At 41.6% G+C, this 66,399-nt stretch overlaps 3 protein-coding genes across 4 annotated transcripts; all 3 read left to right on the top strand.

Moving 5' to 3' along the window:
• The first annotated feature begins 5,873 nt into the window (after positions 1–5,873).
• Positions 5,874–22,767, top strand: washc5 (WASH complex subunit 5). Of its 2 annotated transcripts, none has more exons than XM_061718268.1 (29): positions 5,874–5,908; positions 8,054–8,325; positions 8,560–8,705; positions 8,897–8,981; positions 9,188–9,288; positions 9,511–9,703; positions 9,797–9,949; positions 10,102–10,215; positions 10,615–10,786; positions 13,325–13,452; positions 13,726–13,855; positions 14,931–15,043; positions 15,486–15,652; positions 15,754–15,829; positions 15,969–16,079; positions 16,547–16,687; positions 17,136–17,216; positions 17,292–17,393; positions 17,676–17,855; positions 17,998–18,122; positions 18,227–18,389; positions 18,493–18,595; positions 19,222–19,301; positions 19,425–19,528; positions 19,729–19,858; positions 19,964–20,060; positions 21,956–22,109; positions 22,270–22,357; positions 22,585–22,767. In XM_061718268.1, exons 2-29 carry the CDS (start codon positions 8,140–8,142, stop codon positions 22,639–22,641), a joined length of 3,480 nt encoding a protein of 1,159 aa, XP_061574252.1. In that variant the 5' UTR covers positions 5,874–5,908; positions 8,054–8,139; the 3' UTR covers positions 22,642–22,767. The 2 variants fall into 2 exon arrangements, with proteins under 2 accessions (XP_061574252.1, XP_061574251.1); XM_061718267.1 differs by lacking the exon at positions 5,874–5,908 and adding an exon at positions 5,933–6,149.
• A 2,249-nt stretch (positions 22,768–25,016) lies between these two features.
• Positions 25,017–35,489, top strand: nsmce2 (NSE2 (MMS21) homolog, SMC5-SMC6 complex SUMO ligase). The gene is made up of 6 exons (XM_061718266.1): positions 25,017–25,343; positions 32,743–32,855; positions 33,086–33,239; positions 34,263–34,351; positions 34,530–34,636; positions 35,127–35,489. The coding sequence occupies exons 1-6, from the start codon at positions 25,229–25,231 to the stop codon at positions 35,236–35,238; spliced, it is 690 nt and encodes a 229-aa protein (XP_061574250.1). The 5' UTR covers positions 25,017–25,228; the 3' UTR covers positions 35,239–35,489.
• A 2,567-nt stretch (positions 35,490–38,056) lies between these two features.
• Positions 38,057–39,751, top strand: lratd2b (LRAT domain containing 2b). The gene has a single exon (XM_061718264.1). The coding sequence runs from the start codon at positions 38,076–38,078 to the stop codon at positions 38,928–38,930; it is 855 nt and encodes a 284-aa protein (XP_061574248.1). The 5' UTR covers positions 38,057–38,075; the 3' UTR covers positions 38,931–39,751.
• Positions 39,752–66,399: the final 26,648 nt, after the last annotated feature.

Raw genomic sequence — 66,399 nt, 5'->3', positions numbered from 1 at the left:
TAAACTAAATAGTTGAAAGATACCACCAGGTGTTTCTTTTTAGGACCATTTTAGGACCATTTACAGACTTTCATTGCTTATTTCGCAACTTTCTCAAGACGTGTTGCTGCGATCAAATACAAATTATATCGTGAGTGTATGAGACTTACAAGTCCATGCTTTCTGTTTGTGTTCAAATCATACACAGTGTCCCAGTTTGATTAGGTTTGGTTGTTGTGTTTGTTTTATTTTTTTATATATATTTTATTACATATCATGTTCAATACATATGAATCTCAGTATGTTACATCCTCAGAACGAATAGTCAAAAGTGAAAACAACAAAGTCGATCACACAAATGGTATTAAATGACCACGGATATGGAACACAGTGGCCACCTACATCTGCATGAGGCAGAGTGTGGATCCCGTCTTATTACATGAGACAGGCCTGCTGTGAGCAGCTCACTTCAAGGGTCTGAAAGAGATCAATGAGGGAGAATAGCAGTGGGACTAGACTGCAAATTGAACAGCCTGTAATCACCTCTCACAGTTCACAGCAGTGTGAAAGTTCCACCCATGAAAAGCTTTAATCACAAGTCAAGCTGAATAGAGTCGACTAGCTGCTAATAAAGGGCACAGATAGCCTAAAGGGACACATTTGTGCATTTGCACACCCTTGTTGTTGCACACATTCATCCATGTCCTTGCATCACTTCAGCTAAATCACTCTTTGTATTCAAGCACAGTGCGTTTTACTTGTGACTTTATAAATCTCTGTTTTTAAATGAGCCATGCTTACATTGCTATTGCACATTTTTGATTTAGTGACTCTTATCACAAAAACCGAAGAGAAGATGCAGTGATAATTTATCAGCAAGGACGAGTGATACAACTGTCCCCCGTTGCTTGGCTACACAGAGATGAGAGTGACATCGGTCTGTGGCCTCAGTAGCAAAAAACCTGAGGGTCATTTGATCTTTCTTCAGCTAAGGACTTATTTAATATTCAATGGGTATTCGTAATATTAATCTGTAGGTAAATATTGCACAGTTTTAAGAGTATAGTTTGTGCATTACAGATAATTTTGCATTTAGCAGATTTACAACTCTCAGTCAAAGACCAGTTGAGAAACTGGGAGAGAAAAACATCAAAGGCACCATTAGGTTAATAAAGGAGGTGTGCAAGAGGAGACGTCATTAGTGAAAACCTTTTAAGATGCTTTCAGGGAAGCCATATAGCTGACCAGGTTTCTAGTGAGAGTGTGACCTTGGTGTGACGGTAAGCAGGTAATAAATCCAGCGGCCACAGGGACACAGCGTGTAGTTCATGGACAGGGAGGTCAATAAGGAGGCAAGCTTTGAATCTGAATGTGAAGCTGTCTCCTCCAATTTTTGTTTTGTTTTTATGTTTTAAAATGCAATGAAATAATCCTGCTCCATAAACTTGGTGAGACAAGCGCATCATGTTAAACGTAGCTCACCTTGCCATATGTCATACATTTTCTCTTCCATCTTCCTGTCAATCAATACTCTGCCCTGTCCAATAAAGTCATACTGCTAAAGATGGTGTGCAGAAACCACTCCAAATCAGAGAAACCTTTGTACATCAAATTTACAGTGCAATTTAAACGAGTTTTGCCACATGAGACCTGCGTGATAGTGAGACGCAATTTACTTTGGCACACAAAAAATATTACCGGGGAGAAATGTATCGATTAAACGTTCATCTGGGACACATAGGTAAGAGGTCAAACAAACAGCTTACACCATATGACTGTCATTAACCTCCAGCTCATTCTTTTTTTAAAAGAGGTTCCTGCCAGCATGTCAGACGTATTGGCAATAAAACTCCAGTCCAATCACAATCTGAAGGAGATGTGGGAGCTTATGCTTTGTCTTCTCATAATCACCACCAACATCCTGCTATGCAGTTGTGTTAAACACAGTGTGTGCTAGACTAATGTTTTTACATGAAGAGCTTAGTATTACACCACCAAAATAGATTTTTATACATTGAGAAAATGTTTGTGGTGCGCTGTGTTAAAACGTCTACTTCAAAAACCTTTAAGAAAACTGTTGTACAATTAAAGTTAGATATTTGTTTGCCTAAAAGACTGGTCTGTTACTACAATTAACAGCACAACAAAATATATTGTCTTTATTATATGAATGATTTTGTTTTGTTAGGCCTTTCTTTCCAGCTAACTAAATATCAAAAGTTATAACAGCTATCCATTGACTATGCCTGCCATCATACGAAAGACCAGGCCCCTAATTATACCTACATTTTTATTTTCATTATTTGCTTTATATAATTTCACCAGTTGTGGTTAAGAAAAGAATCTCCCACATATACGGTAGATGTCATGAATGTGAAATCTAACTATGGCAACCAAACCAATTTTTGAATCTGGGTCTAAATATGCTAATTTCTGCTGCAAAGTTGCACATTTTTAATGTGGGGGTTTTGGAGATCAACTCACTTACAGGGTTGGCCCCTAGTGGCCAATAAAGGAACTGCAAGTTTTCTGAGTTTCATGATAGATTCCACCTAGATGTCAGAATTTATACTCAAGAGGGTTGGAGACACAGGCGTAAATATCGGCGGTGCAAACTCCAGCACGGCCACCTCAGTGGGGCCCAGATGCCATCAGGGGCCCATGAAGGAAGCGAGGGAAAAAAAAAGTTTTTGTGAATGGAATAGTCCAAGAAGAAGGAGTCCTACCAGGCTATGTTGGCCTGTGGGACTCCTGACGCAGTAGATGGGTACCGGCAGGCCAGGCGAGCCGTGGCTCGGGCGGTCCTGGAGGCAAAAACTCGGGTCTGGGAGGAGTTCGGGGAGGCCATGGAGGAAGACTTTCGGTCGGCCTCGAGGAAATTCTGGCGGACCGTTCGGCGCCTCAGAAGGGGGAAGCAGTACTCTGCCGGCACCGTTTATGGTGTGGGTGGGGAGCTGTTGACCTCGACTGGGGATATCGTTGGACGGTGGAAGGAATACTTCGAGGATCTCCTCAACCTGACTTACATGCCTTCCACTGAGGAAGCAGAGAGTGGGGACTCTCGGGCGTGCTCATCCATCACCCAAGCCGAGGTCACTGAGGTGGTTCGTAAGCTCCTTAGTGGCACCGGGGGTGGATGAGATTCGCCCTGAGTACCTCAAGTCTCTGGATGTCGTAGGGCTGTCTTGGTTGACATGCCTCTGCGACATCGCATGGAGGAAGGGGACAGTACCTCTGGAGTGGCAAACCGGAGTGGTGGTCCCTCTTTTTAAAAAGGGGGACCGGAGGGTGTGCTCCAACTATAGGGGGATCACACTTCTCAGCCTCCCCGGGAAAGTCTACGCCAGGGTACTGGAGAGGAGAATACGGACGATAGCTGAACCTCGGATTCAGGAGGAACAAGGCGGTTTTCATCCCGGTCGTGGAACACTTGACCAGCTCTAAACCCTCCACAGGGTGCTCGAGGGTTCATGGGATTTGCCCAACCAGTCTACATGTGATTTGTGGATCTGGAGAAGGCATTTGACCGTGTCCCTCGTGCCATTCTGTGGGGGGTGCTCAGTGAGTATGGAGTCCAGGGCCCTCTATTAAGGGCTGTCTCTGTATGATCGGAGCAGGAGTTTGGTTCACATTGCCAGCAGTAGATCAGACTTGTTCCCAGTGCATGTTGGACTCCGGCAGGGCTGCCCTTTGTCACCGGTCCTGTTCATAATTTTTATGGACAGGATATCTAGGCGCAGCCAGGGACCGGAGGGGATCCGGTTTGGGAACCACAGGATTTCGTCTCTGCTTTTTGATGACGTTGTCCTGTTGGCTTCATCAGACCGGGACCTTCAGCATGTGCTGGGGCGGTTTGAGGCCGAGTGCGACGCGGCAGGGATGAGAATCAGCACCTCCAAGACCGAGGCCATGGTTCTCCATCGGGAAAGGGTGGCGTGCCTTCTCCGGGTGGGTGGAGAAGTCCTGCCTCAGGTGGAGGAGTTCAAGTATCTCGGGGTTTTGTTCATGAGTGAGGGAATGATGGAGCGGGAGATTGACAGAGGGATCGGTGCAGCGTCCGCAGTAATGCGGTCGATGTACTGGACCGTTGTGGTGAAGAAGGAGCTGAGTCGAAAGGCGAAGCTCTCGATTTACTGGTCAATCTACGCACCTACCCTCACCTATGGTCATGAACTTTGGGTAGTGACCGAAAGGACGAGTTCGCGGATACAAGTGGCAGAGATGAGTTTCCTCCGCAGGGTGTCTGGACGCTCCCTTAGAGATAGGGTGAGGAGTTCGGTCACCCGGGAGGAGCTCGGAGTTGAGCCGCTGCTCCTTCACATTGAGAGGAGTCAGCTGAGGTGGCTTGGGCATCTGTATCAGATCCTCCAGGACGCCTCCCTGAGGAGGTGTTCCAGGCATGTCCCACCGGGAGGAGACCCCGGGGAAGACCCAGGACACGCTGAAGAGACTATGTCTCTCGGCTGGCCTGGGAACGCCTCGGACTCCCCCCGGAAGAGCTGGAAGAAGTGTCTGGGGTGAAGGAAGTCTGGGCATCTCTGCTGAGACTGCTGCCCCCGCGACCCGGGAACGGATAAGCGGTGGACGACGGATGGATGGATGGAATAGTCCAATCACCTTAATAGGCTACCTGTCAGTCATGTTCAGTGCATGATGATGTTATGTGAGTTTTCAGCAAGGAAAAAAAGCAAACGAGAAAATAGATGACAAAAATAGTGTAGCATCATGTTTAGGAAGCCCAAACAAAAAAGCTGAGCACAAAATAGAAAAGAAAAAAAGAGCCAGGGTGCCGTTGAAGCAAAAATGACAAAAATTAGATCTGTTTTTACTGCAACCGAGGAAAAAGCCAGAATGCCGCCGTCAAACTGCATTGACCTGACTGCCGGGGGGCCAGGAGGAGACTTCCCCTGCTCTCCAGGGTGAGTGTGCCCAGTCACAACGTTAGCCTACACGGCCACAATAGCACTTCTCTATAGTGACTCTGCATGTGTGTGTGCATGCGGTGTGCGCTTTTGTTTAGGGCAGGGGTGGGGGCACAAACAAAATATTTGCACCGGGGCCTATCACCATGATGTTACGCCACTGGTTGGAGACATTGTGCTAAAGCAAACAGATTAGATTTCATATCATGAAGTAATGCATCAGAAAAAGGACTGACTCTAGAGGGCAGCTGTGTTTGATGTGACATATGCTTGCATGGCATTGTGTTGTTTATATTCTGTGCTATTGTTTGCTGAAGGATTTGTGAGATTACCCGTATATATATATATATATATATATATATATATATATATATATATATATATATATATATATATATATATATATATATATATATATATATATATATATATCATATCAAGTGGGAATTTTGAAAGGGCCTTCTTGCTGACTGGTGGGGCAAATGAGTTTACATCCTGTTCCTTATGGATTTATGTCCGAGACAGTGGGTTTCTTTTGTCTAACTTCAGTTCGGACGTGATCCCTGCAAGTCTCTGCATCCCTGTGGAGCCAATTGTCTTTCCACACACACAAACCCTCGCTGTGATGGATATCAAAGCCACTGAGACCAGTCACACGGACAAACGGAGTGGATCTCTTTCGCCACCTAGAGTATGATGAATGCACAGCCATTAACCGGGCTGGTTTGCAGAAAAGACACATTTTCAAAGGTCTCTCTTTTTAAACAAACAAAATTCAAACAGCATTTTTTTAGAGTACATTCAAGTCAACCATTAAATGCTAAGCTCTTCTGGGATGTGAAATGAAACATATTCGCTCCTGAAATGCAGTAAATGTCAGTGTGGTATGATTTAATGTGGCTGATTGGGTTCGCCGCCGGCGGGTCGGGTGTGAGAACCGAGCGTACCCAGCGGGAGTCACGTGATCGGTCATGAGGAAGTAAACAGGGAAGAGGAGTTGCAAAGAGGCAAGTTCTTTAATCTGCTGTCTTCACTTTTAAACAGAGAAGAGGGTTCAATTTTCTTAATGCTCACAAGCTATTTATCCATAAATTGTGTATTTGTTTGCACGTGATCACGTGTTGTTTATAGAGTCATCGCTGAAGGAAACCAGTGGGCTAAACGCTAACTTTAGCTCGCAGGAAGACGTAACACGTGATGCTTAAAGTTATTATAACGACGGTTCATTAGTCCTCCCATTTTGACAAGGTGAGAAAAAAAAAAGGAAGATAATTCTTTTCTGCGCTACGAATTATTGACATTATCGCCTTGCGTTGCAATTCTGAAGGAGCTCAGATTGGAGCATATATCCCTTTTTTGTAGTTCATGTTTTTTTTTTTAATTCAAGGTGATTATTAGAAAAGGTTGACATACTTTTTATTTTGAGAATAGTCATTATTTTTCTCATACTGCACATTAACCCAGCGCTCAGTTCCCCTTCAGTTTGAAATGTTGTAGCTACTGTCTCTTTAAGTGGCGTCAACCACAGACATATATACACATAGATACATGTATATATGTTTATGGTCTCAACCATATATATATATATATGTATATATGTGTGTATATATATATATATATATATATATATATATATATATATATATATATATATATATATATACATGTATACATGTATACATGTCTATGGTCTCAACCACCTGAAAGTGCTTCATTTGTAGCATGTTATACTTTTAAGTCTGAATTTCCTAGGTGCTAGTCAGCCCTTTCAAAGCTGAAAGAAATCACAACTCAGAATGACATCAAATGTTCCACGCTGTTTAAACATGAATCTTTGAAACTGTTTTATTTGTTCTGTCTGCTCTGCTGGCAGTTGTAATAATACTAATTTGTGTAAACACATTCAAACAGCATAGCAACGCGTTCACTGATTAAAGCAGCACAAAGGAGTTTTTGTAATGTTTGCTTCAGATCACCCCCTACAGGCATGAAGGATAAGAAGCTTGTACAACACTGTTTTTGATGTCCTCTTTTTCAGTCTCTTGCTCTCTCATTTTCTCCTCTGTCATTACTTTCTTGAGTCTGTCAGTCGTCTCTGCCATTATGTCAACTGTAGTTTTCGGTGTAAAAGGAATTCACCATAAGTTCAGCGGCTTTCTGTTTAAATGCTTATATTGTTATTATTTTTTCAAATCAATAAAATGTAAATAAGGTAAATCACCTTTTTCAGTATATATTTAGGTGTCATTAGTAACAGCCACCTCAAAAACCTTGAGGTAACACAACATTGTCACTTTGTTGTGGGCCACTTAAGTCTGAAACTGTCATTTGGTGAGTGGTTCAGATTTGAAGGATATTGTGACAACACAGATCCAAATTAAAATTATTACCATACTTTTGAGTACTGAAATTATTGTATTTCCCATGTGTATGTATTTGCCGTTGCTCTGCAGTGGGCAGTGATAAGCTGTAACATAGTTTTCAAAAAAGGCCCCTCCTGACTAAGTAGAGGTCGGGTGGCTGACTCCGCCCCCTAAATCTGGCTGCTGTGAACAGGGCTGTAAAGACATGGCCGGAAAGAGATTTCAACATTTGCACTGAATCCCTGCAGTATTTTGACTAAAGCATGTCACACATACAATATTTCAGGAAACTGTCAACTCTTGAAAAAAAATAAAAGCCACAGTAAATATCTCCTATGAACTCTGTGCCTGTTGATGCTTAACCTAAACTATAAAACTAAAGTTCTTTACCAAACCAGTCAACAAGCATCAATCACCTAAATAAGTTGGATGCTGAATTCAAAGAAGCGGAGAAAAACCTGGCAGCTCAGGAATTGTTTTAGGTTTTTTTCTGAGGAAGAGAGTGACTCCTTTTAGTGTTGACTTTTGATTTAGTAAATTTCCAGATCTGTTGAATCTGCTAAAGAGTTAAAAAAAAAGTTATTTATTATACTGAAAGAAAGTCATTATACGGTGTTCCACAGGAGAAGGCCCCGTTGGGTGTCAGAACCAGTATAGAGGGGTGGACGGCTGTCGGCACTGTGAATAATAAAAAAAAAAAAGTATAAATTTAATCCAGTTAACAAGTTTTGTGTTAATTTCAAACATCCTATTTCCTTTCTTTTCTTTCTCTCTCTTTTTCACTTCTAGGAATAGTGGGGGGTGTCATCTACAGAAACGGAATAAAACAACAGTCGTGAGGTTGCTTGTCTCCCCCTCGTTCCCCTCCGGCCACCATGGTGGACTTCCTGGCGGAGAACAACCTGTGTGGCCAGGCCGTCCTCAGGATCGTCTCCAGAGGGAATGCCATCATTGCAGAGCTTCTGCGTCTCTCTGACTTCATCCCTGCAGTTTTTAGGCTCAAGGACAAAAGTGATCAGCAGAAATATGGAGACATCATCTGCGACTTCAGTTACTTCAAGGTATAAATGAAGTAACCCTTGATTAAGCCTCGTAAGGTTGCTTTGAGTCTTCTGTTTCCTTGACAACAGTATTTGGTCTGTTTATGTAGTTGGAAGAATTCTAGTGTTATAATTAGCAATTTTCTTCAAGATAAAAATGTGCAAAGGTTTTGCTTTGTGTAAGACTTGGATTTTCTACTTTTTTGCACATGTCTATTGCCTGATCATTGATTTACTATGTTGGTTCCTGTCTAGGGTGCTGAGTATTATGAGGGGAAGCTGGAGGCTAAACCAGAACTTCAGGATTTGGATGAAGAGTTCAGAGAGAACAACATTGAGATTCTGTCAAGGTTCTATCTGGCATTTGAAAGCGTCCACAAATATATAGTGGATCTTAACAGGTATGACAGGACAGGGTTTCACTTGGTTTAATTTACATAAAGCTGAGTCAGACCTCAGAAATACACCAACGTGTCAAGCTAGATTTATTTACCATAAACATAGTTAAACCCAAGGCAGAATATTTCCATCTATGCTCTCACAAAACAAAGCAAGGATGTAGGTGGTGATATATTATTATGTCTCTTTCCAGATATTTGGACGACCTCTATGAGGGTGTTTATATTCAGCAGACCCTGGAGACTGTCCTTCTAAATGAGGATGGGAAACAACTCTTGGTAAGTAACAGAAATGCAAAGTAGTTTTTATCTAACAGCATTGGGTGCAAGCTGATAGGTTTTAAATATTTGTTTCAGATGAGTTAATACCTGAATTAGACACCTGTGACACCGCAAATAAATGTGTTGCTTGCCTTTGAGTTTAAACTTCACAACTACTATAAGATAGAACATAAAAGCTGATTTGTTGTGTTTTTTCCACCCAGTGTGAGGCTCTCTACCTGTATGGAGTCATGTTGTTGGTTATTGACCAGAAAATCGAAGGAGAGGTCAGAGAGAGGATGCTCGTTTCATATTATAGATACAGGTGAGCATGCGCATGGGCTCCATGTAGAAATGACATTTCATATTCTCAATACTCTCAGGTGACTTGTTAGCGTTGAAGTCATGCACAGCAGAAGTCTCAAAATCATCAGACAAATCCTTAACTAAAGTGTAGTTGGAAACAACAAGCCAATTTGATGTAGCTTTTTTCTCTTAACATTTTTCTTCTGTTGTAATCTTTTGATGTGTTTTTTGGGTTCTTTAGCGCTGCTCGTTCATCAGCTGACTCCAACCTGGATGACATCTGCAAGCTGCTGCGCAGCACCGGCTTCTCCAGCCAGCCTGGAGCTAAACGACCCCCCAACTACCCAGAGAGCTACTTCCAGAGGGTTCCCATCAGTGCCACTTTCATCAGCATGGTCATTGGGAGGCTGCGCTCTGACGACATCTACAACCAAGTAATAAACCCAGTAATTTTTTTTTACAAACCTGTAATTAGTGCAGATTTGATGCTTTGCAGGGCTGACTGTATCTTTCTTCTTGTCATTCAGGTTTCTGCCTATCCTCTGCCTGAGCACCGAAGCACAGCACTGGCTAACCAGGCAGCCATGCTCTACGTGTGCCTCTTCTTCAGCCCCTCCATCCTGCACACCCAACAGGCCAAGATGAGGGAGATAGTAGACAAATACTTCCCTGATAACTGGGTAAAATATTCTCTGATCATGACAAAAGTGTTCATTTTTATGTTTAGGCTGTCCTTCTGCTACATGACATCTAGATTAAAACCATTTTAGGACATGGTGTTTCTCGTCTTATGTATATATTTTAATGGAGTCTTCATGCCATGTGTCTGCAGGTTATCAGCATCTATATGGGGATCACAGTGAACCTGGTAGAGGCCTGGGAGCCATACAAAGCTGCCAAAATCGCTCTGAACTACACACTGGACTCTGCTAACATCAAAGAGCAGGTATTAAAAATGTATTAGCCCCAATGTCACAGCCCTCCAATTCTTCGATTTGCACTCCCTCAGTGTGTTGTTAATGTATGGAAATGTTAATGTATGCAGGGACAAGTGAATAGTCATCAGATTTGACTACACAGAATATAAATTGAAGGCACAAGGGTATTCATCAAAACTGTGACCTCAGATAGACTTTTCTTCCAACTTTTGTTGATAAGTTGATTAAAATATGGCTGAGTGTTCATAAAGTAAGTATGGATCCTGACAAAGATGTAAAGTGCCAAATTCACTTTCAGCTGTCGTCATTGCTTTTCTTCCCGATGGCAACTGCAGGGAATTAACTAACGACTAGTTTGTAGATGAAGATGAATCTTCTGGTGTTTTTATCTTTGTCACTTTTTCTAGGCCACTCGCTACGCTTCTAGTCTGGAGAGCCTGAGGCCTAAGGTGCAGCAGCTGCTCAAAGAGGGTTTCCTCAGGGAGGAGTTCATCCTGGACCACATTCCCAAACTGCTCAACTGTCTGAGGGACTGCAATGTGGCCATTCGCTGGCTGATGCTGCACACGGCAGAGTCGGGTAAGAACACCGAGCAGATAATGTAGTTTGGAGAAGAGGAAGGACCTCCTCGGGATGCTTTCAGTGGACTTCCAAAGAAGTAGTTTTCATATTTTTGGATGCTTACCAGCTTTTAAAGGAGCATGAGGCAGGATTGAGGCAGGATTTATGAAAAAAATTCCTATACGTTTTAAGTTTTCTAGTAATAATGTCAGATGAAGCGTTCCAAACCAAAAATAATGAGCCCTCTAGTGTATCTCTCCTTTGCCTTGAACAGGCTGTGTGCTGCAAAATGCGCTGCAATTCTGGACCCGAGTTCTCCCGTGCCGGCTTCACTGTTGGCTGCAGTACCCCCAACGGCCGTCGTGGCGAAGGGTGGCGCTAATGAGTCTCATTTCTTAAAAGGAGCCTCATGCTCCTTTAAAATTGGGAAAATGGTACTTCAGTTAAAAAAATACATGACATATTTAACTGTCATTATTTATGGAGCAAAACTATAGCCTCTTTTACATTGCTGGATACCTGTGTTTAAACAGGTCAGGTGTCAGGGTGGCCCTGTCAGTAACCCCGTCTCTTAGGGTTAGGGTTAGGCTGCTGTGTTACGCAGTACCACTCAGTAATACCACCTGACTCCTCTTCCCTCCCCAAAGTTTAGCCTCAGGCACCGGGGAGGTCACATCCCCCTTGCTTTTACACGGCCCAGGACAAGTTCTTTGTCCATGTTAAGTAATGGGGTCTAATCTTAAAATGCTTTATGACAAAATTTGGGAACAGCTTTTAAAAAACAAAGTGCACCTTTCCTGCTTCCATAGGAATTATGCAGGTATGCAGCAGCCCGAGGCTGCCAATCAAATACACTTGATTAATTTTCAGCCACACACACAAAAATATATTTTTTTCATAAAATGCCACCGTTGAGCACACCAACAAATCTACAACAGGATAGCTGAGAAATACCCACAAGCCTGAATGAACGGAAACATTTTATAAAGAGCAGAGATACAAAATCTCTCCAGAACAATGAGAGGATCAGCCAGTCAGTCACAATCAGGTATTCAGTATTTATGTAGTTCTTTTCATATAACACAAAGTGCTTGACAGCATTGAAACAAAAGCAAATGAAATAGATTGAAAAGGTTCTGCTTCCACCACTGAACCACATCAAAATTAACACAATGACCCACGTACAGTAGAACTAGAGGAAATGCCATCCTTAGTCCAAGACGAAACATTGGAAGATCGAGAATTAAAACACAAACACACAAGTAAGCTATTAAATACATAGTTATTTTCCATGAAGTAGCTTATCAATCAGTCAATCAATTGAAAAATCATGACAAAATAAAACTATAAAACTTGGTTAGATAATAAACTAAAACCCCCCAAAAAGCTAATTTAAAGGCTCAGTTAAGAAGATGGGTCTTTTTAAAAGCTCCCACACTCTCAGCTGCCCTCAGGTCTTCTGCTTGATCACTCCACTAAAGTGCGCTGTAGCAATATAAAAGGACCTCACCATGTTTTTGCTCTTACTCTGGGGATAATTAAAAATCTGCCACCAGAAGACCTGAGGGTCAGAAGAGGTTCATAAAATTCTTGTAACTCGTATAAAGAGGACAAAGACCATTAAGAGTTTTATAATCTTGTAAAGGGATCTTAATCAATCCTGAAGGGACCGGGTTGCCAGTGCAGATACTTTAAATTTTTAAATCGTTTTAGTCAGCATATGTGCTGGTGAGTTTTGACGCAACTGTAATTGGCAAATAGTTTTCTTAGTGATACCAGAGAAAAGCATTAGAATATTCCAGTCTGCGTGTAATACAAGGATCGATCAGGGTCTCGTTGTTGGCTGGAGAGAGAAACTGTGTTACTTTGGAAATGTTTAAATGTGATAAAGTACATTTTTACGGACAGTTTTTTTTTTTGTACTTAATTTCATGGACTCAACTTACAAATATATTTAGAGTTTTCCCCTCTAATCTTCAAAACCAGTTCTCAAGTTCTCATTTTACCATCTATAGTTTAATACCTAAAATAAGTCTTAAAGGTTTTTGATTGGTCTAATGGAATCAGGAGACACAGACACAGCAATATAAATTTGTGTCATCAGCATAACCATGAAAACTGACATATCTAAAAGGAAGCATGCAAATATTAAAACATGTAAAACAAAAGATTGGACCTAAAACTGAACCCTGAGGTACACCACTTTTAATTTTATGCTTTTAAGATGTACATTGATCCATACTGACAATTGTCAGTAACATGCAATTCAACGCCTTTAAGAACTGTCAGAGACGCCGACTAAGCCCTATTGTCATATACAAAACAATTACTTCAAGTAATGGCTGCTGAAGGTGCTTCTATAAGCTACCACATCATTGTGTCCTTATCTTATCCACATACTGCCTCTTCATGATGGTTTTTCTTTTGTTTTTTTTTGGTTTATTATATAATAACACATTTCTATAGGTTGAGTGTTGCTGTTCATCTGGGCGGTTTCAGACTTATTAAGTACCAAATCATATCTCATATTCACTAAAGCATGTTTTGTCTCATAAGCCTATGACCCAAACAACAAGCGACTGCGTCAGATAAAAGACCAAGTGCTCAACGACTCCAAGTACAACCCCAGGACCATGTTCCAGCTGCTGCTCGACACTGCTCAGTTTGAGTCCACGCTGAAAGAGGTGACAGTTTCCCCTTACACATCTCTAATGACAGGCAGAAGACTTGTAAACAGCTGTCTTCCTAAATGCACGTTTGTGTAAAATGCACCTTTTTAGTGCGAAGAGGAAAGCTTTATTGTTTCCAAAATACGCTATTTTAGATGTCTCCACCACATAGATAACATATGCCAAGCCAGTTTATCAGGAGAGGACACATATTTAATGTATTGATTAAACATCTCCACTGACAAATCCTTCCTCATCAGCTAAGCATCTGTGTTGTCCCTCCTCCAGATGTTCAAACAGATGCTGACAGAGAAGCAGATCAAATGGGAAAGCTACAAGACGGAGGGATCCGAGAGAATGACTGAGCTGGCCGAAGTCTTCTCTGGCGTCAAGCCTCTCACCAGGGTGGAGAAAAATGGTGAGCTACGCTCGTCTCCTGGATAAATCGAAGGGTTACAGATGTAGCAAAGATGTGGTTGTGATTACAGGAGCTTCAGGGATGTGTAGTTAGATACTTAAAATGTAATGAATTATTTCACTGCTGGAACATAAATACTTGACGTTTTTTGAGAGCAGACAGAAAATAAAATGTCTTAAAGGTATTGTGACATCATTTTTAACATGCTTTTAACACTATTAAAAGTCTTGGCCAACATCCCTCAAATGTGTCTAAAAGAGTGACAAGAAAAACTTCACTCTAGTACTCCATTCCTGGCTTTTTATGACGGTGTTATTTTGCGCCGTGAAAAACGCGTCCTTTTCCCCCTTTCCTGTCAATCATTGCGCCACTCCTCCTCCAAACAGCGGCGTCGGAGAGTTAAGCCGGGAGCGACAGGCGAAGCATGCACGGAAAAGCAGCAGGGCGAGCAGTCCACCGCAAACAATCACAAAAATAAAGGCATGCAAGCAGCAGTGTCCCCTTTTCTTAAGTCCAGTCAGTGGCCGCGGGTCTTCTTAGCAGTTTTCCTCCGGTGACGAGAACAAAAGAGGCTCTAAACAGCTCAGTGTTAAGCCTCATTTATGGTTCCGCGTTAAATCGACGCAGAGCCTACGCCGTAGGGTTCAGCGTACGGTGCGCGTCGCCGCGTAACCCTACGCCGTAGGCTCTGCGTCGGTGTAACGCGGAACCATAAATCAGCCTTTACGGTGCGCTGGAGAGGAGAGGAGACAGGGAGCTGGGTGGAGGGGGCGGTGATTTAGCGGCCCTTTACGTAACGATCCGCCACCAAACCACATACGCCGTTTTTGCATAGTTATGCGGAAAATCCCAGAAAGCACACAATACACTGAATGTTAAAAGTTCGTTGTTTTTTGGGTGTAATTGATGTCAAGACACCCAACAAAACACAAAAAATCAAGAAAAATTTGTTTTTCATGTCACAATACCTTTAAAGCTACAAATATAGATGGAAATGGCTGGAATTAAACATGTTTTTTTGTGTTTCTTTTTTTCTTTTTGTTATCTGTGTGCATCTCTGCACACCTCCTTGCAGAGAACCTGCAGGCGTGGTTCAGGGAAATCTCCAAACAGATCGAGTCTTTGAACTATGAAGACTCCACAGCTGCTGGGAGGAAGACTGTTCAGCTGATACAGGCTCTTGTCGAGGTGAGCGGGATAATTATGTTTCACAATGACTGAGATCAGGTGGAGATAATGGTCTTAACGCCCTTTAGGATTACCCAGAGATAGTTTATTAGCATTTGTATTGTGCGGAGATAAGCTCATCTTAGAGCAATACTTCAGTCCGGGAGTGAAAGTCAGTTTAACTGCCTCTATAGTAAAAACACATCCAGAGAAATACATGATTGCAAATTGCGTTACTTACCTGAATTCCACCGCCCTCATTTTCTGCTGGATATTACACAATAATATGTTGTAGAATTAATAATGAAATAAATACATTTTTTTTGCAAAAAGTGCAATATTTATGAAATGTAATCAGTAAATGATACATTAATAAAAAATTACTTGGGTGCAGATATGTGATAACATTCAAGTGCTGTGTGTTTTCTATAGGTGTGTTAAATATTTTCCTCTTGGTCTTCAGGTCCAGGAATTTCACCAGCTGGAGTCGAACCTGCAGGTCTGTCAGTTTTTGGCGGACACCAGAAAGTTCCTGCACCAAATGATCCGCACCATCAACATCAAAGAAGAAGTCCTCATCACCATGCAGATAGTTGGAGACCTGTCCTACGCGTGGCAGATAATTGACAGGTGCTAAGTTGCTGATGAAAATATTTTTTGCAAGATTGGAGCGATGCAGTTCTTTTGACTTTGACTGAAGTAATTTCTTTTGCTTGTGTTTTATTCTGCAGCTTTACATCCATTATGCAAGAGAGCATCAGAGTCAACCCGTCCATGGTCACAAAGCTGAGAGCCACATTTCTGAAGGTGACTTCTAATTGCTTCCAACTCCTTTTCACACATTCAGTCGCTTGATAATTAGATGTATGAATTATTAACATGTAATTTTTCTTTCAGTATGTGGATATTAAAAATGCTTATTTAATGAGTGTGTTTGTTTGAGCAGCTGGCATCTGCTTTGGATCTCCCGTTACTGCGTATCAACCAGGCCAACAGTGCCGACCTGCTGAGTGTGTCACAGTTCTACTCTGGAGAGTTGGTGGCTTATGTCAGAAAGGTACTTCGTAATTAAGTCTTGTTAGCTTCGGGTTGGAAAAAGTTTTTTCACAAAGGACAGATATTTTCTGTGGCTCTCACAGTCGAACGTGCTTATATAACTGTTTCAAATGAGCTCCACATGTTGGAACTTATGTAGGATTCATGCAGCAACAGCTGGAGCAATGATTATTGTTCCTAGAACCATCTGTTTGGCAAATTCACCCATAGAGAAACACTTAATTGTTTAGTCCTCAAAGATGGTTTTACCTTCTGGTGCCATCAGCCACATCCTGTGTTTCTACACGCTAGACATGTTCCTTCCAGCTCTTCTCAAGATTTCTCTTCCAAAGCATCCAAATGCCATCTGTTTTTTTTTTTTTTTTTTTTTCATGATTGATCTGAAGTTTTTCTTTTTACTTCAAAACATACATACATGAACAGTTTTTCTCTCTGTGTGTATTTACCTTTTTTGCTCCTATACTGTAGGTTCTTCAAATTATCCCGGAGAGCATGTTCACGTCTCTGGCCAAAATCATCAAACTTCAGATCCACGACATAATTGAGGTGCCCACACGGCTGGATAAAGACAAGCTGAAGGACTACTCCCAGCTGGGGGCTCGCTATGAGGTAAAACAGCTGCTTGTTGCATGTTTGCAGAATCTCATTTGAAGTGAAGGGAAAAAAAAAAAAAGTAATACGATCTTGTATAAAATGAAGAACGTAGATAAGAGGCCTCATGATGCTGTTTTTTGATGTTGACTCATCTGCTGGATGGGAGTCAGGGGCAATTTCAATGCCACCCGCAGCTTTTGATGTGAAATTCAAATTAGGAAACAGATGGTGCCAGCAGGCTTACTTGAATCGCTCTGATTAGAGTGTGAACCACTTGAGTCATATTTTCATTATGTAAGGCATATTTTGCAATAGCCTGAAATTAGATATGATTATTTTTCTTTAAATATTTTAAACTTGGAAACAAAATAGCATGCTAAATGTAAAATATGATTGTGCATTATTGTAGAATCTTCCTGTGTTAACTCATATTGGATGGATTTCCTCCTTCATGTGACTGCAGGTGGCAAAACTCACCCATGACATCTCCATCTTTACTGAGGGGATCTTGATGATGAAGACTACTCTAGTTGGGATCATTAAGGTAATTGTTATATATTGTAACTGTTAAAAGTGTCGGGTATTATGTTTACCTAACTGAGGTGTTGTGATGTTTTAGGTGGATCCTAAGCAGCTTCTGGAGGATGGCATCAGAAAGGAGTTGGTAAAGAGAGTTGCTTATGCTTTGCACAAAGGCTTAATCTTCAACCCCAAGGCTAAGGTTAGCCACCAATTGCAGCATCTTTTTATTTTTTTACAAGATTACAACTTTTTTGATCTTGATTTCATGTTTATGGAATATTCACTGTGCATACAATTTCAAATCTGATTACAGTTAATAGATAGAACTTGCATCATATTCTTACTGCTACTCTATTTTGCAATAGTGTGATGCTCTGTCAATTTACAATGTGAGAATAAAAAAATAAGAGCCCTGGAAAAAGAAAAAAAAAAAAAAAAAATCTGAAGCTAAACTAAAGCGTATAACGTTTAACTTTCTCAGCCCAGTGAACTGATGCCCAAGTTGAAGGACATGGCAGCCACCATGGACGGTTTCTACAGGTCGTTCGAGTACATCCAGGACTATGTCAGCATTTATGGCCTTAAAATCTGGCAGGAGGAAGTGTCTCGCATCATCAACTACAATGTAGAGCAAGAGTGCAATAGTTTCCTCAGGACAAAGGTCAGGCCTTCATAATTAAAAAGGTTTTTTGGTTTCTGAGATCATCTTTGAAATGTTGCGCTGACTGCAGACTTTCAATAGGATGCGTCCTTTCAGTTCAGCTGTTTGTCACTAATTACAGCTGTTTCTATCTTTTATTCAGATCCAGGACTGGCAGAGTGTTCACCAGTCCACTCACATCCCAATTCCTAAGTTTCCCTCTGTGGATGAGTCTGCCACTTTCATTGGTCGTCTCTGCAGAGAAATCCTAAGAATCACTGATCCAAAGTACGTTGCAAAGTTAAATCACAATGGAAGAGTTACTGAAATCCCACAAACAGATACCAGATCTTGCATTGATCACCAGGCAGATTAACAGATTTTCTCTCCAGGGTAACGTGCTATATTGACCAGATGAACACGTGGTATGACCTGAGGACCCACCAGGAGGTGACCAACAACAGGCTGTTCGCTGAGATCCAGAACACCCTGGGTACGTTTGGTCTTAACGGACTGGACCGGCTGCTCTGCTTCATGATTGTTCGGGAACTTCAGGTAATTACACCAGAGGTTGTAAAGTCATTCCTTAAACCTTTGTTGTGAGCGATTTTACATTGTGTGGTTTCTGGAACATATTTTCCAACCTGTTTGTTATCAGAACTTCCTGACCATGCTCCAGAAGACCATCCTGAAGGACAAAACCTTGATGGAGGTCTTCAAAAATATGTTGGCTACTGTCAACCCAATGCAAGGCATTGTGGGTAAGTATCCACTTATAGCTTATAGTAATCTATACCAGTGGTTCCCAACCTTTTTTCCTTGTTTCCCCCCCTACTTGTGTCTAAGACCAGCCAAGCCCCCTGACCTGTACGTACTAGCACCAAAATAGTCTTTAATTGAAAAAATGAACATTAGTTATGTTTTTTTGATACATTTCTCTTTGGTTTGCTCTGTATACATATGACTTTGGACATAAAAGGACATAAAAATATTTATGAAAAATGTCTCTTTTAATATGAGACCAACATTTTTTAACATTTTTCCTTTAACAACCTGTTGGAGTAGATACAATTTTGAGTAATGATATAATAATAAGGAATGAAATAATTTCCTGTGTTTGTCACCAGTGTCTAAAAAACAAAAAATATTCAAGACATTCATAAATTATTCTTAACAATGTCTTATGAATGACTCATTCTGCAAATAGAATTTTTACAACTGCATAATTTTAAAGCAGACAAAGTTTTGCGCCCCCCCCCAGAGATCTCTGGCGCCCCCCCAGGGGGGGCCCGGACCTCAGGTTGGGAGACACTGCTCTATACCACATCAGTTTTTTTTTTTTTTAACTTTTTTCCCTATTTTTATTGCGTTTTTTTTTTCTCTATAGCCAATGCCAGTAAAGTCTACGCAAATGCTGTGGCCAAGTCCCAGAAGGTGTGGGGTTCATACCTGGAAGCCATCATGAAGGTAGTGGTCCTTGTCCAGAAAATGAGTACCGGTAGTCCCACGTAACCATGTGTCATTGTTAGAAGGTTCCTGTCAGACACATTGTCATTAAAATACAGTTCAAGGCCGTTGTTTTTGTTGTAGGTTGGTCAGATGCAAATTCTCAGACAGCAGATTGCGAACGAGCTAAACTTCTCCTGCAAGTTTGACTCCAAACATCTGGCTGCTGCCCTGGAAAACCTCAACAAGTAAGCCTTTTCCCAATATGAAACAAAATGATCCTGCATCTTGAAAAGAAGCCTGATTTATATTCCAACAAGATATTTGTTTTCTCTCATTAATTTGTAAGTAAGATTCAGTCATCAATATAATATTACCAGTTTATTTGTGTTTATAAATGTTTCCCATTTGTCTTACCCTTAAACGTGCTTTATTATGGCCGTGCCAGGTCTCTGCTGGCAGACATTGAAGCCCACTACCAGGACCCGTCTCTCCCGTACCCTAAAGAGGACAACACACTACTGTACGAGATCACTGCCTACCTGGAGGCTGCTGGTATTCACAACCCGCTCAACAAGGTTTGCAAGTTAGACACGTTGCTTACCGTGTAATGCTTTTACATTGTTCAAATGTCACATTTCACTAGTACTCTAATACTTTCCTTCTGTTTATGCCTTATACAGATCTACATAACTACAAAGCGTCTCCCTTACTTTCCTATCATCAACTTCCTGTTTATCATTGCTCAGCTGCCTAAATTACAGTACACCAGAAACCAAGGTACGGTTGTTTTTTTTCTTTCTTTTTTCATCAACCGGGTTCGTAATATCTCATTAGTTTGAACATCTGCAAGTGTAGTAGGTCAAAAAATGTACCTTTAATTTATTTAACTACTTAATTCATCACACCAGCTGCTCTATCTACGAATGCAGAATTCACTCAATTACCACGCTCTGCTGGACGAGGAGGTGGTACAGGCATTCAAATGTGCAAAAAGTGGAATTTCACATCCATCTGTCCCATTGCTTACTGCTCATCGCTTGAATATCACACAGTAAAGATCTCTAAGCCCTTCACTGCCTACATTCTGGTCATATACCGCCCTCCAGGAGGCAACATAGATGAGTTCATCTCTGAAATGGACAGGATTCTCTCCTCGTGATGGCTCTCCACTAATTGTACTGGACGACATGAACATTCACATTGGCAAAACAAAGGCAAATGATTTCCTGGCCCTCATCCACTCTTTCAATCTTACACTGGTCCAGACTCCTCCAACACACAAAGCTGGTAACACTCTTGACCCGGCGCTGGCAGCTGACGTGTGTGCACACCACTGCACCTCTCAGACCACGTCCTGGTTACAGTTTCCTTCTCCCTTCCTCATGTCACTCACCCAACTCCAAAGATGGTTTCCTATCACAGAAACGTACGATCTCTCAGCCCTACACAGCTGTCTGATGAGGTCTGCTCTACTCTCCCTTATCACTCAGTGCGGAGAAGTGTATCTGTTAATGAGGCTACAGAAACACTCTGCTCCTCGCTCGCCTCCTCTCTGGATAAACGCTGTCCTCTGGTGTCCAAACCAGCTGGACAGAAACCTCCCAGTCCACGGCTCACAGAGGTTCTGGGGGGTCACAGAGGTTCTGGGGGGTCACAGAGCTGGACTTAGGGCAGCAGAGAGAAAGTGGAGCAAAGCCAGAGAGCACACTGACTTGTCTGAGTACTGACAAAAACTTTCATTTTTCACATCCTACTTTTAAGAGCAAGCTAAAGACTCAGCTCTTTAAGAAGCATTTCTGCATTGAGTTAAATTATTTAGTCTCTGCTCATCAGAATGAGTTAAGAGATTTGTACAGCTCTTTGCATGACTCAGCACTGAGAAAGCTGCATGCAATTATGCCAAAATGATGATTATAATGGTGAATTTAAGACCTACTTTTGCTGAATAAAGGAGCGGAGTGGGCTAGTGTTTGGGACTTCAGGCTCCGAAGGTCGTGGGTTCGAACCCTGGCACTGGCGTCACTTTGTGCATCCTTGGGAAAGATGCTTTACTCTCAGCTTTCCTCACTTCACCCAGTATGTATGAATGGTACCTAGCTCTGCTAGGGGAAGTATCCAGCGATAGACTAGCATCCTATCCTGGGGGTGGTTACCACCTGTTCGTTTGCGCTACAGAAACTGGAGATAAACACCTGCTCTATGGACCACAAGGCTGGAAAAGGACAAAGTTTGCTGAATAAAGGGACTGTTGTCTAGAGTCGGAAAGGAACAAAAAAAAAAATATATAAATACATTAAAAAAATCCTCTAGCATGGCAGCGCCTGTGTCCAACTGGACTGACACCAGTCTGACCAGCACTGATCCCGCTTTACCCTCCTATGTATGTGAGTAGTAGTAGTTGGAAGCTCATCCATCCAACCTCTCACGGATATCACACTCTCCATGATGATAGAGGACAAAAAAATTATCAGAACATCTTCCTTATTGTTCTCCTTTTATTTTTTGCCTGTTCTACATCCTTCATTTCTTCTCTTCAATTCATCTGCATTTGATGTTTTTTTTATAATCATTAGCTGGTCTTTGGAAATATCAATGTGCTGCTTCCAGAAATAAACAATTCTCCGTAAATATGCTAAACTTACTAGCTTAAGGATTTACGTGCTTTCTTATAGGAATGACCTGCAAGAAAGCTGCAGACCCGATTGACTGGCCTCCGCTGGTGCTCGGCTTGCTCACCCTGCTCAAGCAGTTCCACTCCAGATATACGCAGCAGTTCTTAGGTCTCATCGGCCAGTTCATCCGCTCTGTCATGGAGCAATGCACAAGGTAACGGAACAAACTACATTTCTTTGGAATAATGTATAAAGTTACACGAGAGCCTGATGAGTTTGTATACATGAGTTTTATGTACTTTCACTTCTTGATTGAACGTATTACTTACAGCCCCATCGAGCCTTTTTTGAGTTTTTATTTGATTCCATTCTAGCCAAAAGATTCCAGACATGCCCTCTGATGTGGTGGGAGCTTTGATGTTTCTTGAAGACTATGTGAAATACACCACACTATCACGCAAGGTAAGACAAAACATTTTGACAAGATGGTAAATGACAACAGCTGAAAATTTCCGCCATGACTTGAAGCTGCATCTTAGTTTTTAGTAATTGTTTTATCATACTATCAAGTCTAAAACCTTCTGGCTCTGAATAATTATGAATTAAACTGTTTTGTGATCTAAAAGAGACACAACTGTACTTTGATGGGATTTTAATGTGTATGTCTTAATTTTTTCTGTATTCTTTAGGTGGTTGAAGCTCACGTGCCCAGTTTCATTTTTGATGAGTTCAGAACAATACTGTGAAGACCTGGATGAAGCAGTACAGCAGAAAGTGGTTTATTTGTTATCCAAAAGCTATCATCCGCTGCAGACATTTGGTCATATTTGTAGTACTGAGGAAATCACAGGTGTTACTGATCACATTAACTAGTGCCACTGGCTTTCAGTCGTCTTAAATTTCATTATTTGTACCTTTGTTTCTCCTGAAGCGCCATCATATGTACTGGACTTGTAATAGTTTCTTTCTTTTTAAATTAAAACAGCATTTTGACTTGTCAACAGGAGAATTAAAGGTTTGTAAATGATGCCTTCATTTCATTTAAAGAAAGGTTAATCCTTCTAAATGTCTTATATGGAAAAGTTGCAATAATAACAATAGCTTGTACATTAACTTGCCTATACATTACATTTGTTTACTAATTTTTTGTGCAATTTTTGTCAATAAATATGATCGTTAATAAAACGATGTTCTGTTTTTCTTCAGTTGATATTTTATCGGAGTGACTATTTGCACCAGGGTACAAACAGCAAACCCCACCAGCTGAGCTATTCACACCCTGTTGACACATGAAAACAGATGCGTTGCCCATGCGCATGTGCACCACTCTAAAATTTGGAACCATGTCAAACAATAGAGCCAGGCAAACGTCTGCGCTCACACTTTTGTATGAACAATTTTTGCTCTTATGTCATTGTAAGATATTTTGAAGAGATTAAATGAAGGTTATCAAAAGTGGTGTGAATACCTGTCAATCACTGTTGACATTTTTTTTCCTAATACATGGGTGCAAATAACATACATTGATATTGGTAGCAGGGTGTAAATAGCCTACGCATCAGTACTTGCACCTGGGTGTAAATAGCCTAAACCAGGGGTGGCCAATCCTGGTCCTCAAGAGCCCCTATCCAGCATGTTTTAGATGTTTCCCTGCTTCAGCACACCGTGATAAAATAAGCTGTTTCAAAAACAGAACTGTCCGGACCTTTATGACAAGCTAATGATGACGAGTAATTAGAATCAGGTGTGAGGAAGCAGGGAAAATTTAAAACATGCTGGCTCTCGAGTTTTACCAAGTGGATTGAAAAAGGCTACTTGTCAGTAAGAAAATACCCTTAAATGACATCAGACTGAAGGTAGGCTTGCAAAAAAAGTAAAGTTTTAATGTGGTTCCAGGCCTGGACAACTTAGGATATAAACAAAAACAAAGCAACTCAAAAACCAGAAATCGTAATTAAGCAGAGGTGTTGGCATCAACCTCTCCCCATGGCAGCCCCCTCCTGTACTGAACCATTTCCCCTTTATATCTGCTCCTGACTCCACCCCTGGCTAAGCCGTCAGCAAATCACAACCTCACTACAATATACACAAGGTGCTCCCCATTAAGCAATCAGAGCTCCTCTCGGGCAATCATGGCCGCTCCCAAATTACTGCATCTGCATGGATAGACACAAGTAGTTAAATTACATGTCACAACAGAATGTGCACCTTCTGTGGGACTGAAATCCAACTCACAATACTTGCTCATGAAAACAATAGAAATTACTCTGACAGAGTCTGCTCTGTCCAGAGGTGTCAAGTAACAAAGTACAAATACTTCGTTACCTTACCTTACCTTAGAAATTTTGGTTATCTATACTTCACTGGAGTAATTCATTTTCAGACGACTTTTTACTTTTACTCCTTACATTTTTACGCAATTATCTGTACTTTTTACTCCTTACATTTTAAAAATAGCCTCGTTACTCTATTTCATTTCGGCCTTTAATAAAAACTATCCAGTTAAATTGCGCCATCCGGATAGAGTGAATTTGGTCGTGGTTGTGGGTCAGATGTTCTTGTCCAGTTTTGTTCTTACATCCGTTGCCCTCAGATTCCTGCAACTAAACTTGGATGTACATTCCAATAAAGGTTAGGATAAATGATAACATGCCTCTGAAGTTTGACTTTTTGCACCATTACAATACTTATAGGCAACTAGTCATCATATCTCCTGCTCTCTGAATCACATGTTAATGCTCAATAGTACACATATATGGTTCTTTAATATATTTGCATTATACTAAGATGCATTCATTTCCAATGGCTTTTGTCTTTAATGACTTTTTTCCCCCTTACATTACTTTTACTTTTATACTTTAAGTAGTTTTGAAACCAGTACTTTTATACTTTTACTTGAGTAAAATCTTGAGTTGATACTTCAACTTCTACAGGAGTATTTTTAAACTCTAGTATCTATACTTCTACCTGAGTAATGAATGTGAATACTTTTGACACCTCTGGCTCTGTCACATCGAGGACCAGGATTGGCCACCTGCCATATGTTTTTACTTTAGAAAGGCTTTTACTGTGAAAACCCGCACCGGAAGCTGGTGTGTATCCGCGAGTTTGAGCGGTTTCCCTGTGTGTGTTTTCCTCTGCCCATTTTCACATCACTGGTATGTTCAAGTTTGCTATATTCTCTTAAAATGGTGTTTTACTAAACGGTTTAAAGACACTTTTTTCGTTAAATGTGGAGGTGGGCAGTCCTGTTGGGGCGGAAGTGGCTGCATTAGCGCCAGGCGAGCTAATATTCCCGGTTACTCTGGTCTTTAGACATCAAAACCCGTCCTGATGTCTCTCAGCGCGGTTAACGGGACCCTGTCGGACCTGAGGTCCTGTCAGGGGGACCTGGGGACCGGCATGGACATCGTGACGGACGTGGCCATAGACCTGGCAGAGACTCAGGGTGAGTGTTTACACACTAGTAGTTTATTCATATGCTGCTTCAGTATCTGTAGATATCAATATATTGAGCAGTTGAAAGCAGTTCAATACCCGGCCCGTGTGCATCATAGATTTAACCTGCTGCAGTGATCAACATACAGGTGAAGGCGAGGCAGGTTTATTTGTACAGCACAATTCAACGCAAGGTAAAAGTGCTTTACATCAACATTAAAAGCGGCAAGACACAATTAAACAGTAAATAACAAATAAAATGATAAGAAAAGAGGTAAAATAATAGAAAGCACAAGTTGTTAAAAAGTAAGAGCAGTAGCCCTTGATGACAAGTTGATGATTATTGATTAGAATCAGGTGTGATGATGCAGGGAAACATCTAAAACAAGCAGGACAGGGAGTCCCGAGGACCAGGGATGAAGACCCCTGATTTACATGTACAATTTAAAGCCACTATATGTAATAGTGCCACTTCGTACCACATGGGGGCATATAGTTCTGCTCTGTTGATTGCAAACGTCATTTACTCTATGCAAACGTCAGTTACGTCGCTGAAAACGTCAGTTACTCTACGCAAACTAGGGCCAGGTATCAATTCAAATGTCAAGAATCAATTATCACCATTTGATCCGATCCGATATTGATGTGGGTTAGCGTTATTAAAAACGTTTTTTGAGCTGTTGCCTGAATTATATGACTGTGAAATAATAATTTCACAATAATTATTGTGAAATAACTAAAAAATAAATAATTCAAATAGGTCTTTCAATATCAACTTAAAGTGCAAAAAATAAGGAAATTGCAACAGCTCATGCAGTAAACAAATCATTTCAGCTTGTCTAATTTATTCTGTCACCAGACACACAACTTGCCATGAAGCATCAGGCATTTTTCAGGTATGTCATGAGAAACCGTGTGTCTGATAACAGAAGAAACCAAACAAGCTATAGTAAATATAGATAATATGAACTTCATTGAACTTATAACGTTTTGAAATTTAAGCTGAAATATCCAAAACACTGAACACTGGTTGTGCACGGTTGGGGGTGTGTATGAGTGTGTCCGTGTCCGTGTGTAACGTGTCTGGCGATTCAATGAGCTGCAAGTTTTGCACACGGTTGACTGGAGATGGAAGGACACACGTGTGGTCTTGCATTTCTCCATGTTTATAAGTACGTCCTGGACTCAAAAGACTAAGATTCCTTGCAAAAAGAGCATGCGCAGGAAACAAATTCATGTTCCGTTTGATCAGGATATCCCATTAGGCTATACATGAGCAAATATTTGGGTTTTAAACGAAAAAGGAGTAACCCAGGGGTCAAATTCGGGTTATTCAAAGGGGTTATTGGTGTTTACATTGCCGTGCAAAACTGGGTTATTGCTAATATTAAGGTTTTTAAAAGGGTTGTTGACTGCATGTAAACGCAGTCACAAAGAGGAAAACTACCTCAAACCTCCCAACACCAAGCTCCCCCACCACCATGGATCCTGATGAAGACAGCGTCACCCTGAATCTGTCCTTGGTCCCCCCTGAGGAATATAATTTATATTCTCCAGAGTCCAATGAAGGGACCTCATCCTCCCCAGCAACAATGCCGGCAGAGTCTGCGGCCTGTCCCACTCAGCCTCCCCCAGCTCCCCCAGGTCAACAAAGGGCTGGAATAGTCAGCCATAAACGGCAGAGGGAGGATCAACAATTTGAGAGAAGTGTGATGTGGATCCTCCCCAAAGAGCCAGACGAGGAGGAGCTGTTTTTGTTGAGCCTGGCACCTCTCCTCCGTAGCCTCACCAGCGAGAGGAGTCTGGTGAAAATTGAACTTCTCCAGAAATTGCACCTGGCTGAGTTTTCCTAGACTTTTTTTTTTTTTTTCAGTATGTTTATGAATACACACACATTCTATTTTGTGTCGTTGGCTTGCTGTGCAGGCGGTGTTTTGGGCCTGCTCTGATTCTCTGTTCCATGTATAATTTTCATTGCCTGAAGTTAAAAAAAAATGTTTGCAAAAAGAAATGCAGTATTTATTTTACCTGATCTTTTTATGTAATGTTTGTTGGTATATATACCCACAGCAGTTTCCCAAGTGCATTAATGTGGTTCTGAAAGGGAAATAACACAAATTACAAATTCCCTCATATGCATATTTAAATGAAGACACCATTAATACAAAGTAACACAATAGGAAATCTCAATTTCTCTATCAAATATAAACTGTGCATGTATGGAGATAGAAAAATATACAAGCAGGGACAAAACAGCTAGGTTTGTGCAACATGATTGGCTGACTGAGGAACTGACTGGCTGCTGTGATAACCAATAGAGAACTGCTAAATATAAATGAAAAATAAGGTTGGCCTTTTTAAGAGATATACTTTTGATATGAAGGAGGATGAGTTTATGCATAAACTGGCTGACAGTCAATTTTCCTTGCATTAATTCAAATACTGTGCAACATCAGGAAAAGCTCTTTAGGAGTAAATGGTTGGCTCTTAAAAGATCCTTTTTTTGGAGCAGCAGAGGAAGAGGGTGTAGGTCAGGTAGGCAGCTCAGGTGAGGATGTTCTGCCAGGGCACTTCACCAGCAGCAGAGAGGAAGTAGGCGGTGAACTTCTCCCGCACAGAAAGGGCATCTCTGGAGGCGTTAGAGCCAACCCTTCTCAGCTCTGGCAGTGCAGGGTTTCCCTCAGCTTCACGTGAGAGGTCAGCCTGTGGTGTGGAGTTCCACCTCTGAAAATTGTGAAGGGCCACGGTGGCCTTCACAATCCTGTCCACGTTGTCTGGCTTCACTCCAATCACCCGACGATAAATCCTCCACTGGGCAGCAAGGATCCCAAAGGCGTTTCTACCACTCTACGGGCTCTGGGGAGGCGGTAGTTAAAAATCCTCTCAGATCTGTAGAGGTTTCTTCCAGGGTGGGGCCGGAGCATTTTCCTCCTTGTAATAAAAGAACGACACAGACCCATTTAGCAAAAATGATACCATTTTGCAAAACTAGACAAATGATCAAAGACAGCTATGTAAAAAAACAACAAAAACTACCAGTCAATTTGAAAGATAAAAAAGGTTAACATAGTGCCACAACAAAATTAAAAAAATAATTTCATTTAAGAAACAATTCTTGTTTTTAGGAGTTGCGTTTAAAATGGTGAAAGCATGTTCTAATTTGAGAATTTCATGTGTGAAATATTTAGATAAACGACTATACATAGCTTTGTCAGTAATTAATGTCCCATTAAAGGCAATTTACTAACTTGAGAGGAAAAGCCTCATCTGCCACAAAAGTGTGAGGCACGGGGCCCAGGTGGTCTGCACCTGGGAGAGGTGCATCCTCTGGAAGATCCAGAGTGCCCTCCCGCAGAGCACGTCCAAAAGAGGATGCGGCAAAGATGCCCCCATCACTGCTGCCACCAAGAGCCCCCACATCCACCACCCTGAAGCGGTAGCGGGCATCCACAAGGGCTAGGAGGACGATGGAGTAGGTGCCCTTATAGTTAAAAAAACTGAGAGCCAGTGTTTGCCGGTGCCTGGATGACAACATGTTCATCCAAGGCTCCCAAGCAGTTGGGGAAGTTCCACCTCTCCCTGAAACCCTGGGCTATTTCCCTCCAATCATCAGCCTTCGGGACAGGAACAAACTCCTCCAGCAGGCTGTCCCAAATCACCTGGCAGACCTCTGGGACGATGCCTGCCACCGTAGAGATCCCATATTTACGTGTCTTGAGTCAATATAAATTATATACACACACACACACACACACTACGGAAGAGTATTAGGGCCAGGCAGGAGAAAAATAATATTTTAGAGGAGGAAGATTTTTTTTTTTCATTGTGCACTTCGAGAAAAAAGTTGAAATGTCGAGATTAATGTTGAAGTACAATTTCGAGAAAAAAGTTGACATGTCGAGAAAAAAGTCAAAATTTCGTGAATAAAGTTGAAATGTTGAGAAAAAAGGCGAAATTTCTACTTTTTTCTCGAAATTGTATTTCAACATTGTGGCAGGGTGGAGGAGCAACAATCACACAGGTGATGGGTCACAGGTGTGTCCCATCAACCTCTCCACCCTGCCTGCCTTGATAAGGCAGGGCTGCACAGCTGCTGGGGGAAGGAGTCTGCTGTGAAGGAGCTGTTGGTGAGACTGAAGCTGGATCTGCTGACCTGTGTGGTGCTTGTGCACGTGTGGCGTGAATAAAAGGGTTCTGCACAAAACTCCGTGTCCTCCTCTATCCTGTCGGTCGGGCCCCGTAGCACTAGCCTTGCTACAAACATTATTCTCGACATTTCGACTTTTTTCTTGAAACTGTATTTCAACATTAATCTTGACATTTCGACTCTTTTCTCGACATTTTGACTTTTTTCTTGAAGTGCACAATAAAAAAAAATCTTCTTCCCCTCTCAAATACTTTTTTCTCCTGCATGGCCCTAATACTCTTCCGTGTCTTGAGTCAATAATTTTATATATATATATATATATATATATATATATATATATATATATATACACATGCATATACCAGTATACCGTTCATTTATACAGCCTACTACAGGAGGCTATTTTTTTTAAATTTCAATAGGTGCATAGTAGGCAGAAAACATCGGCTAGACTATGTTGGCATGCACTACACAGCATAAAATATAGTAATTAATCCACACACTTGCAAAAATAAATAGCTTTTTCTTTAGCACCCACCTCAAACAAATGGCCAGGCGTTCAGTTGCAGTGATGAAGCCTGAAGTTGGTTGTGATCCTGCTGAAGCTTGGACCAACTCTCCCCAACAGGCTGTCAAACTGCTCCCTGTTCAGCCTGAAGGACCTGGAAGCTCATCATGGAGCTGGAGCTCCCCAACGAGCCTGTATTCCCCCAAATCCTGTCTTCTCATGAGGATTTCGTGGACCCATCCCCTCCTTGCTGCTGCTGCTCGTCTCCTCCTCCTCCTCAGAAGAAGAACTAAAGCCAGGGCTTTTCTTTGAAGCAGGGACAGATACATTTTTCAAACTGAGCTGTAGGCTACTGTATGTCCAAACGAGTGGGAAAACGGTACCAGACCGGGAAAAACTTTTTTTCGGTCACCAAGCAACTTGCAAAAAATATGCGCGCCCTGCTCTGCGCACACCTCGCGCCTAGTCTGCGCCGATTCTGGACCAGGGATGAAGGGCCCCTGATTTACATGTACAATTTAAAGCCACTATATGTAATAGTGCCACTTCGTACCACATGGGGGCATATAGTTCTGCTCTGTTGATTGCAAATGTCATTTACATCTATGCAAACGTCAGTTACTCTATGCAAACGTCAGTTACTCTATGCAAACGTCAGTTACTCTATGCAAACGTCAGTTACTCTATGCAAACATCAGTTCCATCTATGCAAACGTAATTTACTCTATGCAAACATCAGTTCCATCTATGGAAACGTCAGTTACGTCGCTACAAACGTCAGTTGCTCTATGCAAACGTCAGTTACTCTATGCAAACATCAGTTACTCTATGCAAACGTAATTTACTCTATGCAAACATCAGTTCCATCTATGCAAACGTAATTTACTCTATGCAAACATCAGTTCCATCTATGGAAACGTCAGTTACGTCGCTACAAACGTCAGTTGCTCTATGCAAACGTCAGTTACTCTATGCAAACATCAGTTACTCTATGCAAACGTAATTTACTCTATGCAAACATCAGTTCCATCTATGCAAACGTCAGTTACGTCGCTACAAACGTCAGTTGCTCTATGCCAGGGGTCTCGGATTCCAGTCCTCGAGGGCCGCATTCCTGCATGTTTCAGATGTTTCCCTGCTTCAGCACACCGTGATAAAAGGAGCTGTGACACCAACAGAGCTGTCCAGACCATGATGACAAGCTGGTGACAACCATTAATTTGAATCAGGTGTGTTGATGCAGGGAGACATAAACATGCAGGATTGCGGCCCTCGAGGACTGGAGTCCGGGACCCCTGGTCTATGCAAACGTCAGTTACTCTATGCAAACTAGGGCCAGGTATCAATTCAAATGTCAAGAATCGATTCGATTCCGATTCTTAAGATTCAGAATCGATTATCACCATTCGATTTGATCCGATTAAATCCAATATTGTTGTGCGTTAGTGTTGCCTGAATTATGACTGTAAAATAACTAGTGAAATAATAATTTCACAATAATTATTGTGAAATAACAAAAACATAAATAACTCAAATATACCTTTTCAATATCCATTTAAAGTGCAGAAAAGAAGGAAATTGCAACAGCTCATGCAGAAAACAAATCATTTTAGCTTGTCTAATTTATTCTGTCACCAGACACACAGCTTGCCATGAAGCATCAGGCATTTTTCAGGTATGTCATGAGAAACCGTGTGTACGGAACAGAAGAAACCAAACAAGCTATAGTAAATATAGATAATATGAACTTCATTGAACTAACATTTTGAAATTTAAGCTGAAATATCCAAAACACTGGTTGTGCACGGTTGGGGGTGTGTATGAGTGTGTCTGTGTCTGTGTGTAACGTGTCTGGCGATTCAATGATCTGCAAGTTTTGCACACGGTTGACTGGAGATGGAAGGACACGTGCGAAGAAAGATCATGTACTTTAACAGCGACGTCTGTAGCAGGTGGAATCATAATTTTGTATTACAGTGCGACGCGCTGTCCTCGCGTGGTGCAGGAGCGAGGTCCGTTTCTTAACGCGGCTGGTTGTCTGTGCAAACGGACATTAACGCATATAGGCTCAAACAGACAGTAATTTCCAGCCTTAACAGTCCTGCTCAGCCCGCTGTCTGTACGGAGTAAACTTTGGTTCTGTATTTTCTGCGCTGGTTTCTCAGGCGACCGCTTCCACATGTTTGTTTTGTTCACAAGGGCAGCGGGGGCGGGAGGGGCAGAGAAGCGCGCAGTGTCCCCGGCTTTTAGTGACCCCTCTTTCAGCATTTTCTCCAAAGAAAACTTCATTTAGTTCGGAAGTTTTAAAAACCAGCGCTTTGTTAACGCTACCGCTGCTCTTCGACGCCGTGTTCATTGGTTGATAGTTTCACACCACGCGCATGTGTGAATTACATGACGTGACTACTGGGATTAAAGTTCACCTGGCGAAAATTTAATGATGAAAAATAATCGATCTTTAGACATACGAATCGATTTATTTATTAGGAATTAATATGCGAATCGATTTAGAATCGGAAAATACATTCTTTTTTTCTTTTTTTCAACACAGTCCTAAAATGAACCACTGACAATACTGTGCTGATGAGTGTCGCTGCGCCACATAAACTTTCTTGTAATATGATCGTGCCACTGGCCAAAAAAAGTGTCCCTGCTTTGTAGACAGGGTTCAAAATAGGTGGACTTTATACATAGCAAAGTTTTATAAGCAGAAAACCCCCATATTTTATTCACAGCAACGTATCTATATTTCAGATGAGGAGTTGAAAGCTGGCTTTGCAGAGATGGAGGCTACGATTCTTGAGTGTGCCAAACTGGACAGGGAGATCAGCTACTTTGTGGACACTGTGGAACGAGCCATTCATGAGGTGAATGCTTTGTGGGATGGTCTTTTCATGGCTTTACCTCTGTACTAAATCAATGCAACAAGTCTAGGAGGGGTTAGTTGTACCAAGATGTTATGAAATGTACATCAAGATGGCTGCATCGAAGATATTCTGATTGTTATAGTGTTACTTTTTGTACTTGAGCTACAACCCTGAACATGGACTGTTTTGCAGGTTTAAAGAAGTATCCTAACAAAACTGATTTTCTGCAGCTCCCTGCACAGGAGCCCGAGGCCATGTTCAGCCTTTCTGACAAAGTGAAGGAGAAGTTCTCACGGAGAATTGCTAACCTTTCGGATACGGAGTTGCAAAAGCACCAGAAGGTGGTTGCTTTCAAGGAAAGCATCAACAACATTCTGAAACAAGGTAAAGTTTGTGGTGACACAAAGGAACATGAATAATCCAAATACACGTCTAGACACAGTGCAAATTATTCAGCATGTGTCATAGACTCTGATAGCAGCTGACTGAGAGAGGTCTGGGGCGTGGCCTGTTTTTGAAGATGCCATTTTAATATCTCTATATATTTATTAAGCACCACTATTGCTGTTTTTCTCTGATGGTTAACCAAATGGATTCTGGGTCTGTTTGATCATACTTTCGCTATTTCTCTGTGAGCTCTTCGAGCAAAGTGATTCCTCTTACTCTCCCTCAGTCTGTCCTGACCCCACCCTCACTTCTGGGCTGGGATCAGGATAGCTGCAGTGATCTGGTTGGACTGCTTAGTAGATCTGGTCAGAGTCTAGAGGGCCAATCTGCAGATGCACATCCTGCTTACATGAAGAGAGAGTTATTTTTGGAAAAAAAAAAAAACAGTTGCAGATTTCCTACTATGCCTGTTATTTCCAAACTTGAATTTACTGCTTTGTTAGACATGCAATTGTTAAAAACACCAGATATACAGTCTGAAAACTGTGTATGTTAGTTTGACTCAGTTTTGAACCTTTTGAGAATAAGAAAAAGCACAATATGGGACCTTTATGGATAATTAGCCACATTTTCAACCCAAATATTATATCAATTCTTTGTTGTTTTTAATAGATGTGAAGTATGAAATGATATGTTGTACCTCATGAAGTTACCAGAAACATTTGAGCTCACAGGATTTACAGAGCCAGGACAACTATACTACAGACTGTGGAACTTGTATTGAAAAAGGGAAGAACATTTCATGCATATGTGGGAGTGTTACATTTTGTGGATGGTGACTTATTTTTGTAGAAAACCTAAATTTAACTCCACGTTTCAACATTCTGTTAAAATAATTTTATCCAAGCGCATATTCTTGCCTGCTGGATATTTTTCTGCCATCTTGTCAATGTTCCAGTTCATCATTTGTCACTGTCAATGGACATTTGGAAATAAGCTGGACATGTGCTGTGTTTTCAGCCAACCAACATACGGAGAATATGGAGGAGCTGGATGAGGACATTGCTGTTACACAGAGCAACGTCCTACTCACCTGCCCACTCACACAGGTAGATCAGTCCAGGATGCCCCGGGTCTCTTGCTTGAGTCAACCCTCTTGAATGTTCAATTTCAAAACATTTACATTTTCTAAATGTGTTCCTAATTTTGGACATTGTTTGAGCAGTTCAGTATTGTTTTTGGTCTCATGAGTTTCATTACATGCTTCTCTGTGTGTCTCGATCCAAGGTGGAAATGGTGAATCCAGTAAAGAATAAGAAGTGTAACCACTACTATGATCAAGAAGCCATTCTGGGCCTGATCAGAACAAGAGTCAGCCAGAAGAAGAAGTGTGGGTAAGAAACCGTCCGTCAGTGAACTGTCATGAAATCGGTTCAGATTCTGCAGCTGGAAGCAACTCTGCATGTTGGCATGTGACCAACAGCAGGTTGCTTTAAATGCCTTTATTCATATTCTCTTTAATGTACTGCTTTGACACTGGAGTTAAATTAAATGTAGCACGCCTGAGAGAATAATGACGTAATCCAAATCTGGCTGTCAAACAAACCTTTCTATTGTTCCCTACTGTGGTTAATGTGCTATTATAGCAGCAGTTTACTAGTTTGTAACATGCAACTTTAAAAATACCATCGTAGTTGTATGGAAAGGCACTTAATCAGGAGTGTATATGTTTGTGTTATACTGATTTACAGAGATATTGATTTATACTCATAAGTACAAAATTGATTTGAAAAAGTTTTTTTTTTTCTTTTAAATGAACGTTAATATGCTTTTTTGTGAGTTGATATTCTTTGAAAAAGTGGACTTTCTTTCTCTATCTTCTAGCTGTCCTGTGGTGGGCTGCGGGAACAGAGATGTGAAGCAGTCGGACCTCATCCCCGACCAGATACTGAGAAGACAGATCCAGAGCCAGAAAAGGCAAAATGACAGGACATAGCTACTGTGTTTTAGTCATCATTAATCATATATATGGTGCCTTGGGAATTCCCCTCATACTGAGAGCAGTATATTTTGACCCTATTACATCATTATTATAATAATAATGCTACTAATAATTATAATAGTAATACTATAATGCCACAGTATGCAGGTACCTTTGTGGAAACCTCAGAAATGCATCACCCAGTTCAATCTCTGATTTAAGGTGGTGAGGTGTTTTTATTCTCCCTCCAGTGTTTTCATCTTTTTACTGAATGTAAATAAAATCTTCTGCTGTTTGCATAAACAAATGACCTGCCATTTGGTCTCATTTGAGTGATGCCGTAACTTTGCAGAGCCACAAGAGAGCAGCATTTGCACAGTTGATGTGAAACCAATGAATTCCAGCATTGTAGTGGAAAGCCTCAGCATTGTATTGCATTATTAGAGATGTGAATATCACAACTCATCTGTTGCCTTGTTTAACCTCACTGTCTGCTATGCAGCTGTAGAAACCTTCATTAATTAATACTTGAAGATGGTAAAATGTTTCCATGTAACCCCTCTTTTCAAGTTAATTACTGTAGGGTCATTCTAGTGGCAGGAATAACTTGTGGTGAAACAAAACCTGAAACAGTTACATGAGCGAACTGTACACAGTACTTTAACCTCTCTGGGAATGCTCTTATGTGGTTAAATCTCTCCTTGCCTGTTTGTGCCGCTTGTGAAGGGTCATTGTTCCATAAAGAAACAAACAAAGGCTGTGTTGAGATGAAACTAGGTGCTGCTAATCTTTTAATAACCTTGCATCAGGCATTTTTAAATCTCTAATAATTGCTCTTTCCCTACAATGAGTGTATTACGCAGCAATTGGGAGCATTTTGCCAATGAAAAATTTGACTGAAAACAAATACGCTGGCTAATGGTGAGTCAATAAGGTCCCTGGGCCAATTCATTTTTAAATTACCCCTCTGCAAATCCAGTCGTGGGTCTTGCACAAAATGCAAAGACACAGGCAATTTAGCAGCTCATTACTACAGAAAGGACAAACTCCATCGATGTTGCATTCACCACAATGACGGCAGAGCGTCATAGACATCAAGAATATAATCAAAATATTGAAGGGGCACACAATGCTGAAGAAAAAAAAACAAATTCTGAAAGATGTTTGCTTGTGTTTGATCTGGCATTCACATTCATCTCTTCAAAAGCTCCAAGGTGTAAAGGCTGCCTGAGACGGTGTAAGCCTGGATGGCTGGCTTGTCCAAGGAGGGTTTTACCTTTGGCTGCTTGGAAGTAAACACACTCTCACATCTTGGCTGTGGCAGTGTTTGAGATGGATGGAGTGAGACAAGAACAATGGGGCTCGGATGTGAATAACACTTAAAAACTGTGAACTGATATAAGCGTTGTTTTTCTTTCATTTTATCTTGTGGATAAGTCGGTTTGATACATATATATCAGCCAGTTTCCTTGGGCTGTTTACACATAGTGAAGGAAACTATTTTTTCAGGTTATTGAGATAACCTTCCTTTTTGAATTGAATAAAACAATTCCTTCGCAGCAGATGAATGCAATATATACATATGTAAATAATACACATTTATGAGAGAGATTATGTATTAATAGAGATGTATACTTTATGTTGATTTTAAAAGATGTGTATAGGTGTTATGACAAAATGTTTGCAGATCTGATATTTTCCTTGAAAGAATAATTTTCTTATATTTATTTTTTTTTAAGTTGGCACAATTTTCCGAGGTCTTAACCTATCTGGTTTAAAAAAAGAAAGAAGAGCCGTAGGTCTCCCCAAGTAAAGAGACAGCACTTTATTTTATCAGAGTTTTTCATTGGTGACTTCAAGCACCCAGATAGTTTTTCATAATATGTCCACTTTGAGCAGAGACCTGCAGTTTGAAAACTATACTTTTTCAAAGCAATTAATCAAGTAGGTTCTATTTCATGGATTCACAAAATGATGTTTATTATACTGTACATAATATTACTATAACAGTTCAGATGTGGAATCCACATGCTGTCGTAAGAGGCGGCTGAAGAAAGACGCACACTGTCGCTTTAAATGACAACACCTCCCAGCACTGCCTTGATCTCGGGCGAGTTTCTCTGCAACAAACACCGCCGATCATACAACAGCGCGTCTCTACAGCAGGATAAACCGCGGAGCCTCACAGGAAGGACAGCAGCCTCGTTACTGGAGCCGCAACAAGACACACACACAGAGACAGGAAGCCGCAGCGCAGCCGCTCTGCTGCTGGTGAGTTTACTGCACAATTTCAGAAAAACTAAAGTTATTCTGGAGTACCGGTGAGACTGATCACGTTGTGTCTAGCTGGGTATATGACTGTCAGTGATGATTTGGTGTAAAGAAAATGAAAAGTAAGCAAGTGAGCGCTGTGAGTTGTGTTGAGCGCCTGGTCACACCTGTTGTGAATGTGAAGGCTGATTTATGGTCCCGCGTTACACCGACGCAGACCGTACGCCGTAGGCTACGCCGTAGGGTCTGCGTCGATTTAACGCACAACCATAATTCAGGCTTAAGCCGGCGTCATTAAACTTGCAGGTGTGTGGGTTTTAATTTCCCCCTGAACGCACCGTCTTAAGCTACGACCTTGTTTCTTTCCTGGCAGGTCTGCACACCCAGTTGGAGAACGCGTACCTACAGCTGGACATGGATTATTGGTGCCCTTCTTCGCCGCTTTGGATTTAGTTGAGACGCAGCGCCAAGTGCGCGCCTCCTTCCGCCTCTCTGGGAACAGGTGGATCCTGTTTCTGGGCTGCTTCTTTTATTTATATCATCTTTTCATTTTGAGAAATAAAAATCCTGTCTCCACATTGATGGGGAACCAGGTGGAGAAACTAACGCATCTAAATTACGCAGAGGTGCCCACGTCGGACCCCAACGGGTTCGACCCCGATGGAGGCGACGGGACGCGCATCGGCGTGTCCTACATCTTCTCCAGCAACGACGACGACGACCAGGACGACAACCACAACCTGGACCCCTTCCCGTCCTCGGAGGACAAGCCGGCGACGACGCACGAAGACAATAAGCCGTTCGACCCCCGGGACGAGCTGTCCTGCGCCGTGTTCTACCGGGAGGAGTGCGTGTACGAGCGCGGCTCCGGCTGCGCGGCCGCTCCGGCGGCTCTGTCCGCAGAAACTCTGCTGAACAGGTGCGGCCCGGGGGACCTGCTGGAGTTCGTGGCCGCAGGACAGTACCCGCACTGGGCCGTGTACGTCGGGGACTTCCAGGTGGTGCACCTGCACCGGGGCGAGGTCAAGAACAACTTCGTGACCGACGTGAGTCGGGGCAAGACGGGCCGCGTGGTGAACGCGCTGTACCGGTTCCGCGCGCTGCCGCCGGACGTGGTGGTGCGTAACGCCCTGGATCAGGTGGGCGCGCGGGACAGGGAGCTCTGCTGGAGGAACTCCGAGTGCTTCGCCGCATGGTGCCGCTTCGGCAAGAGGGAGTTCAAAATCGGAGGGGAGATACGGATCGGGAAGCAACCGTACAGGTTGAAACTGATCTTTTCGGAAAAGAAGAGCCACGTCCTGGAGTTTCAGAGCCTGGAGGACGTGATCATGGAGAAGAGGAGGAACGACCAGATCGGGAAAGTTGCCGTGACGCAGGAGCTGGCCAACCATTTGAACTCCACGCACGAAATTAAGGAGGATTTTTTCGTGAATTGATGATGGTGGGGGATTTTCTTGAGGTTGAAGTTCGGGGGGATGTTGGATGGAAACGCACAGTTTTCTGCTCGAAAGGATCCATGCATGTTTAGAAGAGACAGCTGCCACCTCTAATAAGCCAGTTAAGAGCTTTTGTCCCTGAGCATGTGTGGATGTTCCCCTCTGCCAACAAATGTGCATTTTTCACAGGGTGTTTAAAGTTTATCCTTTAAAAAAGGAGAAGAGGGCCTCTGGTATCTGAGGTAACATGTGCTCCATTCTCAAGTGCATTGGCAAAGAACACCGCACGGGTTGAGCCAAAACTTCTGCACACTAATTTGAATTGATGAAACATTTCCCTCCTCTCTTTTATAAGACAAAGACAATTTATGTTTTCAGTCCAGAAAGTGACTTACTGTGGTGATTATGTGTGCATCAGGCCTGCAGCTGCAGTCTAATCATGTAGGGAAGAAGTGGAAATGTTATTGCTTATAATTATTTTTCTAATCCAATGAATCTTTGCACAAGTTGAGAGAAAAAACCTTCCTCGTACTTTTACCCGACAAGACTTCTGAAAGTGCTTTCCCCAGTAAAACTCAGGTGTTGGAGACTATTAGAGAGTGGAAGAGAGACAACCTGTAGCTTTGATTATTGTTGTCTCCGATCTGTTGCTTTATATCCAGTCATCTCACAGCTTTACCTGTGGACTCTGTTCATAGCCATGTCTGTGCACCTTTAATAATTCACCAGTCTCAACCGTTTATATGAAAAGAAGATGTTTGTATGAAGACTTATGGAAATAAATCTATATATTTGAAGAGTAAAGCTCTTTTTTTCAATGAAGGGTTGTGGTTGGCCTTTAAGCCTTTTATGGAAATGTGTTTACAGTGCTACTCAATGATTTCAAGTCGAGAATTTTAGAAAAATAGGAGTGGTGTTTATGTATTCTGAGCAGACACTGCTGCACCCTGAACTCTGCCATTGTTTTCTGCTGCAAAGGCAGTTGGAAAGTCATTTATACCCTGGAGAACTTGCAGCTCTTCATGTTAAACTGGTAAGATTTTTGTAGAGGCACTTGTTGGCTGCCGTGGAATTAACGCCGTCACTTCTGATATGCCTCACGGGCAGCTCCCTTGACATTAGCTTCATTTCCTGTTGTGTCAATCTCTGTTTCAACCACGCTGGCCATTTAGCTTTCTCTTTATTTTCAATACTTCTGCTCACTGAAAAGTTCATCTTGCAGGTTGAGCCACAGGCTATAAGCGTGTTTGAGACTTCCCACTGAATGAGCCGTTCTTAAATATTAACTGTAGCCAGATGACACCGTTTCAGTGTTTATGATGATGGAGGAGCATAATGAAATGATCTGAGTTAATATCACTGGATAATATTGAAATTGTAACAGATCAGACTGCAACACAAAATAAAAGCATATGTTGAGATGGCCCTGATATTTTAAATGTTGCTGTCAAACAATGAATGCTCTTTGCAGTATGCTCGCATACAGGGACTGAAACGGAAATTGAAGTAGGCTTTGAATTTGTTTTTAACTGCTACACATCATATTTCCCTTTCTGCAAGTCATAGGAAACTGATGATCACACGCCTCGCAGTCAGTCAGTAACTTTGGGGGATTTTTTCTGAGCATTTTCCTCAGATGGTACAGTATTTGCATGGAGATAGGGGTATAATCATTTTGTTTCAGGTGAGGTCCCACTGGACCTCGTGCAGCGTTTTCATCTGCACAGATCCCAAGGTCGACACATTAGCATTTCAGCAAACATCTGTGGTCTGCTGCTGTGATGAAATATGACATTGTGTCATGTGTGTTTATGACAATCACTCAAATTTCCCTTTTTTTTGGTTTGTTTGTTATTTTCAGCACACATAAAAAGAGCAGCACTGAGAGAAGCTCTCAATATTAAATCAGCTGCTGGTGGAAGTATGTAATTGTGAATATTAACTCACATTTATCATCATATGCGACGAAGTAGTAGAAATGAATTATACATGCATCATATATAACGTTCAATTAGATTTTCTCTATTGCTTTACTGCTGTCTGTATAAACCTCTGTGAAATCTGGTTCGTAATGAAAAGCGAGAAGTTAAGAGGAATCCATCAGGTCGTCACCTGCATTCAGATACAATTACCGTATGTGCCATTTTCTTGAGCCGTTCGCTGGTAAAACTTTGTTTCTCCTCAAAAGCCTTATTTATGTACTCAGGAATGTTTTTTTCTTCACAAAACATGAACTAAAAATCAACTACGAGTATATACAATTGCATTTACTTATGTGGCACTTAGCATAAAAGTAAAATGGTGTGAAACTGGTCACATGAAAGGTTCCAGTTGCTTTGGCAGTCCTCATGATCAGAGACTTCACAGGAAACCTATAAGCGTACTTCCATAATCATTAAAGCTGTTTCACTTCCACTCTCCTATTGTTAAAAGCCATAACATGTTCATTAACATTATTTCACGTTGAGAGTTGTCTAGAAGAGGTATCATCCCAGCGATCCATAGCGTGTTTTATGTTTATGGATATGCAGAAAAATGTGCATCAATGATCTGCACATAGGTACTTTATGTTTTACTGAATGCATGCAGATATTGTCAACAGGCCACAATGCCTACAGTACCTCACATGTTTAGTTTCAGTTTTCACTACTGAGACACATGCTTAAAAGAAATTGGGGTCACGTAAGCGCCGGCCTAACCAACCAAGGAACAGCAGGAAACTGTTTTACCTTTGATAACATGGATTGAACTTCTTAATTCCTTTGCAGCTGTTTCTCTTTTTTCTTTTCTTTTATCTATTTTTCTTTGACTTCACTTACGGACCAGAGCTGCATTGTTGAGTTTAGAAAATAAAGTACCTGGTTTCGGTTAAAGAAAATGTAATTATTTGCCTTTAAATACCAGCCCGGCCTGTGGTTGAGGGAGTTAATTTGGGTGTTTGTAGTGACTACTGTGGAAAAGTGACTGGTATCACTCCACCCCGACTCCACCCTCTAAAAGTCAGCTGTGAAGACGAGCGTTAAAAAGGAGCTTTTGTGTTGTACCTCTGTTGTGTTTTGACCTAAACGTGTCACAGACATTTCATCAAAACTTCGGGAAGGCGTGAGAGCATTTGAGAAAAAAAAAGGGCAATGATTTGCCACCTTTTAAAAAAGCAATGTAGCCCCTGTCCTTTTAAACCCCCCTCCCAAGAACATTCAGCCTGTGCTGATTGGTTTGGTTTCTAACAATGAGGCATTTCAGACGGGGTCGAGAGCAGCATCTTCTGTGAGAGATAATCACTGTTTAGGTGTAGGCTTTGGGCTTTGTAATTCTGCAGAACCTGCAGACACATCAAATGCTTTTCGATGCGTTTCAATGCTCCATGAAAGATAAGAAAACCCAAAAAGCACATTTCATCCTCTTGTGGGAACACTTAGCCATCCCCAAAAGAACAAAAACTATCCAAAGAAAAGGGCACCAACATATAACCACACTAAGTGACATGGGATGCATTTCAGGACCCCCTTTCTACTGCAATCTCAAAGGTGTGAAACCTAGGAAAGCTTTTTTGTTTGACTTGTTGGCTTATTCATGTCAATCCCCTGGCAAGTGAGTCTGTTATGTTTCTTTTGGAGGGTTGGCTGGAAGCCCACAGCCCTCTGGCTACATAATGGCAGCTGGGGGCAACTCAAACTAAACCTGCCTCTGTTTACAACATGCTGTTATCTGCAATAGTTCTTACATGCAAGAACTGTATGTCTGCACTTTAAAAGAGTGTACTTATGAAGAGATCATATCTGACGAGCCCACAGGAAGTGGGAGGGTATGGCCTCGAGCTACGACATGATAGCTGTCCGTGTGGGACACACTAGAGTGTAAAAAAGGTTATTTTATTTTTTATTTTTTTCTGAAGGATGTCTGATCATTTCAAGTGATGGGCTATATAAGGAATTTTATTTGCTTTCCAGTTTCCAAAGAGGGTTTCTGAACTATGTAGGTTTTTGCCAGCCAAGTCTTTAACAAATAAAGAATTGCACATGCAACCTAGTTTTGTGCCAAGTTTTGATTTGGAGAAATTTTCAATTTTTGTTTTAAACAAATAAGATTGGAAGCTTGAGCTTCTATTCTGTCAACGCAGAACTCATCTATCACGGTAGATTGTTTGGCAGGACATTTCCTCTGCCTCCTCACCTAAAAAACATTAATGTGAGACATTCCAATTTCCTGTAAACAGACAATAGAGGAACTCCAGAGGGTCGTGGGACTCAAGTTAAGCCCACTGCATTCGGTACTAGAGCTGTTTTAATGTTTGGAACATTTTGGTGTAAATACTTAACCCATATTTGCACTCAGTTAATCATTCATGTGAGACTCCTACTGGTTTGGCATGGACTGAACCCTGTTTACTGTTTGTCTCTGACTGGCGCTGTGCTGATTCTTTCATGTGCGGATGCTGGCTGAATGTTGTTGTTTTTTTTAAAATTGCACAATGGCAAAGTCTGGTCCCTCCCAGTTCCACGGAGTTCCAACTGTTGCTCCACTTTTTCAAAGCAAAATTCCCACAGCGGACTTTTACTTTTTTTTTTTTTTTGGACCCTTTTTGCTGCTTCTTTTCAACTGCACAACAATTGAATTAATGTGTGTCCTCGGACAACATGCAGGCACATGCTTCCTATGTGGTTTCCTTCTCTTTCTTGGACAAATGAGGATTCTTAGGGCTGAGCGGTAGACTGTGAAGGAAAAGCTGCTGTTAAAAGCTAGAGTTGGACAACCCGTGATCAGTTCAGAGAAATCATTAGCGTTTAAAGGAAATCACATGGAAACTATACAATGAAGCAAATGAGACCATCCTTAACGATGTGCAGCGATAGCTGTGAGAGACAATGGTAACAATGTCTTTGATTTGATCTGACTAGAGGTAGTAAAGCGCAAATTCCTGGACAAAAGTGGCTCCTCAGAGTGGAATCAGGCTCTATTCTAGTTGGAGCTGTCGTGTCCGGTCAGCCGAGGCCGTCTGCGTTACATAAACAGAATGGGACAACAGGAAAGGGCCAGAGGAGATAAAACTGACCCTGTTCTTTAGGAGATGACGGCTGAATAAATGTATAAAAAAGACAAAAAGAAAGATGGATTGAGGGCTTTGAGTCATGAACGGAGAGGAAAAGTTCAGGAACATGGTTACTAAACCGTGTAATTGAAATGAGATGTGACTGAGGACTGTTGCATTTAGACTCTCTGACCAGTGTGTCACTTCAATTGTTTGTGGCAGGTTGATTCAGAAGCAATGAACATTCATCTTATTCTGAGTCATTGCAAGATTTCCTGCCTTGTATCATCAGTGTTACTAACTTGACAACGTGCAACCCCCCCCCACCAAAAAAAAACATAGTCACTGTCCAACAGTTTCAATTTGCCAAGTCAAAGTCAAATTATCATGCATTTGTAGGCATCTTAATATGGTGAATATTACATGCATGGAAAACAATTCTCATCATTTCTCTTTTTTTTCTCTCAAAGACACCTTTTTTTCTGCCTGTTTGAATTCTGGACAGACAACTGATCTTCTGGAGGCTGAAGAGAAGCCTTGTTTAGGTTTTCCTAGCAGTATATTTCAGATAAAATGGAAATAATCTCAAAATATATGAAATCATAATAGTAAAAACCTTTTTTTGATAAAAACATTGTCAAAAAAGCCTCACCTAACTTTGCCTGCTTTGCTTGGCAGCAAGATTCATAAAACTTTTTAAGACTTTTTTTTTTGCTACCATTGGCCAAGTTTAATTTTTCTTAACAAACCTTCCTCCCACATCCCAGAAAATCAAATTAACACGTCGGTATTCTTGCTCTTCTTTAATTTTAATTCCACGTTCTGCTTCTCTGCTTTGCAGCTATAATTGAGCCAGAGCTTCTTCCCATTAAAAAAAAGGAAATGTGTTTTCTCATGAACTTCCCCTTGTACTTTCAACATGTTCTAGTTTAATTTTGAATAGTTTCATCCAAGTAAAGTGGATATTTGTATGTCTGTTTATCTCTGCAGATTGCAGAGTTTCTGATAGTTTTTCAGTAACTCCATGTGAAAAATTGGAAATATGCCCATACAGATTCTGTATTTTTGAGATGTAAGACCGATTTCTCCAGGACCAGTTTAGATTAAGCTGTTCTCATCATTATAATTATTACTACTGCACAGTTTATATTAATCCTATGTGCAGTTGCATTATCAGAATCGCACAAGCAGGTCAGAATTTTTAAGAGAAAAGACACAATTACAAATATCCTAAAATTCATTGGAAATTAATAGAAAAAAAAGAAATACAGAAAAAGTATATAAAAAAAAGAAATATTACAACTTACATTTGGAATGGATTAATAAAGTAAATGATTTTGTTCAAACTGTTTTAAAATGTACCTATGAAGTTTGAGTTGTATTAGATGTTGAAACCTTCCCGTCAAGATTCCTCAGATTCTCCAGATTAATAGTGCATTCTGTTTGTATCCGAGGTCAGAAAATCCGAGTTACTAGTTGGAAGTTTCAACTGAAACACCCTGAAAGTCAAAATTGCAACTCAAATAGTCAGAGAAACGTCACATGGATCAACTTCAGAATGTGAAATGGCCGCTGCTCGCATTAGCTAAGTAAACATTTAACTAATTTTATAGTTAATAACAGCTCTGTCTCTTTTTATTCATGTTAAGTCAGACAGACGTGTAGAACTGTTGCTATGCTGCTTGTATATGCTTTACTCCATGCACAGCATTGAAATTAACTATTATTGCTAACAGTAGCAGTAGCATCAAGGGGTTACATGTTTCCTGTGATTTTTTCGGAAGTGAAGAAAATTGCCGTTCTTCAAGTAACCACTAGTAATTGTCTCAAAAAAAACGTCAATCTCCACTGACTCTAAATGGAAAATGTTAAAATGTCCTACGGCTTAGAAACATGTGTGAACAGCCTGGTTGTGTTTTGGTTCTGCATCGCTTGATTTCACATTGATAACTGAGGAGAGTGTACCCCATGTACCTCATCAATATGTAAAACCACAAATTGTACATAGCTGGGGCGATGTCTTTTGATTAACAGTCTAAGCCTGTGGTGTTCATAGGCTAGCTATCACCTCAGCTACTTAGGACTTCTGAGCTGTGAATGAAGGCCTTATAGATATTCATTTTTAGTTTTAAGATAACATGGTTTATTTGTGCTGTTAACTGCTCTCAGAGACCGGTGCGATCAGTTTTGAGCTAGAAGTTTTCTGGGGCGAGGCTTAGCAAAGCAGCCTGAAGCAATCTTTGCTCCTGGTTAGAATAGAATAGTATAACATATACTTTTATTGTCCCCATAGGGGGGAAAATAAAACAGTGAATAACAATAACAAAAAAATGTTAAAAACAATACATTGTACATACATACATTCACAGCAATAATTTTATAATAGTAATAATATTTAAAAAAATCACCCAAAAAACAATGGAATTTACAATTTACAGAAGTAGTGTGCAGTTTAAATACAATAAAAACATAAGTTTCAAATGTTCTTTTAATATTGCACATATCTACTGTATATTGCACCAATCGTAGTGTCACAGTTGTGTGTACTGTACTGTGCAGCACATTGCAGTGACCTTGTAAGCAGCTCCATCAAACCTTATAGGAGGTATAGTTGAGGAGTTTAACTGATGTAGGCAGGAATGAGTGTCTGTATCTGTTACCATGGCTCCCGGGGACCTCAAATCTCCGACCAGAAGGCAACAGTTGGACCTCAGGGTGCAGGATGTGGGTTGGGTCTGGCACTATTTTCTGTGCCTGTTCAATAACGTACTGTTCATAGACTATCTGGAGAGACAGATCATTTCTGAGCTCCGTAATATCCAAGGCTATCCGTACCAGGCGGGAGATCTGTGACCTCACTTGCACAGTCAAGTTACCATACCAGACTGTGATACCATATCTGACTACACTTTCTTTTTTGGAAAAACCAAATGCTCTTTAATATATTCTTTCCCACTGGGTGAATATCTAGATTGAATGTAAGTGCATCTAAGTAACCAAGAAGAACACTTGAGAGATGAGCCAGATTTCAGAAGATTTAATTAAGCCATTGCATTGAACAGGGTCACAAACATACTGTACATCAGGCGTCTGGATGCAGAATGACAATGAACAAAGGCAAGTACCGGTATAATGATTTTAAGGCATAGATGATGCATCATCCTTATGATTCTGGTAGACAAATCATTGTAACGTCAGAGCTAATCTTTTAGGGGCAAATTATCAGTCTGCACACTATGTTCAGGTCAAGACTAAATTTGCTCCAGACAGCAGTTTTGGTTTAATCCAAGTGGCCAAGGCAAAATTTTCCATCACCCTTTCCAATGCAGCTTGGTAGAAAAGCAGCATGATTGTCTGTTCCACACAGTACACCCACAGTCTGCACAGGAAATACGTTTGCTGCTGGAGTTTAGCAGTGGTTTCCAAAGTGAGCCTTCCAGGTGAGTGTGCTGTATTGCAAACCCAAGATAGGAACAGACCTGTGTGATAGGTGCACTCTATATGACCACAGGCCTCTGGTCACCAACATCCTTTAGGTCGAACTTCTGACAGATGATGCAATTCTTAACCACCAAATAACGTGTGGTTTATTGTTTGGGTAGACTGTTATTTCCCTCTGTGGAATGACATTGTCCGTACAGAACTGAATATAATCCGTAATGGCTTCTGCAGCACTGTCCACATCCATCTCGTGAAATATATACCACTCTGTTGAGAGAAAACATCCTTTCAGAGACTCTCTGCCGTCTTTAGTCCAGACCTTAACAGTCTGTGGTTTACTGCAATTGCGAGCTGTTTTGTAGGTGGGTATGAGGTGAACTGGGTTATGGTCCGGGCTACACAGTGGAGGTTTGGCTCTGCTCGCATTTGCCTTTTCCACATTACCATAGCATTTGTCCAGGATTCTGGACTCCCTGGTTTCACATTTAAAGTACTGATGAAAACCTGGAAGCGACACTTCCAGTTTGCAGTGGTTAAAGTCCCCTAAGATGAAAAATGGGGCCTCTGAGTTGAATAAAAGTTGCTGCCCAACGCCTTCAACTACCTCAGCAGTGCTTGCAGCCTTCCAGCTGGGCGGGACATTCGCTGCGAACAGAATACAATTCCCAAACTTTCTCGGTAAGTACATGGGCCTCAGACTCAAGCAAACCAGTTAAACATCAGTGTTACAAACAGTCTTAGTGTGTCAACTGTCTGCACCAGATATTATTCAAGTAAATACGGATGCCCCCACCTCTGCCTTTTCCCAGCACCTCACTCCTGTGGGTACGAGTACCCCTCCTCTGTGTCTCTTCACTGGGGTCGTTTGATCAGGGACGAGGGCTGTATATCTTCAGGCCGGTTGTGCAGTGCTGTGGCTCCCGTGGAGAGGCAGCAGCGCATCTCTGTACACCAACGCCATGTTGTTTGCTCCTTGTGCTTGGACCTCGTCTGAAAAGTTCAGTGCCAAAAAGCATCAAAAGGGGGAGTTTTTCCAGGGTATTCATTGTGCTATTGACTTGCAGCCAATATCAATAAGTTAGGGACAACTAAAGTAAAATAAAAGATATAGAAAAATTGCAAAAACTGCAATGTAAGACAGGAGCCTGGGTTGCAGATGTGCAGCACCACCGCCACCAAAAAGCCAAAACTGGTTGTGGGCTACCAGCAACTGCTTCTAACTCATCAGCTTCAACTTCTTGCAGCAGCCAGATGCTCAGACCAAGTGAACTTAAAAGTTGATTAACCAGACCAGTAGCCAGTGGGTAGCTAAGAAATTCCCTACTTCTCTGCATGGCCTGATGCATGGTCTGTTTCCTTGGCTGTCTGAGGCTGTCATGTCTCAGGCCCTTCTTACCTGGAGTGGCACGTCAGCTGATTACCTTCTCTCCTGCAAGATTCTCTGTGAGGCAAATCAGAGCTCTGCTCCATAATGTTAACTGTTCACTGGTCTCTGGTTGCTTCCCCTCTTATTTAAAACAGGCAGTTGTTCAACCACTTCTTAAAAAGCCTAACCTGGATCCATCTTCTCCATAATGTTTTCTGGCCATTTCTAAGTTGCCTTTTGTGTCTCTATTTGTAGCTCTCCTTAGAGTATCTAATGATGTCCCAATGGCGTATGACTCCAGTAAATGGCATCATTATTGACAAGCTTAGGGACCAAATCTGTATCTCAGGCAGGGCCCCTGACTGGTTTGCCTTGTACCTCTCCGGCAGAACATTTCCGGTAGCTGTTGGCCCGTTTGACTTGTTGTTCGTCCTCTTATCCAGCGGAGTGCCTCAGGGGTCGGTTTTGGGTCCAATTTGATTTATTGTGTATTTGTTGCCCCTTGGTGAAATTATAAGTCAGCTCCGGGGCATCACTTATCACATGTACGCTGATGACATTCAGCTACAGTATTCTTAACCCTGACAGAATCGATGGTCTAAACGTGCTGGATGATTGTTTGTCAGCTATGAAGGTCTGGCTGTCTGACAATTTATTTCAGTTAAACTAAGGTTCTCATTATGGGCACCGACAGCTGTAATTGTGGTGTGAAGGACTGCATTGGGTCTGTAAGCGTAAATGTGCGTTTCTCCCTGAGAAATCTGGGCAGGGTTTTGAATTTTGACAAACATATTAACTTTTTATCCTGCACTTGTTTTTTCCATCTTAAGAATATTGCCTAACTGAGAACCATTGTGTCGCAGGCCGAGTTAGAATTGATTATACATGCGTTTGTGTCATCTCGGCTTGACTACTGCAACTTCTTATTCTCGTGTCTCAGTAAAGCAGCAATCAACCAGTTGCAGTTGGTGCAGAAAGCTGCTACCAGGCTGCTGACTAAATCAGAGAGGAGTTACCGTATAACTCCCGTCTTGACCTTACTGCACTGGCTTCCGGTTAGTTTTAGGATTAATTTTAAAATCTTGATTTTAACTTTTACAACTCTTCATGGTCAGACACCAGAGTACATATCAGAACTCCTTTGCCCTCATGTCGCAGGTCTCTTAGGTCTGCCAACCAGGGTCTTCTGGTTGTGGTTGGAACCAGGTGTATCACCAGAGGTGACAGAGCCTTCCAGTCCATTGCAACCAGGCTTTGGACTATTCTTCCTCAGGAGACTCAGCAACTGTGGACATATTTAAAAAACATCTTAAATCATACCTGTACAGGCAGGCTTTTACTAAGAGTTTGTAGTGATTTTCTGACTGTTTCCGTCTATAGGTATTGTGTTTGTTTTTGTGCTTTTATGGATTATATTTTCATAGTGTATCTGAAACTTAAAAAGCACCCTTCAGAAAATGTATGAATGGCATCACAACAGGTTCCATGTCTTTCTAAGCAGTCTATAGGTCCAACATTCTGAAATGTTCACTGAGTATGATTGTCCAAGTTTTTCCAACCTTGCAATTGGAAAGTGTACAATCCAAGAATGATGTTTTTTCCAATTTCTAACTTCCAACTTCTGAAAAGCACACCGAAAGCTCTGTGAAACACTGTCTTCTGCAGGGAAGCCACTAGTTTCTCATTAGTACTTTCCACAACCCCTCTTCTATGGTCATCAAGCCTGATATATCTACATCTGCTTTTAAACACAGTTAAACATTATTTATTGTTGAGAAAGGACTTGTTGTCCTCTTAGTGAGACTACTCTCTGTAAAAAAAAACAATTTAATCCTCACTCATTTTCTGTGGGAAATTGCCCCTTAGTCCTTTACCAGACTGGCCCGGGAGCTTGACGGTTCCATGTAGTATAGTCTGTGTAGATGCTGTGATTGCTGATGCTGAATGGAGAAAAAAGGTTATCACATTGTTTGAAAAGGTTATACACCCAGCGACATTTGGCATGCATAGCTGTGCTGTGTGTATATGTATGTGTGTGTATGTAAGCAAACATAACCTTTGATTTATATGCACCATGCATGTACTCTATGTGAACAGTGAATAAACGTATTGATATTTCACTGCTGAAACCCTGCATGTGTGTGTGGACATGTCCTCGCATTCATGTTAAGTCAGTTGAAATGTTATTAAAGAATTGCTCTTTGTTACAGTATTTACACCATGGGACTTGTTTGACATTTTCAGAGTCATATTTTGAAAAAAAAAAAAAAAAACAACCTTGTGACCTCTACTATGAAAGCTGCCCACCAATGGAGAGAGCTGTGATTTCCTGCTCCCCCTCGAGCTGATAAGCATCATCATCCATTGTGGGTGTCTGCTATTAAGGCAGATGTGCTCAGTGGCAACTCGAACAACCAGCTGGCTTAATCAAAGATATGCAAATTTGGAGCCACCGGTGTCAGTGAAAATGTAAGAGCAACGCTATGTGCGTTTACCTACCCGTGAAGTCAGTGCATAAGTGTGTGCGAGCAAACTAGTAGGTGGTGGAGTCAGAGAGGTCCGTCCCTGCAGGCTAGATCTTGGCTGCTAATAATGAGATGCTGTTGGAGCTAATAGACGCAAAGCCAGCTTATACTCACTCAGTTGGCCTACTGATATTTCAGTGTTGACTAGATTGACGAGAACTCTGGGATAAGCCGGTTGCTTTATCATTATTTGAAGATATTGGATTGCACAGTCCAGACAGGCTTTTAGTGGAGCACATTAATGAAAAATTGTTCACTTTGTGGTACAAGCGCCAAATTTGGTACACAAGTGCTTTTGGACCTACTATCTCATAAAAGTACGTTGCCCACTTGAACAAACAAAGTGGCCACCATTTTTCAAGATGGCCGCCATTCGAAGTGGTTTGAAACAGCGTTTGAACTATATTTTGATTGAATAGTCCTATTCTGATGGTTTATACATTGAAATATGTGTTTTTGCACATGAGAAATACAATTCTGCATTTAGAAAATCAAAATTATTGAATATTATGATGATACAATGCGAATTAAATGAAAAAAACACTCACAAAGACATTAGTTTCACTTAAAGCTTTTGGACCTGTAAGCTACTTGTAGGGGAGGCCACGTAGAGGCTGTCTTTGTCTCCCCCATTTTTGATTTTTTTTAATTTTTAGATAACGGTATAAAAACACAGAAAAGGTGTCAAAGCATAGGCTGCATGTTTTACGATCCAGAACTTGAATCAACATAACTTAAAAATTAATAATACAAATATCCAACTCAAACATTCAACTTAAACTTGGTTGTTCTATTTTCTTAGCCCTCACATGCACAGGCACACAACTGTGTGCACTTCAGGCCGAAGCGATAGCATTTGCATCGTCCTTGGCATTCAGTCTTGCAGCCACATTTTGTCAACTGTTCACAAGTCTGAGCAATGGGTGGAAGGGTTGTCCAGAGAACTTGCCAGATCTGACCATCTTTTTGCCAGCCCCAGTTGGCAGGACTTTCAGTTTGCATTTTGCACACTGTTGCTTGGCCCCATATGCAGGCAGCTTGGAAAGCAGACCGTTTCACATGCTGAAAAAGGGATGCGCTTGTTGGTGGAATGGCATCATAAGACCTTTGCTTACGAGCAAACAAGTCCAGTCTTGCCTCATCAACCTTGCATGTAGTACTTTGCTTGTTATACATGGTGATGACAAACTTCTCAAGGATGTTGAGGTCTGCATCTTCTATGATAGGTGGGTATTGGCTGAGCTTTTTGAAGACAGGACTAACTTCAGGGCAAACCTCCCATGCTTGCCATGCACTTTTCTTGCTTTTACCACGGAAAGCTGACATTTCTCTGGGCCAAGATTCACCACCATATCATGAATTGGCAACCACCTAATGGACTGACCCTGGCCAAATTCTATCCAGATCTTTTCCAAGCCTGCATCCTGAAGAGTCGCAAAAACATTGACTGCAACCACAAGAATATCTGTGTCGCATGCCTTAATCAACACAGACTTTATCTGTTGCTTGGCTGCATGAAGAGCATGTGTGAAGATTCTGGAGTCAGCTTCTTCGTGGTTGCAAGGACTTAAACCTTCAAGGCTGATGGGTTTGTTTGAAAGAGCCTGGTCTCCTTTGGTCACAACTACGACATTGTCAGGACACAAGGTCACTATCTTCTCTGCTAGGAACCCAAAGAGTTCAGTCTTGTTTTCATTGTCTCGCAAGAAGCTTTTCCAGTTGGGCGGTAGTTTGGTTTTGTCGGTCACTCTACGTCGACCTCCCTTACCTCTGTTTGACCTTGTTTCAGCCTTCAGGCTTGAAGTCCAGTAGACATAAAAAATTATGTCTGTTCGCTCATACTTTGATGAGTATGCCTGGATCTTTGGAACTACATCTTGGACAGCATATTCCTCAAAGGTCTTTGATGTCTTTGGAGACAATGAATACACAAGAGAGGAACCATCAATGATAATAGCACCACATTCTGGTTGTTTGTCAGGAGGAGAAATGGTAGCTTCCAAAATGTTTGCAAGCTGAGACTTCTGGCCGTAGTAGAGTTTCCCTGTGTCGCTCAGTGCTGCAGGGAAAGACTGATTCTCATGCTTAAAGAACTCAAGCAGGTCACACTCTCGTGATTGGCAGGATATAAAGAGACACCTACACCTAGCCCGATCGTTCATGCCATTAATCCCGTGCGATCTGTACACCATCCAGGTAACTAAAGCCCCGTTACCCTTGGCTCCGCTATCCCGCGCTGGCACATCCTGTCAATTCAGGTGCGGCTATCTAACTACAATGCTACAACTAAACTTCTAGTTGAGTCTATACAGGGGCTTATTAGATAGCATTTGGGACACTAAAGTATACTACAACTACAGTGAGTACACCACTACAACAGTTAGTAAACTACAACTACAGTTAGTACACTACAAGCTGACACTGAACCCCATGCTGAGTCTCACAGCAGTGATGTCACCAGTGTGCCCTGGTTGTGCTTTGACATCACTCTTATAAAAAATTACTAACCAATACATTTTGACCACAGAATTTTAATGAATTATCATTTATATTGCTAAATTAGTACTTTTATTTCAGTAAAGAACGCTTGTGTTGCTGTATGTGTGTGTGTGTGCGTGTGTGTGTGTGTGTGTGGTGAGTGACAGTCAAAGGTTTGGACACATTTTCACAAATGATTCACAAAAAAAAAACATCCCTCAGAATTCTGCAGATTTTCACTTAAGATCATTGCAGAAAACTGAAGAAAAAACGCGAAAACGCTACTTTTTAGTCATTTAATAGCCATTATCTTGAAAATTGGTGGCCATATTGGAATTAAATTGACACCATCGAGTTATTCCAGTCATAATACATTCATTTTTATGCTTGGATCATTAACATTCTTCTCTAACATTCAAGTTCTACCTCGAAAACCTTTTTTTGGCGTTTGACGAGGCGGCCATCTTGAAAACTGGCGGCCCTCTTGGATTTTCAGCTGGGCAACGTACTTTTATTAGAAGGTATGTCCTGGACATCATTTGTACCAAATTTGGTGCTTGTACCATGAAGTGAACGATTCGGCTCAAAAATGGACTTAAGCAGCCCCACTATTTGGAGAAAAAAAATAAAGAGCAAAGAAAATGCAGGATAGCTATAATTTAAAACAGGGCACATGGGGACTGTCACAATGTCCACTTCAACAGCTCAGATAAAGAATAAAAACATCCTATCTTGACATATTTATGCACCTCACACACATTTGTAGACACAAAGCTAAAGAAAGTCAGTGTTCGGTTTTTTATTTTTTAACACTGCAGAGCTGCATAGGAGTTTTGTCAAAGCAAGACGCTTTATTGGGGTAATTGTTCTATCCCAGTGATGGATCAGTCTCCCGTGTGTAATGCAGTTTATTGCCTTATAATTATGAGGCTAATTACAAAGATGTATTACATCCTACCCCCATGTGCACACACACAAATCTTCCACACACACACACACACACACACATCAGTCAGAAATGCTTTAGCCGATGATTAATTTCTAAATATGAAAACGGGAGCCCGTAATGACTACATCACTGCCTTCCCAAGTGTTTGCTCTGAAGGAATGCTAATTCTTCAACTTTAAAGTCTGACTTTGAGATATATTATCAGCGACACTGCTGATTTCGTTCTTTTTCTGTAAAGCATGCTTTATTTACTTTTTTTAATTGCCTATTCCATCAACATTGCAATCACTGAGAACAATTTCATTGGTTTAGCAATGTTTCATTTATGAGAATTTCTGCTTGTAAATGAAATCCTCTTATGTACCTTTCACGACAAAAGCTTGTATGTGCAGCGCAGCTTTGACAAGAGAACAGAGGCATAATAATTGTTACAAGACTCTTCCGTGTACCATCAACCCGAATACAAGAACTATTGTAAATTGGTACAACTTCGCACCGCGTTGCATTCTTTATTTCTCTTGAATATTACAAAAGTTTATGATGCTCTTTCTTCATTCAGAGTCATAAGCAAGAAGGGACACCACACACACACTTAAAGGTGACGCCATGTAGGCACGAGATTTGCATATTTCTTTTTTCCAATTAAATAAACCATGCAGATCCTGTCTTTTCTGTCTTTGTGGAGTTCAAACAATGACATAATTAATTAATGATTCCTTTCAGTATCCGTAAGAAAGACCACTGAAGTGTAACTTTAAAACTAATGTTTACTACACTAAATTTTGATCTTCAAAAAAATGATTTCGACTTGCTTAGGTCACCTTATTGTTTTCCTCAAAACTGTTTGAAGGCTGATTATGTCACTGTGGCGCAGCACAACGTGTCCCATTTCAAAGTCCTTATCCGAATCCAGTGTAGAAATGCGTCACTCTTTTTTCAGGGTCTTTTTTCTCACAACCTAGCATGTCCTATGATTCATTGTGCAGCTGGCAGATAGGAAGCAGGGTAGGAAGATATGGCAGTTGTTTTGCAGTCTTCTCCCAACCTGAGATAAATAAAGGCCAGAATTATTGGTAAAGTAATCATAAAAAAAGTTCTACTAAAAATTTCAGTGAGAATTTTTGTCCCTGTCATCATTGCTAGGTGACAGGACCAGCCTTGGGGACAAAGAAGGAGTTGTCTGAAGGCTAGATGCTCTTATTTCAGCAATGCTTGGATCACTATTTGTGTTGATGAAAGGACATGCCTTTGTGGACTCTGTAGTGAAGGATGCGGTACTGGGGTAGAGCCAGAGAGAGCCGCAACACCAGAGCCGGATTAACGCAAAGGCAAACTAGGCATGTGCCTAGGGCCCGATTGACAGGGGGGGGGCCCAGACAGAAGGACAAAAAAAAACCCCACATATTAATGGTCGATAACATGCCAGTAAAAACCTAAGGCATATATATATGTGCATTATTACTATATTTAGTATACATACATATATATATATATATATATATATATATATATATATATATATATATGCGTATGTATACGCATACATACGCACAGGGCCGCCGCAAGGGATGTGCGAACCGTGCGACTGCACGGGGCCTCGCGCCCCAGGGGGCCTCGCGCCCCAAGGGGCCTGGCGCTATGGGCTTTTTTTTTTTTTCCCCAATTTTTCTTTTTTTTCGTTTTTTTTTTTCTTTTTTCCTTTATAAATATCAACAGTCACGTTCCATTACAGACTTAAATATGTACTAGTCTGTGCATATCAATAAATATATGTGCAATGATGACGCGTGTCTGTTGTTCAATACAACTGATCAGACCAAGCGCAGACACAAGCTGCTCTGATCCAGACGGGGGGAGTTGGAACAAACTGTCACACAATGTCGAGAGAACGAGACAGTTTCAGGAAATTTCCATCAGGGGATGAAAAAAGAAAAAAACGAAAGAAAATGGAAGAGTTTAATGCCTCTCTGAAAGGCACGTTTGATAAATTTGTTACATAAATCACCGATCCGCCCGGGTCTCAAGCAGCCATGGGGCCCCGGGTCGAGGCAAGAGATGATGATGAGGCAGGGGAAGGTATCCAGTATTTTGCTAATTGGAGAGTTAAAATTGCGCATATAGACACCCAATCCGACCCGAAAAACCCAAAAATTTTGCCCCCCCTGGCCATTTCGTACAGGGCCTCGCAAATCTCCCAGACGGCTCTGCAAACGCATACACATACATACATACATACATATACACATACAGACATACATACTACAGCACACTTTGTCTTACTGCAAATTTTATTGGTCTTTGTAGATTTGACTTCTTATTTAACAATTCAATTTAATCAACACATTTAATTAAGATTTTCTGCAAAATGCTCACAATCGATAAGATAAGGATAATTTAATAGCATTTAATAGAGCGTTGTAATAACGTATAAATAATAAAAATCTAAAAACAACACATGACTTATTTTGGAATACAAAGAACCAACTTGACTATGACTATGCTATGTAAAATGTGAATTAAGTTTTATTAGTAACTTTGGTAAGTTTAAGATTTCATAAATAACATCGATGGAGAGGGGCCCAAAAATCACAGTCTGCCTAGTGTAGTCCATGTATTTAATCCGGCTCTGCGCAACACGACCACCCATTCTGTACTCGCCATGGTTTCTCCTTTTTCTTGACACTTCCCATTTCATTTTGAAATATTTTGTGCACTTGTATTCCTTTTACTGCTGCCCGCTTTTATATTTAGTACCGATCTTCCTCCTAATCTCTATGTTGTCCCTGTCTCTTTTTTTCTCTGTCTGCTCTCCATAGACTCACCTCCGTTTTAGCTGCTCTACGCCTGTGCCGTTTGCTATGCCGACCACGTCTGCGTGACCCCTGCGTGGAATAAAAGTTTACTTTTTTTTTTCTTCTTCTCAGTAAGAACTTTTCTTCTTCTTTGTCTTCTTTCCCAGCGCACCCATCCTGCACTCACAAATGAAGATACAACTAAAGGAGATAACCCAGGCTAACAGTGAACGCAAATATGCTCTCATTAAACTTCAACTGAAGTTTATCAAAGCCGCCCACCCATTGGCAATTCCCGTTATGCTCTTGATCTTCGGGAGCAAACCAGTGATATGTAGTTAACGATCTCGTGATAAAGACTCCATTAGCGCTGCACAGGGAATTCTGAGGAGGAGGAGGAGGGAGAAGATGATAACTCCATGTTCTTAAACAACTGCTTGACATATCTCTTCGTGCCTTCCTGTACGGGAAATCTCATGTGGCTCCGGGTGTTTAATTAACATGGAAAAACCGGTATGTTGGTATTTTTAAGAAGACAGATATTGTTAAAGTTTAAAGTTCAAATTTTTTCTAGTTTCTTATTAGATCAGGCAGGTTTGTCTCTTGTTGGTGTGTTGGGGTTATCGCCACTCTCCGTGGCAGTTGTGGAGACGCTGCCCGAGCGGCTGCTATCTATCTCAGAGATTAGTCTGTTTATGAGAAAAAAAACTTGGCAATTTCCCTTTTGTAAAACAAGGCACAGCCTCGTGGCTTCAACAAATCACTCCATATGTATCCAGCATGAGGATACCGAATTTGATATCCAGTACGTATCCCGGCAGCACACCCACATGCACGCTACGATGAATGCCACCTTATTTTTCTGCAGCATTGTACAGAAGCCTATATTCAAATGTGTGTTTGCCATTTTCGCCACGACTTTGCGATGAATAATTCAGAGGGTGGCATGAATTGAACATACAGTACAGTGCTCCGAAGCTGTGCTGTGCGTTATGCTGAATGATCAACACATGAGCAGTTTGCCTCTTTGGCCTGTTTCTCATTGATTTTTAATGTGTGTAGGTGGTAAGTCTGATCATTAAAAAAACGAGTGGCAACATCAGGGGGTCAGGGTGGAGATAATCCAAAAGATGACCCCCTCAGGACTTCTCTCTTTCTTCCTCTCAGTCTCCCTCTCTCTCTCCGTCCTTTCATTAATCATATCTATACCCCTTTAAGCCCTTCATGAGTGTTGGTGGAGTGTCTGGAAGCTCTCTAATCCTCACATTGCTCTTTATTCTGCCCATGACGCTCATCCCCTCGGTGTCAGATACTGAAACCCTGTTAATCCCCTGGTGGCATTGCACGAGGGGCCCCAGCTGTCGAATCCCATGCTGCACCGCTTCTTGCCCGGCTAATTTGTGGCCCTGCTTGGGATGCGATTGATGTCACCCTGCGCCATCTAGTCCAGTAACTTTTTAAATTCCTGCTCTCTTTCTCACAGCTCCCTTTCTCTCTCTCCCAGAGCCCTGCTTTGCCCTGTCTCTCTGCTGGCTGATGATGAAACTCCCAGCTGGCATCGGGCGAAAGCTTTTGTTCCCCCTGTTGTATTAAGAGGTGATGTCCTATTCCTTAGTGTTTGCACGTTAAAAAAAAAAAAACTCTGCCACAGAGCCCTTCCTCCTCTCCACCAAAAGAATAATAGATGTGAGGTGGAGGAGGCTGAGACAAACGCAGCGCAGAAGGCAGTTCAGACGGAGCACGCAGACTAAGCATTTGAATGGTAGCACATTAAGAATACTCTAGCTCAATTAAGAGAGCTTAACAAGGCATCAGTATGCAGGGTGGCTCTCACTGACTTATTTCAGTGAGGAGAGGATGTGAGGGTGCAGAGAGGAAGGGATGGGGAAGGGGAGAAGCTACGAAGGAATGATTGTCACAGTTCTCTGTTGCAGCTCAGTGCAGGAGAAGACATTCAAGAACCAAGAAGACACCTTGATTCTGCCCACTCAGACCACCACCCGTCTGGCTTTCTGTTTGAGGGAATATTGAGGAAGAAGAGGATGCATAGGTGAAGACTACCATGCCAGTGTTAGGGAGAGAGGACTTTAGCTCATTTTATGTTACACGCTGTGCAGAATAGTCTGAACACACAGGAAACATTCTTTGACAAATTTTGAGTACTTCTGCCTGTAACATTAGCTGTTGGGCTTTGAAAAGATTGACTGAAAGGTGTAGAAAAGGATTCACTAGGTAAAATGAAACTGAAAAATAGTCTTTGGAGAGAAAATTAAATATATGTATATATATATATATATATATATATATATATATATATATATATATACAAATACAATACAAATAAATCCAAACTACCATATTTTCTGGACTATAAGCCGCACCTGCATACAAGCCGCACCCGATCTATTTAAAAAAAAAAAAAGATATGCAAACCGCAGATATTTCTGTTGTTAGATTAGATATTTACTACATGTACAGAAGGATTTTGAACTGTAAATGATGTACATGTTTGTACCTAAATAGATCCTTTCCTAACAGTGTCTTTTAACACGGCAGCAACTTTGCTGATTAAAACTGGACAGAACCAAGAGAAAATAACCGGTATTTATTTATCTGTTTATCTGTTTGAAATCTGCTTCTACTTACTTCTATCTGCTAAAGAAGAAGTAGTGTATTCTTCTTTGCATTTATTTTGTCTTAGTTTTGATTCTAATTCCGGTTAGAGCGCCCCGAGTGGTGGAAGAAAAATCCACAGAATAGCCGCACCTTTGTATAAGCTGCATGGTTCAAACATATGAAAAAAGTAGCCGCTTATAGTCCAGAAAATACGGTATGTTGTATTTAGTCTAATTCTTTATAACTCGTGCTTAATCCAACCCATTCCCCTGTAGGAGTGGAGGGTATGTTTCCCTGACAACACTGTTTAAAAAGTACTTTTGTTTGGTCTTTTACCGTCACGCTCTCATTTCCTCTTCCATTGTTACCTGAGTCTCTTAGTCGCCTCTGCCATGATGTCCTCTGTAGCTTTGGGAGCTGGTTTCATTGTCTTGAATGTGTATTGGAAAATTATGTGCAGTTGTTGCAAAAGATGATAAGGGAAGGAGTCCAGGTCAAAGAGTCCAGGTGCTTTTTTATCAGGTGGACACTTTTTCTTTGATACATATTGTTTATTTCTGGAAACAGAGATGTCTCACCTTCATTTCATCACTGATGCATCTGATTTACTGCTACTGAAATGTTCCTGTGTTCGTCATCCAGTTTATTGAGGTACAACTCATCTAACTTAGTTAAATGATGTCTTCTTTCACGGCCTCCTCCATTATCATTAGTCATCTTTCTGAATCCATTTTTCCATCACTGCTTGATGAAAACCTCAATTATTCATCATGCTAGTTATAACCCACTCTAGCAGGGTTTCTGGGTTTCTCTGTTTTCACCATGTAAGTGAACAAGACACAGGATGAGTTAAAAAGTCATTTCAGCCTGTGTGCAGGTTGGGCCCGTTAGACCTTTACCTTCTGCATTTTGATTTTAAACTAGATAAAAAGTAACATTATCGAGGATTACAGTTTTTCTTAGCACAATAAGCTACATAGTGGCCTTACTTAGTCTTGCTTTCTCATCCCTCCTCAGAAAAACAGTGAACACTGCAGCAAATTATAAAGTTTGGGGGGGAATGTTTGAGGACTTTCACTCTGAGGGGTCAGAGTGAAACAGGGGCAGACAGCAGAGGATGAAAAGATGAAGAAAGAGACAGTGCGAAAGCAAACAAAAGATAGCGGTGAAAATTGGCGTTAGAGCTCCAAGCGAAAATAGTGGGAGACAGCATGTGGAGCTGACCCCATTCCCAACTTCTCCTGGCATGGCTTCATCGATGTGACATGCATTATCATTCCAGTTCTTGTCTGCGGACCTGCCATCCTTGCCTTTTACTGTTGTCTCTATACTGCCAGTCAGGATCACAAACCCTCCCCACTGATGTGCAGGGCCAAAACACCGTGGTGGTCTCGCTCCGCCGTCCCCTTCTCTGGATCCGCTGCCATGAAGATAAATAAGCAAGGAAAGTCAAAGATAACTTTCCAACAGTCACTCGCCTCTCAAAGCCTTCTCAACATAGTTTCTTTTCTCTTCTTTAAGGCCGCAGCATTACTGCATCTCAGAAAGTGATGGAACTGTGTGGAGAAAAGGCACCCACAGAGGGACAGAAATGAAAAGTGTGTGAGAGGATTTGTGAAGAGTGTGAACCATCATATAGGTGTCAGATCCTATTCTGCTGAGAAGCCCAAGAGGAGACACAGAGGGGAGTTGAACTCATCAGGTTCATGTCAAAACCACATCAAGAACATTTACAGCCCCGCAGACTTGCCGCTATTACACACCTGTGAGAAAGAGGCTTGCTAATGTGTCCGCCTGTAACACAACCCGCTGTACTCACCAGTAAATATTGCAAAATGCGATAGCAAATTGCTAAATTACGCTGGGTAATTTTCACCATCTATGCATGCTAAAATGTATGTTTGCTTTTTGGCACTTTGTTGGAGGGAAATGTGCTCCAGCCGCCTCCAGAGTAGAAAACTGAACGCGCTCAATGTTTGCTGACAAGAGTTTGTAATGTCTCTCAGGCTGGCACCATGCATCAATTTATTTATTTATTTATTTTTTGGGCTCTCCAGGAGCGGATTGCGATGGAGACAGTGAGTGCTATAAACGGACAGACGATGGTGCGACAAGAGGCCAACACAGAGAGAGTGAGAGAAAATGACCGGGAGGGAAATTGACACAGGAAACTGGAAACGCGGCAGGAAAAGACCACTTTCATTTCCCATTGACATCTTTCATGCGGACGGCTGGTGTGGCTGTCGAGTGATCAGACCGACTCCACCCCACTGTTTTGATTCAAACTTAAGCCAGAATTTAAATGGAGGGATACTTGTGTAATTGAAATAGAGCTGTATGATTCCCCTTGGGTAACAACTCAACACAAACGATGATTCCTATCCAAAAACAACTCACAATTTTAGTCACACGATTTTTTTTTCTGTCTCTGTTTGTAACGCTTCAATCATGTGTGAGACTATGTGTTGTCTTTGTTTAGTTTGGTTGATTAACTCCACAATGACCACATGCCCTGCTTCTCTGGTTCCAATGTATTTGATTATTCTATCATTGTTGCTGCCATCATGCGCCTGCCCAGATCGTTATTCAGTCGACATCACGTCATGTGAGCTGCTGATTGATTTTTCTTTTGCTAAAAAAGAAGAATAAGAAAAAAAAAGGAAAGTTTGGCAGAGTGCTGTGGATTGTGAACATGCAGGGCAATAGAAACTTGGAGAGTATCAGGCATTTTTTAAGCTGCCAGTGTGGGAGCACTTTGGCTTTCCTGTTAAAGAGGTTTTAGCCGACGTGTGATTACATTTCTGTGGAGGTGCACGCCGGGCTGCGGTGGAGGTTACGGTGCAGCTACGGCAGACATACGCTGCCAGTTCCACCCACAAGCACAAATCACTTTTATGGTGATTATTTACGGTGCTGGACAAAACTGACTTGGTGTGGTGCTGCACAAGGAAGTTAAATAAAGCGATACTTCGAAAATGGTGACACTTAAAAAATATATAACAACCTTCCACTCCGGTACCGAATGAAAACACAACCGCAAAAACTTGCCCTGTTGAATGCTGTTCCTTATTTTCAGTCTTTTGTGAAATTATTATTATTATCTTTACTGATCTGAAAAAAACAGCCCAATCCACGGCTGAAGACCAGTGATAAGAACCAAACCGTGAGTTATGTGATCCGTCACAGCCCTGGTGGCAACCAAATTTCCAAACCCTGCTTCCGTTTGGCAGCGTTTTTTTTACCACAAAACTCTGCTTTGTGCCCTTGTTCTACGTGCCATGGACTTAATGAATGTATTATGTGCACTGGAGTTCACATGAATTCTGCAGGGGAGATTATGGTAGAGCCTCGGAGCTGCACTGTACAATTTTATGAGCTACTGCCTCAACAGCAGCAAAACTGATGTTGATGCCATGGGTAAACAAAAAACAAAAAAATAAAACCTGGACAGCACACTGTCTGCACATTTACACTCTTGTGGCACATGATTACCTGCATCATATGTGCATTCCCTGCCAAGTGTTTGTCCACATGTTCCAGAAGTGATATCCTCCTACTCCCGTTCTCTCTGAATATCATTAAGCTGTTGATACACCAACAGAGTGCACGTCTCAGAAGCATGAATATGTGGACTGAATGTTTAAGTTTTAACAGGCTGATTTATGGCTTCAGCCTCATTATTCAACAGTATTGTATCAGTAAATATTCATCCGAGCAGCGGCGACTAACACACATACTTAGCTGTGAATCACACCTCTGAAATCAGTTTTTAGGTGAAAGAAAAATATAATCTCTGGATTTGATTGATAAATTATTCATGGGAATGATGGGATCTTTCACAGCAGACTGCTAATAACAGAGAGGTGCTGCACCATCAGTGGGAGAAACACCCCGGGGCAGGCTTATGCCTGGGATTTCTATGGGAATCTCCGATGGTGCTTTGCATTACCCCCTCCAGGCACTTTCATCCTGACCTGGCAACACTCCGCACGTGGCGACACGGTAGCCGTTGCTGTTGCCTGGACAACTGATCGCTGGAATCCAGGTTGTGAGAAATGAGAGAAAGAGAGACAGGGGGAGAGGCTCTGAGGGGAGCCTGACAGGAGTGTAAATGCTTGGATCAGTGCTGGTGGGGTTCTTTTGTTTGTTGTTTGTTTTTATTATTGATATTTTTTATTTCTGCCAGCTAAGGAAGGACTGTTACAAAGCTGTACCACGAGGTGAATGCAAAAAGCAGACTGTCTGGAAATAAAACCCAGGGCTCCTTGGCTTGAAAACATAAACAAAGCATCATTGTTACCACCCCCTCTAGTTTTTAGAGTATTTTAGGAGGAATAAGATCTTGAGCAGAGATCCCCAGCTCTCACTGTTCTTTGGGAGCCTCTCTTAGCTTTCCAAAACAACCAAGGGATGTAATCTTTCCAGTGAGTCCAGGGTCTGCTCTAAGACCTCATTCTGATGATAAATCTCCAAAACCCCTTGCACTGGAAGGTGCCTGACGAGCATCCTTTTGAGATACCAAATCACCTGAGGATCCCCTGATGTGGTGCTTTGAGCCTGTCCTGGATGACAAAGTGCCATTTTTGGCAGGTTGTACTTAAAATCTTATTTATTTTTGTCACTACCTATAGTTTATGATGTTATGTGAGGGTTAGGCTTAGGGTTAGAGTTAGGGTTAGTTTAAATTAAGTTTAGATTGATTGGTACACTGAGATCTTTGTCTTTTATCTCAACTCTGTTGCTCCTTCTGTTCTGTCTCCACTTGTGAACAAGACACAGAGAGAGATACTTCCACTCCTCCATCTATAACAGCAACTTATTCCCAACCCAGGGTGGACTACCCAGCTTTTTCAAAGTTCAAAGTTTCCTTTATTGTCCGTTCTGCTGCACGTGTGCACATAGAGAGAACTGAAATGGCATATCTCTCAAACACTTGTTTGAAAAGAAAAATGCACAAGCCAAAAATATACATGTTAAGATATAAAGCAATATAAAGCAAAAAAATGTACAGGCTAAAAATATAATACGTATAAGACAATGGAATGAAGAGACACGAGAGCAAATTACCCATTACAGTTGACAGTGCAGTTGAGTGAGCATATATACTGTAAATTGACTTAGTGTCAGGCAGTCCATATGTTGTTTTCAGCCCAATCCAATGGTTAGCGACTAGAGTTTGTGTGTGCAGGGGGCAAAGGGAGGGATGGCGGGCATGGCTGGCAGGGAGTTCCGCTTCCTGACAGCCTGGTGGATGAAGCTGTTCTTCAGTCTGGTGGTCCTGGCCCTCAGACTCTGCAGTCTCCTCCCTGATGGCAGCAGACTGAAGAAGTTGTGTGACAGGGGGGTGGGATCGCCCGCAATGCAGATGGCTTTGCAATGTGAGGCAGGTGCTGTATATATCCTAGAGGGAGGGGAGAGAGACACCAACGATCCTCACCAGTGCCGGAGCCGTACCACAGAGTGATGCAGCTACACAGATGCTCTTGATGCTGCCTCTGTAGAAGATGAACATGACGAGGGCCGAGGTTTTGGCTCTTCTCAGGTTGCGCAGAAAGTAGAGATGCTGTTGTGCTTTCTTGGCCAGTGATGTAGTGTTGCTGGTCCAGGAGAGATCTTCTGTGACATGGACACCCAGGAACTTGCTGCTGCTCACGCTCTCCACGGCCGCTCCGTTTGTTACTACTTTGTTTTTTGTCAACGTTCACAGAAAGATTGTTGACACTGCACTACCCGGTCAGGCTACTCACTTCATAGTATTTTGTTTCATCTCTGTTACGAAACTTAACTTGATGAAGAGTTTGGAGGTGTGGGCCAGTGTGCTGTCATGGATCAGCAGGGTGAAGAGTAGGAGGTTCAGCATGCACCCTTAGAGGGCCTCCATGTTCAGAATGATAGAGCTGGATATCTTGCTGCCGACCCGTACTGCCTGTGGTCTCCCTGTCAGGAACTCCGGTAGTCAGTTGCACAGTGAGGTGTCAAGCTCAAGCTGGTCCAGTTTGTGAATGAGTTGCTGGGAGATGATGGCGTACTACTGTCTATGAACAGCAATCTTACATGCAAGTTTTTGTTTTCCAGCCGGCACTTAATAATCTTAAACTCCACAGTGGATTAGCAGTAACAGCAGACCATACTGCTGGTCTTACCTCCCTTGACGAGAGCTCTGTTTACCCCGTAGCATGTTAGCCGGTCGAGCTGAATGCTCCGGAACCCTGCTGTTGAGCCATGTTTCTGTGAACACAAAAACACAGCACACTCTGAATGTCCTCGTAGTTG

The sequence above is a fragment of the Cololabis saira genome, chromosome 3 (genome assembly GCF_033807715.1).
Source record: "Cololabis saira isolate AMF1-May2022 chromosome 3, fColSai1.1, whole genome shotgun sequence".
Lineage (NCBI taxonomy): Eukaryota > Metazoa > Chordata > Actinopteri > Beloniformes > Belonidae > Cololabis > Cololabis saira.
This window is presented reverse-complemented; position numbering and strand designations above follow the sequence as displayed.

Excerpts from the sequence above, each read along its gene's own strand:
- lratd2b (XM_061718264.1), top strand. The coding sequence starts at position 38,076 with ATGGGGAACCAGGTGGAGAAACTAACGCATCTAAATTACGCAGAGGTG.
- washc5 (XM_061718268.1), top strand. The coding sequence starts at position 8,140 with ATGGTGGACTTCCTGGCGGAGAACAACCTGTGTGGCCAGGCCGTCCTC. Across the intron at positions 15,044-15,485 it reads TGATACAGGCTCTTGTCGAG|GTCCAGGAATTTCACCAGCT; the intron begins GTGAGCGGGATA and ends CTTGGTCTTCAG. Across the intron at positions 22,110-22,269 it reads GTCATGGAGCAATGCACAAG|CCAAAAGATTCCAGACATGC; the intron begins GTAACGGAACAA and ends ATTCCATTCTAG.
- nsmce2 (XM_061718266.1), top strand. The coding sequence starts at position 25,229 with ATGTCTCTCAGCGCGGTTAACGGGACCCTGTCGGACCTGAGGTCCTGT. Across the intron at positions 33,240-34,262 it reads CAACAACATTCTGAAACAAG|CCAACCAACATACGGAGAAT; the intron begins GTAAAGTTTGTG and ends CTGTGTTTTCAG. Across the intron at positions 34,352-34,529 it reads TCACCTGCCCACTCACACAG|GTGGAAATGGTGAATCCAGT; the intron begins GTAGATCAGTCC and ends TCTCGATCCAAG.